Here is a 67,502-nt window from a genome sequence, read left to right as displayed (position 1 = left end):
ACTTTCAGTGGCAGTTTTTAAAAAGGCTTCGGTGCAAACGTGCGAGCTGTCAATTGCAATGTGACTAACCACATGTGAAGTGACTGGACAATAACACAATAGTACCGGATACCGGGAAACCTCCATTTGTAAAAGACCAACATCTATACAAAATACATAACGGTGCATGACTACAATCATAAAACACACAAACAAGGGCATAAAGCGATGGTACCTGATACTGCTTAACCCACAGGAGTCGCTGGATTTGTGACTGCCAAGTTTAACGTAAAGCCGCTAATCGTGATCTGTCATGCAGCAGCCTCTCAGCAACTCACATGTGTCTTTATTATGCTGCGAATCACCATTAACTCCGTGGTGTATACGATATATATAAAAATGACAAGTTTTTAATTGTAATGTACTCATTTAGTTGCTGGAATTGGCCTGCTAATTTGCTAGCTCATGCCTACAGTATCCCGTGCGGCCGATCGGCTCGACTTCCCGGTTTGCGGCGCAGGAAAACAGCGTTAATAATTGCGTTAATCCGTTTTGACACATCTAACTCGTCTGAGAAAGAAGAATAGAGGAGAGAGAGCGCACTCACCCGCAGCTGTGGAATCCGTCCGTCCGTTCCGGGGGGGCTCCTGTCCACACCGGTTACCGTGACCCCCCCGCCCCGCCGCCGCCGCAGCCGATGATGAACGGACGTAAGGCGAGAGGAAGGCAGGCCGCTGATAAGCCACTGGGCCGACAAAAAAGTTTTAATGCTAAACCTGAAAGTGCGGTTCGGGGTCTGTGTGTGGAGGGTGGTGTGTTGAAGGGCTAACGGGGTTAGCTAAACACTGCCGCTCCGCGCTGAGTTCCCACTCATCCGCACGCAAACAGATCCGTAGCAGTGCTAGCATTGAGTGCACTTGTGCGTTGCGTTTGAGAAATTCAAGAAACCTCCTTGGAGTGTGAATTGGGCCACATCGCTGGAAGAGATAAACACGGCCCTGCTGACATCTCGCCGTGTCCGCATTTCCTACAACCAACTCTGGGTGACAGCGACGTGCGCGCACCCTGTCCCGAAAGACGTGGGCGCACAGTATCGACTGACGTAATGACGTCAACGCTGATGATTCCCGTTGGAACAAAAACGCTGTGTATTTTCAGGTCTTTTTTAAATTACTTATAATTCTCGAAAAATTGTCAGTATTTTTATTATATATTTATTTGTCAGTGTTTTTGCTTCTCGTTGATATCTATGTTTGAGCATTAGTTTAAAAAGACAAGGCACTGCCAATGGACCTTCTTCATCCCTGAGAGAATATTTATCTATTATTAAGATAAGGTAAGATAAGATTTATGTTAAAAAATAAAAGTTAATTGTTCTTTGGTAATGCTTTACTTTAAGTGGGTCTTGTTAAACTGTTTTTAAACATAAGTGCTGAACATAATGTACTTACTATAGGGGTTTGGTTTAGGGTTAGTTGCTGTAATTATGCATAATTAACAGTTATTTCTGTAGTAGCCTAGTATGTGTCAGGTAATAAAGACACCTTAAATAAAGTGTTATTAGAAATAAATAATAATAAATAAATAAAATAATATTAATAAAATAAATGAATACATAAATAATGAAAGGAGTATTAAAAAAGATGAACCGAATATCAACAGTTATATCATTATACTAGTTACATTTTTACAATTTATCAACCCTGAAGCATGCTCCCTTTGTATGTCAGGGTTATACAAAAGGCGTATGTCAAACGAAAGGAAAATCAAGTTACAGATTATAAAAAAGTTTTACAAAGGGTAAATCAAACTGTAAGGCATTTATTCCTGAGCAAAATTATTTTTACAGATCATGTGTCAGGAAAGGGAAAATATATATATCTAATTCACCTGTTTTGGAAATAGTAAGAAATGCCATTCTAAAATTATCTTATGCATTATTGATTTATAATAACAGATGTTGACATAATGCTTCTTTTTTATTTTAAATAAATAAATAAAATAAAAAAGCATGTAGTTACTCAATCCAAGATTAATCTATCTGAATTGAATTTTTACTTTAAAAAATCCTGAAACGTCTATTTAGAAAAGCGATGAATTGGTCTGCACTTTTTGATTGAACACAGTTTTTATTTAAACGAGATTTAAATCTTGTAAGGGTGTGGGTGAACTGTGTGAAATTTTGCCTCGTTGAAAACAAACAAACAAAACAAATCATTTACCGAGCGAAGTGAATTACTCAAAGAGGTCATGTTTATTGTTTATTTGGATCCACAAAGTGTTTGCTAATTTTCCTGGTGTCCACAAATCTATACAAAACAGAAAAATCATACAAATAAGTAAAATACAATTACACTAATCGCATCACAAAACTATGACTATACATCATAGCAAATCTACATATTTATAAGCATATCTTCACATTTTCTTCGAAACACATATGTGCAATTACTCTTTTATATATTTATGGGAACCATATTCCAAGCAACAGAGCCACGATAAAATACAGTGTTTTTCATCAAATTTGTTTGTGGACACAGTAAAAAGAGTTTAGCCTTACTCACTTGACCTGTTTGGTATGTTGTCTTGGTAATGTCAAGTTGTCATGACAAAGACACTGACAGGTTATGATGTATTAGTTCATGTCAAGTTGTCATAACAAAGACATCTGAAACAATGTCATCTTTGCATTAAAAATTACATAAGTGAGCGAATGACACTTAATGACAGTTGTCATAAACATTCATAAAAACTCCCTCATATTCATGACACGTGTCATGTCATGATTATGAAGGTGTCATGTCAGTCTTATGCACACCCCTTCAAGTAAAGTGTTACCGGTTATAATCATGCCTAAAACCCACATATACAAGCTTTTCAAAGAAAAAACATGGTATATGATACTTGATTACCTTATAAAAATATACCAGCATGTAATTTATCCTTCACTGACAGCCATGATCATTTTTCTGTGCATATCAATAACATTGGCCTGAAATGGATAATGAAGCACTAACCCTGTTCTGTTCTGAACCATCTGATTTTTTTTTAGGTATCTCTCAGATGAGCTTTATCATATCATAGCCTCCTGGGACCCAGAAAAAAAAGTTTTTGAATTTAATATTTTGTTTCACATCATTACATTGTTTAGAGCATAAGAAAAAAATGGAAAAATTACATTTTTGTAAAATTATATTTTATTCATATTTTATGCTATGTCCTCTGTAGTGGACACCAGGGCTAAGTTGTTTAAAAAATAAAATGACAATAAATGACATGTATAGGCAAAAACAATTGGATTTTTTTATTCACCAATCAATTTTTAGGTTTCAGGATTTTTTTTAACTAAATTTTGTTTAAAGATGACTCTCAACTATGAAAGATAGAACAGAATGAATCGATACACCATTTTACTTTATGCAATATGTGGGTAAAATAGTCATACATGGGTTTTTCCATTCAATACAATGCATCTGTATCTAATTTGCTTATTAATGTGTTCTTTGAGCAACATGTAATGAAAAAAAGAAGTGTAATAATGGGAGTAATAATTGGCAAGATTTTCATAATAATTTCTAATAATTAATAGGAATATTGATATAGAATTTCTTTCCTTGTTGTGTCTCCCAAAATGCCCGATAAACATGATTTACAGTGGGGATCGAAAATAACCCCATTCATAAGTATGTGAACCATTGATTCTTAATACTGTGTGTGGTTACCTGATGATCCACGACTGTTTGTTTGTTTTGTGATGGTTGTTCATGAGTCTCTTGTTTGTCCTGAGCAGTTAAACTGAGCTCTGTTCTTCAGAAAAATCCTCCAGGTCCTGCAGATTCTTCAGTTTTCCAGCATCTTTTGCATATTTGAACCCTTTCCAGCAGTGGCTGTATGATTTTGAGATCCATCTTTTCATACTGAGGACAACTGAGGGACTCAAACTCAACTATTAAAAAAGGTTTAAACATTCACTGATGATCCAGAAGGAAACACGATGCAATAAGATCTGGGGGGTGAAAACTGATGTCCACATTTTTCTTATTTTGTTGAAATATAATTTTTTTTCATTTAGTACTGCCCATCAGAAGCAACAGAAGATGCTTGCATGTTATTGCTTGCAAATTAAGTACAATTTACCTTGATCTTCAAATTCAAAACGTTTTTGAATTTGCATCAGTTGCATCGTGTTTCCTTCTGGAGCATCAGTGAATGTTTGAACCTTTTTTAATAGTTGAGTTTGAGTCCCTCAGTTGTCCTCAGTGTGAAAAGATGAATCTCAATATCATACAGTCACTGCTGGAAAGGGTTCAAATATGCAAAAAATGCTTAAACTGAAGAATCTGCAGGAGCTGGAGGATTTTTCTGAAGAACTGAGCTCAGTTTAACTGCTCAGGACAAACAAGAGACTCATGAACCACCATCACAAAACAAACAAACAGTCGTAGATCATCAGGTAACCACACACAGTATTAAGAATCAGTGGTTCACATACTTATGAATGGGGTTATTTTAATAAATTCAGCTATTGTTTTGTCTTGTGAACTAAATGCAAACATCTTGTATGTAAAATATATTATTCAGAACAGTACTAAACAAAAAAGAACATGCATTTTGTATGATCTCTCTTGTTTTGTTAAAAATTTTCACATTTTCACAGATTCAGAAAGGGGTTCTCAAACTTTTGATCCCCATTGTAAGTCCTGGTGTCCTCTACAGTGGACATGTATGATATCAATGTGCTGTTTCATAACAAAAAGTCATATTTTGATTATAAACCCCATAACATTTTCCTGAGATGTTGATTTATAACAAACAATTTAAAAAAGAATCCAATTTAAATGATAATTACAAAATATGATCATATTTCCATAAGAGTGCTACATTTGATCACTAAATTAATGTCAGCCATTTTTCCAAACATCTGGTAACTCTGCAAAGCTCTGAATGTGCTCTTTACAGGACTTAAAACTGTGACATGTATGATGTGAGAGAAATTCACTAAAATATAATGTCCACTACAGAGGACAGAAGTCTATTCCTGGGTCCCAGGAGTTTAGGGCAGTATTCAAGATGCGATAAAACTGACTGCACCACATCTTTTAAAACTAAAGCTGGAATAAATGCAGAACATTTCCTGGCCACTGCTATACCTTTTCCCATAATGCTTATGATCTATATGTTCAGACCAGGACAGAGTATTGTCAAGTTTCACACCAAACAACTTTACATTTGTTACTTGTTCCACTGGCATCCCATCAATAAATAAAAATTCAAGTCAGCAGCCTTAGTAATATTATTTTTATTTTATTTTAAAAAAAGTAACTTTTACTGTTGTTAGTTTCACTCAAACCAGCCTTGTTCACATTACTTAAAAAACTTATGTAACTAAATGAACTTAATTTAACTGCATTGTTTGTACTAAAAATGAGTATTGTCAGCTTTACTTAATAAGTGTTTGTTCAGTCAAGTTAACATTGCAGTGAAAGGCACAAATTAATGTTGACATAACTAACTAGGCAGTGGATCCATAGTTCCCAGCATGCTTTGCAAGGGATTGCATTAGGAGAGTAAATTTAGGGATTAAAGTGTTATTTTATGTGTTTTTCAGAAAAGGGAAAGATGTTGTTAGTTAGATGATGTTAGTGTTTAATGTTCATTTATGTTGGACATTTAAAGGAGTTTCTGTAATGTTTGTGAATTTTAAGTTTAGGTTGGAATTCCTGCTCTCAATTCAATTTTATTCAATGCGTTATATTTTGAGTCCATTTTGTAGACCAAATAGTTCATTTAATGAGGTAAATTAAGTCAATAAATGTGCTCACCTTACGAAATAAACATAACATTATTAAGTAAACTGCACATATTAATATTATGTAGCAGTGACAAATTCAAATGAGTTGTATTTACTCAAAGAAATTTTGTCAGCTTTTCATACAACTAAATTGTTATTTGTACAAATTACTCAATATAGTTGCGTGGAACCTCTTGACACTGCTTTTTTAAGTAAATCCAACAATTAATTTTTTTGAGTGTATATTTAAAATTAATGTATTAATTCAAACCCACTTAGTAATTGTTTGCAGCTCATCACTTAAGTTTTTCTGAAGTTCAGCTGATGCTGCAGAAAACATCGTAGAATCATATGCATACATAACTATATTAGCATTATCAACAACATATGGTAAATTATTTATGAAAATAAAAAACAATAATGGGCCGAAACAACTACCTTGTGGAACGTCACAATAAGTGTTTTTAGCATCTGAAAGAACCACTAATCATACACCTATTATAAATATGACAGATTGGTTGAGAAAGCTGACTAGCCACCATTTTTAGCAATTTACCATATAAATGATCAACTACACAAGATTTATCATCTGGAATTGAAAGCAATTCTGTTCTACTTCAGTTTGATCAACAGGACGTGTTTAGCCACTAGATGTCGCTATAGTTTGCATTTGCAATGTAGCTAATCTTTATTTGTCTAACCAGAATTCCTTCAGGAGTAAACCACAGGCAATAATTAGTGTTGTTATGTTCAGCTGTTTAGGTTGTTCATCATTTATGTAAGAATAAATATTGTGAAGGTCACTATGGAAGTTGTTAAGAGGTACTTCCATAGTCTACAACTCATTTTAAGGGAATGCCCCTGAACTGAAGCCAATTGGGAACACCCTTGTGTTTTTTCTGCTCCTTCAAATCTTTGTGTCCTTTTCTGCTCCTTTCGATTTTCTCTTACGTTTGAGGTTTCTAACTACTCTAAAAGGGATAGTTCACCCCGAAATGAAAATACTGCAATCACACTTCTGTGACACACACACACACACACACACACACACACACACACACACACACACACACACACACAGAGAGAGAGAGAGAGAGAGAGAGAGAGAGAGAGAGAGAAGATAACTAATTAAGCAAAAGATACATTTATCTTGTACATTATGCATTTCTTTTTCTTTTTTTTTTCTTTTTCTGTAGAATGTAAACATACATTCATGTTTGTATGGGTACATAGGCAAAATGATTGCTATGATACCACTATAACAAGAGAAGCTGATGTGGAAATCTGGCCTCATGCTAAAATCATGTGGTGTTTCTTGTCCAGACAGAGATGGAACATCTGAGTTTCCTGGAGGATGATGGTGGTTATTGTGAGTCACTGTAATAATTCTTTAAGGAAAAATGAAATCTGGAAGTATTTACTGCCATTAAGCTGTAGGTATCATTAATAGGAATCATTAAGTGATTCAACTACTTAATTACAGTCAAGGTCAGAATTATTGGCATCCTTGGTAAATATGAACAAAGATGGCTGTGAAAATAAATCTGCATTGTTAATTCTTTTCTTGATTAAAAAAAAGACGTGAAAGAACTGAAAATGTGGGCAAAATCCCTTTATGACCTCTTTTTTCCCCAAAGAACACGGCCACAATTTAATGGAACCCTTTTATTCAATCCTTTTAGCAACCTCCTTTTGTCAAGATAACATCTCTGCGTCTTCTTCTATAGTGCCTGATGAGTTTAGAGAACAACAAGAGTTAAGAGATCATTCCTTCATACAGAATCTCTCCAGATCCTTCGGATTCTGAGGTTTCTGATTCACGTCAGGGGACTGGGATGGCAGAACCTTACTTCTGTGCTGCTCAGTGACACATTTTTGTGTCTTTTGATTTTGATGTTTGTTTTGGATCATTGTACTGATGGAAGATCCAACCACAGCCCATTAAAAGATTTCTAGCAGAGGCCATAAGGTTTTGATTTTTTTATCTGTTATTTTATAGAATCCATGATGCCATGTATCTGATCAAGACCTTTGGCAGAAAAACAAGCCCACGGCATAGCAGTATATTTAACCGTGGGCATGGTGTACTTTTTATCCATGTGTGCACCAAACCCATCTGGCTGGTTTGCTGCCAAAAAGCTGACCATTCATCTGACCACAGAACCCAGCCCATGCTGAAGTTCCAGTCATGTCTGACAAATGAATATGCTGGAGATTGCTTCTGGATAAGCCAGGAGGATTTTTCTTTAAACCCTCCCAAACATGTGGTGATGTGATTCAAGCTTTCTGACCCCAAGACTCAACTAATTTCTGAAATTCTCCAGATGTGATCCTTGGAGATTCTTTGGCCACTCAAACTTTCCTTCTCACTGCGCATTAAGTCGATATAGATTGGAACTTCTTAATTATTGCCCTGATGGTGGAAATGGGGATTTTCAATTCTTCAGCAATTTTCTTACAAACACTTTCTATTTTGTGAAGCTCAAAAATCTTTTGCTGCACATCAGAACTATATTTTATGGTTTTACCTATTGTGATGGATGATTAAGGGAAATTTGGCCTTTGGAACAAGAAATCACGGCTGGACAATTTCATGTTTCACAATTTCATGATTGTGGCCCACTTTCAATTGTTTTACTTCCTTAAAAGGTTAGATTTTTGCTTTTTTTTTTTTTTTTTTTTTGGAATGAGAGATCAAAAAGATAAACAATGCAGATTTATTTTCACAGCCGTCTTTGATAATATTTACCAAGGATGCCAATAATTCTGACCACTACTGTATATGCACTCTAAAAAATGGTGGGATCAAATATGGAAAAACCCAACAGTGGGGTTTGTCCATATTTGACCCAAACATGGGTTGAAACAACCCAGCATTTTTTAGAGTATAGCCATTTTAAAATCATGAACCAAATATATAAACAGCACATCATTAAGTTTATGTACTTCCATTTAAATAATTTAATAAAGCCAAAATTGCTAGGGGGTATGGAAAATTTCTGAGAAGAATTGTGTAAAAATGTAAATGACAAAATAAATAATAATAATAATAATGGTAATAATCCTTCTGCTTTGTAAAGGCTGTATAGCAATCATGAAATTAAAAAACATTTATTTTATTGACAGTCGTGGATTTGATTTTCTCTTCAGACTTATACATTTAAGTAACCTAATGGTGAGTAGAGAAACAATACAATGTAAATGTAAATGTAAATATTTCCCAGATAATATTTTATTTAATAAAAAAAAAATCAGTACAAGTATTGTGCTTGTGTAGAATAGTTTAATTTGCTTTGCATTATTTCTTTGAACAGAGAAATTAGTTGTTTCATATAAACAATTAAATATGTACGTCAACGAAATGACATATAATTAAAAGCTTGTGTTCACTCATAGTTATCTGTAAAAGGTAAACATACAGTGATGTCACAAAATATTTTTCAATGAAATCATTTGAACAATGAAATGTATAAATATAAAACTATGTGGTGGATTATATAATACTTTATATTTGGTACATTAAGTATATTTAGCTCAAAGACTTGTACTTCAGATATCAGATCAACAGAAGACAACATATATGTATTGCCATATTTCCATCAAAATGCCTCAGTTGTGCATTTTTCATAAAAGTGCTTGTAAAGTTTATGCTCCCAGTTGTTACTATTACATCAATAACAACATGAATTTTCATTCATCTAAATGTCTGATAGATTATCGCAACTGTGATTCTAAGATTAAGAGGTGCTCTGTTTAAGTGTGCTTAGTTCACCCAAAAATGAAATTCAGTCATCATTTACTCACCCTCAGGTTGTTAAAAGCCTGTATGAGTTTCTTTCTTCTGCTGAACACTTTTATTTTTATTTTTGGGTGAACTATCCCTTTAATGTAAAGCACACGCTAAATACTACAATAAACATTCAATCATTTTCAGTCAACTGCAGTCAGAGAATGTTTGAGACATAGAGTCACAAAAAAAACTCTCATCTTTCATTATTGGCCACAGATGTGTTAATTAAAACTGTCCTCGTGACATTGAAGCAGCTGTTAGGTGTGCTTAGTGCTGGTTTCTAAAGGGAACGTGTTGACCCAACTCTGCGTGCGAGCCAGACACTGCTCCCAGCTGTAGAGAGGTCGGTATTGAAAGTGACGAAAAGCTTTGTCTGTGCTGACAGTGAAGGATGTGCAGGCCACAGCGAGGGTGTATCCATTGAGCAATGGTGTATAGTTGTAGAACGGCTTGAGGAGCCAGCGCAGAAGGTCGTTCATCACCGCTATGAACCACAGAACCCACACTGGCACGTGCAATGGGCGAAAGTTGAAGGCTGACAGGAACTGCATGTTGAATTCTTCGTAGCTCTTGTATGGTGAATCATCGTAGCAGAAATAAAATTCCCCACCCAGCCGATCAGGATGTTCCCGCAGAGCACGTGCTGCTAACAGGTGCATCCAGGCAACATTACCTGCGTGCACAAAAACACATCCGAGGTAATTGAGAGATTTTACAAGCAACTTAATTATAGCATTTTTAAAGCCATTATCTAAATACACCAATCAGGCATAACATTATGAGCACTGACAGATGAAGTGAATAACACTGATTATCTCTTCATCACAGCACCTGTTAGTAGGTGGGATATATTTTTCAGCAAGTGAACATTTTGTCCTCAAAGTTGATGTGTTAGAAACAGGAAACATGTGGGGTGTTCCCGGTCTGCAGTGGTGAGTGTCTATCAAAAGTGGTCCAAGGAAGGAACAGTGGTGAACCGTCGACAGGGTCATGGACGGCCAAGGCTCATTGACGCAAATGGGGAGTGAAGGCTAGCCCTGTAGCTTAAAAATTGTTTAAAAAGTTAAAGGGTTAGTTCACCTAAAAATAAAATTTCAGTCATCATTTTCTCACCCTCAAGTTGTTCCAAACCTGTATGAATTTCTTTCTTATGTTGAACACAAAGGAAGACATTCTGAAGAATGTTGGTATCCAAACATTTGTTGGACTCCATTGACTTCCATAGTATTATTTTTCCTACTATAGCAGTCAATGGGGTCCAACAACTGTTCCTTTGTGTTCAACATAAGAAAGAAATTCATAAAGGTTTGGAACAACATTAGAGTTGGTAAAGGATCTGCTGCTAACATCTTGGTGCCAGATACCACAGTACACCTTCAGGGGTCTAGTGGAGTCCAAGCCTCGACAGGTCAGGGCTGTTTTGGCAGCAAAAGGGGGACCAACACAATATTACGAAGGTGGTCATTATGTTATGCCTGATTGGTGTATAAAAACAGCACAGATACATTCACATTGTATGTACTGACATTTTTCCTACTCATTTCTCAAGAGTTCTGGGGGGAACATAGAAAATTTCAGAGAAAACTTGTCTAAAATAAATTCAATTATTATTATATCAAATAAAATAAAAGTTAAAAATGTACTAAATTAGACATTATTTCATTCTGCTTTCTAAAGACTGGATAAAAACCATGAGATTTATCACTATTAACTGATTCTCATGGTTTGCTTTACTTATGGTATATATTTCAGGTTTAAACAACTAAAAGTAATCAATCTAAAAGTACCTAAAATATATAGCAGCCTTTTTAGGAGGAGAATCATTATAATTGGATCTGTGGCATCAAAATATTTGTAAATCTCTTCTTGTTCACAGTAAATCAAAATGGTCAAACACAGAAGCAAGAGTCTGATGGTTAACCTGCATAGACCCGTCCGTGCTCCGTGTCCCGTGGAACTCCCCTGATCACCCAACCACCTGTACGGACCCCGTTCAGGTAGAAGTCCTTCATGAGCTGATGTTGTTCCCCATAGATCCCTGTTGGCCGCAGACAGCATGTGTAGAGAATGTTCCCTCCCTTTACCTAATCATGGAGAGTGGGAGAGAGAAATAAATAATTTTTTGTAGCAGAAAAGGAAACAGATTGCATTCCAAAATAAATCACTCGGATGCAGAACACACAACAATGTCATGAAGACTTATATTGTTTAGAAGCGCCATTAAACACATGGCACGCTGAAACACCAAGAGCAAAGGCGTGATTATAATAAATCATACATGGTTATTTGAGGATTCAAGCATGATTGCTATGTGATGTTTGTTTCCCTTGGGTTTAGGAGGGTGCGGTATTGTGCAAAGCTGAAAATTAGCAACTAGAACAATGAAAATGAGAAGAGTTTCAATTCAGTATTCAATAAAGATTTTAATAAAGTTAAACTTGCTGTTAAATGTTTTGGGTGATATTTGTACATCCCTCCTGAATACAGGTGCTGGTCATATAATTAGAATATCGTGAAAAAGTTCATTTTTTTATTGTAAATTATTTTTTTAAAAATGAAACTTTCATATATTCTAGACTCCCTACATGTAAAGTAAAACATTTCAAAAGTTTTTTTTTTTTTAATTTTGATAATTAGAGCGTACAGCTCATGAAAGTCCAAAATCCAGTATCTCAAAATATTAGAATATTTCCTAAGATCAATCAAAAAATGGACTTTCAAAACAGAAAAGTTCAAGTTCTTTAAAGTATGTTCATTTGTACACTCAATACTTGGTCGGCAGCACATATTACAGCAAATGACTTGCTCCTAGCACAAATTACAGCATCAGTGAAGTGTGGCATGGAAGTGATCAGCCTGTGGCACTGCTGAGGCACTATTGAGCCTTCAGATCATCTGTATATTGTTGGATCGACTGTTTCTCATCTTTCTCTTGAAAATATCCCATAGATTCAGGTCAGGCATGTTGGCTGGCCAATAAAGCACAGTAATATCATGGTCAGCAAACCACTTGGAAGTGGTTTTTGCACTGTGGGCAGGTGCTAAAGTCCTGCTGGAAATCAGCATCTCCATAAAGCTTGTCAGCAGATGGAAGCATAAAGTGCTCCAAAATCTCCTGGAAGATGGCTGCACTGACTTTGTACTTGATAAAACACAATGGACCAACACCAGCAGACGTCACGGCCCCCCAAATCATTACTAACTTCAGAAACTTCACACTAGACTTCAAGCAGCTTGGATTCTGTGCTTCTCCAGTCTTCCTTCAGACTCTGGGACCATGATTTCAACATGAAATGCAAAATTTACTTTTATCTGAAAAGAGGACTTTCGCCCACTGTTCACTGTCCAGTTCTTTTTCTCCTTAGCCCAGGTAAGATTCTTCTGACGTTGTTTCTGTTTCAGAAGTGGCTTGGTAGTCCTTTTCCTGAAGATGTCTGAGTGTGGTGGCTCTTGATGCGCTGACTCCGGCTTCATTCGACTCATTGTGAAGCTCTCCCAAGTGTTTGAATCGGCTTTACTTGACAGTATTCTCAAGCTTGCGGTCATCCCTGTTGCTTGTGCACCTTTGCCTACCCAGTTTCTTCCTTCTAGTCAACTTTGCATTTAATATGCTTTGATGCATCACTCTGTAAACAGCCACCACATTCAGTAATGACCTTCTGTGACTTACTCTCTTTGTGGAGGGTGTCAATGATTGTCGAAGTTGTTTCCATTTATTAATGAGACTGTGTGTTTGTAAATGGCGATTGTGATTGAACACTAGAAATAGAAAAGCCAGGGTCGTTTCTAAATCAGTGTGTGATTGTTGAACTCTGCTGGATTGTGTAGTACCTTTGTGCCATTGGCCCCCAGCACCATTTTCTCAGCAGCAGCTTTGGTCTTCGGGTAGGGCATCTCATGGAATATATTATATGGAGTATCTTCATTCCCTCTGTGTCAAGAAAGAAGAAGACAAAGAGTTAAAGTCAAAGCAAAATTAAAAGGTTGTTAAGTAACAGGTAGCAGAGCTACTAATACACAGGCATTAAGTTGGTCTGTAAATAAAATTATGTGGGACACCCCAACCAATACTGTTACATTATTACACCAAACTCATCCCCATAGGCCAATTCTCAAAGGGTTTTGCTGGATCAGTGCGTTACCCCTGTTGGCATCTGTTGGCGTTGGTCAGGGTTTGTTTTCACCTCATTAACATGTTCAATCAGTGTTTGTTGGGGCAGTGTAAACATGACAGTTACTTTTCATAAAATTCTAAATCTAACAGCCAACTTGTTTGTTGGTGTTTATCTGTGCGGTGTGAATTGGCCTTTAGTACACCCTCTCTGAATGAATAGACAGATCAGCTTGCGCAGATGGAATGTGTGTGCAAGACAAAATGACACTACATCCTGAGGATGAATGAAACATCTCTGTCTCCGTCTGTTATTGCAGAATGAGTGTTGCACATACAAAATTACATTGGCTGGTGTGTTGAGCATCAGTAGTGTAATACTTAGTTTATAATCAGAATATAGACACTCAAATAGTCAGGCATAGCATTAATTTAGTTATTCAAACGTAAGACGACATAAAAATATAAATAAAGACGTACCTCAGTGTGACTAAATTCAATTCGAAATTAAATTCATCAGTTTTAAAACTTTTGTGTGAAAAAAAATTTAATATTTGTGCAGTTAGATTAATTGAATAAAATGTGAGTTTTCACAAGTGTGCTGAAATCATTGATCTTGCGCTGAACTGACTGATAGCTGCTGTGCTTATAAAGGGAAAGCGTGGCGCTCGCTTTCTGTGTCATTCATTCACAAGAAAAGTTATTGTTTTTCATGAGATTCTGTGAGTATTTCATACTTCACATTGACAAAATGTATTTTTAAACCTAGTTATTTTATAATGTTTAATATTTATTATAAAGATATAAGGATACTGATATATGCACAAATAAATGCTACTCTGTTGCCACTTGCTGTTTATAATGGTATTTAATGTCTTTTTTATTTTTAAATAGTTTTCTATCAAATGTTGGATTTCCTACATTTTGAATCGTTCAGTTTTACAAATGGAGACAATCTCAGGAGAAAAAAATAATGCGTGTGTGTCTAATTACAGACATGGCGTTTTTAAACGGTCCCAGTAGCTTCGTCTTTATTGCAATCAACAAAACTGGTTTATTGGCAAATTAGGTAAATGTGATAACTGCATTCAAATATGAATACAACATTAAAAAGTCAACCACTGATGGTTTTGTGTCGATGTACAGCGACTACAGAATGAACAGCTAACAGCTGGCTTAACAACAACCAGTAAATAGTTTGTTGCATTTTAGCATTTAATACACTGTAATGTGAGAGAAGCACAGATATTACAACACAGTGCTTTTCAGAGTGTAATACTGTTTTCCAAAAATGTTGTGATATTTGTTTTGGCATTCTTGTGTGAATAGTTGGCTAAGGTAGCTCACACTTTCCAGCAAAAACATTTATTATTTTCATGACCTTAGAATGGCATCGCCCATAGCAAACAAATGATATTTAACAACATTAAATAGCAAAACACACCACAGGCACCACAGGAGGGGAGGGGAGAGATAAAGGGAAGGAGCAAGTGAGATATAGGGGCGCCATATAATTGCTGAAATATAATCTTGTTGCTTTTAAACAATCAAAATGCTTTGTGAATGTGTGCGTGTTTGAACGAAAAACAGCTCATGTTTTTATGTGTGTGTTAGTCACTTGGGAAAATGTTTCTAGCACGTGGCAGTAGTGGAAAGGTTTCAAGGGTTCCTCTGTGTTCTTTTTTCATTTGAAACTGTTGGCAAAACTTGTTGCGCAACGAAATATGAAACCACTTAAAAGTCATCTTAAAGTTGTCAGTTGGATCACTGATACTGACTGCATGAATAATTTTTCTTTGAGTTGGGTTGATTACTAGGCCAAACCATGATCTATGGAGCATTCACAAATTTGTACACATCCTCCGCCCCTCGCATTTTTGTTTTTTTACATACTGTGGTTAAATATACTGTGTTTATGGTACTCCATGTTTACATTTAAACATGTTTACGGAATTCATGAGTTTCCTAAGATCAACACAGACCAAGATTCCATCTGGACTGACTGATTGCAGAGCTTGTAATTACTACTTTAGAAATCCTAACATTAACATGATATACAACAACAACACCACAAGTGTTTTGAGACGTGCAAGCATCACTTGCATCAGTTGACTAGCAGAAAAACGGCAGTGGCAGAAATATAACCTTCACTTATTGAATGTTAAGATAGTGGAAATAGCATTCCCAGTCTGTCTATCACGACTGTGGCCTGTAATTTTTCAGCTTGACAGATTCAAGATGGAATGCTGAGAACCTTGTGGAATTCCGAGATGCCATTCTAGAATGCATTCAGCATGTGCAAACCCTTCCACTCCTTCAGTCTCCCAGACATTCTTTTAAACTCTGTTTGTTTTAGTGAATTGAATCTGAACACAAAACACTATGTGAACACACGCTATGTAATATCTTCCTTCATATATATATATATATATATATATTTATAAATAAAAGCCATTTCAATAAATACACTTACCTGATGAATGTATCTCCTTTTACATTTGGACCAACCACCTCCATGGAGCTTGTATAGATCAAATACTGAATACCGATTTCTACACAGGCATTTATTACATTCTCCGTCCCTGAAAGAAAAAGCATCAAATAAAAATATATGACAACAGCTAAAGGATGAAGAAAAAGGGACACTACTGTTGTACTAAAACAAATGAAGGACTTAAAACAAAGCTGTTTGTGTTGCTTCAGCTGATATTAATGAGATGCGTTAAGCTTGGAACTGATGTCACAATCCCTAAATTCCAAGTAATGCTGTCAAGCACTTGAAAACACTGGATAGCCTGGATGAGAAACCCATCTGCTATGTAAATGATTTCTGAAGTATCAGATATCGAGTGACAAGTGGAAAAACAAAGTTAAATGGTTGTGCAGATAGCTTTTAAGTATACAGCCCTTCATTGGCATTCAAAGAGGAGATTTCTTGGAAATTAAGGTGGAATTTAGATGTTAGAGCAAAGGAACAAATGATATGGATCCAAACCAAAGGAAAATTCCCGTAAAATATGACATTCATCATCTCTTGCTCCTGTTTTTTTCTGTATCCTCTGAGTTTCTCTGTATCTATCTGTGCTATACTGACACAGGCCTAAACACATGTTAGGAACACTTAACCAGTAAGGTATATCACAAACAGTCAAAATTAAAAACAGGCTGACGAATAAGTGTAAAAGCATGAAATAAGAACATCGTATTTGTGATAATATAGACATGTGTTCACCCATGTAGATGGAAATGCTGAATGCATTTCCAACATCAGACATCTTTATGTAGATGTGTGTAAATGGAGAGTTTGTTCTTTCTGATGAGTGAATGCTATGTATCTGCATGCGCTCTATTTCTCATAAAGCCACATGATCTATCCAGCCTAGCATGAGCGTTTATTGTACAAGAGCTGTGGACTGTTGCTAAAAAGCACTTGCTCTGATTCTATTATGCTCACTTCGTCATATTCAGAATGCGAATGATGCGAATCAGAACGATGGGAATTCCGGCTTTGTGTGTGAGAGTAAATGATGCATTTCCGGACCAAACCTATCGTAAAACTTTAATGTTACTGGAAATGTCACCAAAGGAAAACTGTGGGAGAAACCAAAACTCACCAAACGCCTACTGAAACTTACTCAAAATCAAAAAGCCTAACAAACAAGAGAGAAAGAAGAAAAAACAAAACACATTGTTCAAAAGTTTGGTGTCTAAAAGTTGTTGTTTTTTTTGTTTTTTTTTTATGAATACTTACTCAGTAAATTTGCATAATATGAAAAGTGACAGAAAAGACTTACAGCAGCACAACTGATTTCAACATTAAAAGTAATAGGAAAGTGATTCTTGAGTATCAAATCAGCATATTAGATGACTGTGACACATGATCCTTCATGATTTCTTAAGGATCATATGACAATGAAGACTGAAGTAATGATGCTTCAGCTTTGTCATCACAGGAATAAATGACATTTGAAAATAACGCAGTAATATGCACAATTTTAAAATACAGTACTGTGCAAAAGGCTTAGGTCACCACCAGCTTTGTTGTTTTAGCAATCTTTTAATGACCATCCATCCATATTTATTTTTGAGTCTTTTTTTTACGATACAAACAGAAAATACAGGAAATATGTACACAAAATGTAAAAACAAATTCTGAACAAAAATGTATTTTTAAAACAAAAATCAGTACTTAGTGTGACCTCCTGGACTTCTTCCAGTTTCTCAAAGAAGAAACCCTGAGAATTTTCTCATCAGATTTTGAAAGTTTTCTGGAACTTCCAGTCCTTTTCCGTTCTATTTAGGTTTAAGAGAGCCAGTTTCCTGCTATTGCTCAAGTGTAACGGGAGGGCAATAAACACTTGCCATTTTAGCCTATAAATGCTGTTTGTTCTGAATTTTTCTCCTGTTTTTTTTAATACTGCACACAAATGTACTGTATTTTTTGGTTATATTCTAATAAAGAGACTGAGAAATAATTATATATGGTCATTATATCATTGTTAAAACAACATCTAATGGTGGCCTAAGGCTTTTGCCCAGTACTGTATATATTTAAAATGTAATATTTTGAAATAATATTACTATACTTTACTATAAATGATTATTATTACTTTTTACTATATTATCAAATAAATGCAGCCTTGGTTAACATAAGAGACATTACAGACCCAACACAATGAAAAGTATAGTGCATCTTTAAAGTAGGCAACATTCAGTGTTTTCTTAGCTAACTCCTAAACCCTTTCAAAGTGCAAAACATTGACATAACTTCTACAGTGAAGTCATTGCTATCCATCTCCTTTTGTTCCTCAATATTATCCTTCACTCACCTTGTACATTGACGGCATAGATGGCCTTCTCGGGGACTTTATACCACACATCGACCAAACTAGCCGCGTGGATAACCAGGTCTGCTCCCTGAAAAGCATCACGTACGTTCCCGTAATCTGTTATATCCCCCTGCACCACCACCACCTTCACATGCTCTGCGAATAAAAGAGAAAGAGATAGGATACCTTGTTAAAGAGCAAATAGGTTGTGAGTGTTTTGATATGCATGCATGAATGTCTATATATGAAAGGACATTTTATCTAGATTTTGCATTTCCTTTCACAAATCAACCTGATCTCACTGGAAAATGTAACTATGTTACGAGGAGATGATTTCGTATGAATTTGCATGATGTACAAACGTACAGTTATTAGGAAAAAAGCAAGCTTGAAGATTCACCCCTAACCCCAACCCTAAACACCCATCACTGGGATTGTACAAAATCATACGAATGTAAAATAGTAATGAATTGCCATGAGATGCAAATACAGTGTCATTGTTACATAAGTTCTATTTATTTACTGCAGTAATAACAGTAAATTATGCATAATTACACACAATTAACCCTAACCAACCCCTATTCCTTGTAGTATTAGGTTCCATACGGTAACATAATATTGCATTAACCAGGTGTGGAACTGATATTGAGTGCGTTATGGTATTGTGGGAAGTTGAATAAAGAAGTGATCAGAAGTTATGGCTGGCTGTCGCATCGTCCTCCATTACAAAGGTTGTTGTTGTACCTATTAAAGAACAGAACACTCCTAACTCTAACCCAGTAGTAAGAACATGTTGTTAATTAATGTTAGCCTACTCAGAACTGAAATACACAATAACAGTGTAACAAGGACACCTTAAAATAATGTGTAACCAATATTGTTATACAATAAAAATATTTCTATAGTACTACTAGAGCCTACTGACATTTCTGTTTCACTCCTAAAGGTTGTAGCAAACAAAGTGTGTACGTGCGTCATTGTATTCCAGTGAATGAGGGAGTGTGTGGGTGTCAGCATCCTATTATCTTAGGAAGCTTCCTGATGTCATTTTTAGGATCATGAGTTATATTCTTGATTACAATGACACAATTAACGAGCACAGGAAATAAACAATAAACACTATCTGTCTGGTGGAAGTAACACAATGCATCTTGGTAAACAACATGCATTGTTTCATTTCTCACTCACAGCTATTTTTTCTAACAATAAACACAGCCATTCATAACTGTTCTGCAAAGAAATAATGTCTCTGGATCTGCTGTAGCATCTTTCTGATATCTGAAGTTTCCAGATGCTTTTGCAATTATGCATTTAACATCTACAAAAAAAATGACAAACTCTTTAGCCGCTTCACAATACAAACAATAATTTCTGTGACTGGAACACCCTGTATTTGCTGCTGTGCCATGCAAGGTGTTCAAAGAAACATGACGGTTGCACTTTATTTTACATTACGTGCACTTACGGTGTACTTAAGAAAGTACTGGGTAATCTAAGGAAACTACATGAGTTAAAGTTATATTTAGGGGTAGGTTTAGGGTTAATAATTATTACCCAGTTATTGTAATTATGATAATAATTACCTAGTATGTACATACAGAACAGGACAGTGAAATAAAGTGTTACCAACATGTCTAGTCATCTCTAGTGTCCCTTGCATCTGGGTGATGTTGATCAATTGAGCTTTATAATAAAACATTATAAATAACATATGTAAAGTCTGCCTATGAACAAAATCTTTGCAAATAGTCACAAAGTTTATATAAATTTAGTCATATACAAAACTAGTTCACTGTGCAATTAGGTCAAGGTTCAGTTCTGATAGCAAAGGGTTATCTAGCCTCTTTCTGTTGCCATTTGCACTTTGACCACATGTTAAACTGTTGTCAATTCCAAGCATTTTTGTGGAAGTATGCCATCTCTCCCCCATTAGCCCCTGGGATAAAAACTAGCAAAACATGTGAGGAAAAATCTAATATATTAAGGCAAGACAATGGACACTGTAACTTATGAGCTAAAGGAGGAAAGAGCCAAGAAACTCTGGCTAATAGAAAACATTTGACCCACAAATTAGAAGCAGCTAACCGAATTCAAAGTCCAACTTGGCTTGTGCATCTATTTCTTAGGCAGACGTTGAATAATGATATAGTCCAAAAGGACAATGTGCTTCAGCTAAGTAGAGCTAAATTAACAATTTCTCCATTATAACACAATCAGTGGGGGTTATTCACCAGTGAATACACTCAATAAGATCCCTTTGTAGTCAGGACATTAGATGGATGGAGCATCCTGGTGGTGATGGAGACAGTGAGAAGAGGAAACTGGATTGGATGGAAGTGTCTGGTGTGGCCTGACCTCAACAACTGAACCAAGCCCAAATATACGTAACCAAAGCCAAGGCTATATAATGAATGAACATTTCCATTTCCTGTGTCTTTTCAGTGTTCTTTCCCGTTATTGGAGTCATAAAAAACAACAGATGTTTCCCCTGGGCACTACACCCTATACTGTGCCCATCACGAATGTCAAAAACAGCCTATAAATTACTACATTTTTAAAACTATGATCATCTAAAGAATGAATATACATAATTTCAATATTTATAGTATAAAATTAGAGATGTATATATTTTTCAAAAATATTTCCACTTGTCCCTGAGATTTGTGGCTTCATTTCCAACACAAACAGTAAATTTGACATAAATGTTTTCAGATGTTGTGTGTACTTGGTTATCAAGAAGGTGTCAACAGTGTCAGTTTAAGATGAAATGTGATGTATGATGAAGAAAAGAAAGAACAATCAAGGTAAATACTTTGTGAATATAGTATTCTTATTTAGCCTATTTGTCATTTTTCCAATCAAGACTGCTTTAATTTGTCAACATATGCAACAATATATATATATATATATATATATATATATATATATATATATATATATATATATATATATATATATATATATATATATATATATATATATATATATATATATATATATATATATATATATATATATATATATATATATATATACACACTAGCTATGAAATATGATCAGCAAGTCATTTTTAATCCAAAAATGTTTAAAATTTCATTCCCATCATAGAATTATCAAACACAGTGCACAATTGACAACATGACATAATTGACAACATGACAATAATGTACAGAATATATTATATAAAAGATATATTATATATACTGTATATATTATATATACAGTCATGCTCAAAATTATTCATACCCTTGGTAAATATGACCAAAGAAGGCTGTGAAAATATATCGGCATCGTTAATACTTTTGATCTTTTATTTAAAGAATCTACAAAAACCCAACCTTTCATTGGAGAATAATAATTTTAAATGGAGTGAAAATCTCACTATGAGAGAAATGTTTTTCTCTAATACACATTGCTCACAATTAATCATACCCTTTTATTCAATACTTTTTGCAACCTCCTTTTCCCAAGATAACAGCTCTGAGTCTTCTTCTATAATGCCTGATGAGTTTGAAGAACACCTGACAAGAGATCAGAGACCATTCCTTCATGCAGAATCTCTCCAGATCCTTCAGATTCCCATGAGATTTTCCAGCCATTTAAAATTATTATTCTACAATGAAAGGTTGGATTTTTGTAGATTTATTTTAAATAAACGATCAAAAGTATTAACGATGCAGATTTATTTTCACAGCCTTCTTTGGTCATATTTACCAAGGGTATGAATAATTTTGAGCACGACTGTGTGTATATATATATTGTTAATATGAAAACTTCGAACGTAGCCTACGTAGGGAACGTTACGACGTAGGTATGTAGCGCAACTAAGCTGAGACACAACATGACATAAACGTATAGGCTATTCAACAAATTAGTATAAATCAATATTCAAACCATTGTGGGCACTAATAAGCTCGTAATAGTTTGTTTCGTGTGTTTCTTACCTGTACTGTGACTTTGTAGACTTGGGAAAACGTTTTTATCGAAAAGCTTGATCTCCTTGATATTATCTTCTTTCTCCAACAAAACTCTCAACAGGTGCTGCCCAAGAAAACCGCACCCTCCAGTTATCACATAAGTTAACTTCGATTTCTCATTAGACATATTATTACTCCGTTGCATCCTCTCCCGTTATTGACTGAAGTGTTTTTTTCCGTCAGTGTTTACCGACGAAAGTCAGTTGATTCACTCTGCAAATGTAAAACAAGAAAAACGTCAAATTTAACAACAAGCAACGTGCAACCTACAGCTGACTAGTTTGAATCTGATTACTGGTTATATGAACTGCTCCAACCCTCCAAGAACCTCATGTTGTCAACACACTGCCCGCCCCTAAATTTGGAGACTCAAAGAGCGAAAGCTTAAAGTGCACGCTGTTTTAACTGCTGTCAACATGTGATCACAGTCAAAATGTCAAAAACTGCTGTCAAAATTATTAAAAAAGTAATCCATGCAAATGTGAAATATTCCGGGAAAATGGTTCCATTTCACCTTTATCATTTGCCACGCAGATCTAGACTAACATAGTAGGGAAAAATACTATGGCAGTCAATAGGGGGCGAGATCTCCTTGGTTACAAGCAAATATCTCCCTTTGTGTTCAGCAGAACAAAGAAATATATACAGGTTTGGAACAACTTGAGGGTGAGTAATGATGACAGAATTTTAATTTTTGGGTGCACTATCTCTTTAATTATTTGTATAGGACTAATTATGAATGCAGCTACTATGACCTTAGGTTAATTGAGAGACAGTATTAAATATCAACACTTTTTAAAAATGAATAATTTGTCACAACATGATGTGCACGACTGTTTAAAATGCAGGAGTGTGGTCAAAAGGGTGAGTGAAAATAATGGAACAACATTTAAGAAATGGTGATCCGTTAGCCCACTGGTATTAATTATTTATTCGCCATTTGACTTTCATTAGTGTCATTTGTGCACGATCACTCATCCGCTAACACTATAATGCCTTTTGTCTACTCTGCACAAATCTCGCAAGCCTAAATCAAGATATGAATTCAGTCATGCAACCCAAGTTAAATTTGAGTGATTCATGAAGAGTGAAATGGGCCAGATAAGACTGCACTGTAATTTGCTAAATCATAAAGTGTGTGAGTAGTTAAAAATTAACAATGATCATAACTGTAATCACAAACCCAATTTACCATCAAGGACAGTGCCTTTTAGTCCATATCAAATATAATGTAACCTGTGTGGTGGAAATTCACCAATAAAATTAAAGAGCTCAATGGTAATTGGAAACATTTTATCTGACTCCAGATGCTTGCTGTCCTTGACTATAGAAAGTCAAGGACAGCAAGTTGCTTCTTACAGCATTTGTAGACTTGAAACAAGAGAGTGAGAGAGACAGACAGAGAGAGAGAGAGAAAAGGCGCCAATTGTCTTCCACCGAGTGTGTGACAGAAAGAAGGGGCCAGTGCTCAGTAGTTATCTGAGGCCTTGCAACTGAGAGATAACTTACGACATCTTCACACTTATCAGTCAAAACCTAACCCTCAGATGTATGCCATAACCTTTGTTGGGCAGCAACCTGATTGTAACCTTCAGTCCGTCCCCTTATTGTCTTAAACAGTTAACGCTTCTGAAACAATAACTTTTTACAAAAGTCCTCCTTCCCTAATCTCTCTGTCAGAAGCATCATATCTTAATAAACAATAAAGTTAAAAAAACTGTTTACACCCATATATGTCAAAAACAAATTATATCTTTCAATGATTGAAAAGTTATGTAAAGAAAATATGTGTAACTTATGTAAGATTAACAAAACTGACATGTGACAAGGGTGTGTTAGTGTTTAAACTTTATAAGTCACACCAAATAACTCTATACCAGCACTTTCAGTCAGCACTAAAACAGCTTTTGTTTGCATAATCTTCAGCGTTGCATGTGAAAAACTATACATGAAAGGAAATTTAAGCAAGAGAATTTGCTTAGCAAAACCGTTTAGCAGTTATTACCTAACTGGTTCAAGTCAACAGTTCTTAAAGGGTTTTTTTTTTTTTTTTTTTTCACCCAAAACTGAAAATTATCTGATAATTTATTCATCCTCAAGCCATCCTAGGTGCATATGACTTTCTTCTTTCAGCCAAACACAATCTGAGTATTAAAAAATATCCTGGCTCTTCCAAGCTTTGTAATGGGTGTGAATGATATTCTAAGATTTTGATGCCCAAAAAACTGCATCCATCCATCATAAAAGTAATCCATACGGATTCAGGGGATCAATAAATGCCTTTCGTAGTGAAGTGATGCGTTTTTGTAAGAAAAATATCCATATTTATAACTTTATAAACTATAATCACTGACTTCTGGTAATGGCCGTATGCAAGTAGTTCTGATGGAAGAGTGACCTCTGACCTGATGCATGACACAGGATGTAGGAGAAGCGTAAGTTTAGGTGAGAGTTGACGCCTCTCACTTTTCAAAACAAACAGGGCTGCTCAACAAACTCAAGCTCCTCTTCTCTTATATCCAAATCCCCTGACATTTCTCTCATTTCTAATTCGTGACCGGTGTTTTGTTTTGCTCTATCCTCCATGCATAGTCGCGTAAGGCTGTGAAGTGACAGTGATTATAGTTTACAAAGTTATATTTTTTATATTATTAACAAGTTATAGATATTTTTCTTACAAAAACGCATCAACTCACTTCAGAAGATATTTTTGATAAAATCCGATGGCTCAAGTGAGGCCTGCATCACCAGCAATAACACTCCCTTTTTCAATGCCCAGAAAGGTACTAAAGACATATTCAAAACAGTTCATGTGACTACAGTGGTTCAACCTTAATGTTATGAAGCGACAAGAATACTTTTTGTGCACCAAAAATAACAAAATAGTGACTTTATTCAACAATATCTAGTGATGGGTGATTTCAAAACACTGCTTCATGAAGTTTCGAAGCTTTACGAATCTTTTGTTTCAAATCAGTGGTTCAGAGCATGATTTCAGAAAACGAGGCTTTGTTACGTCATAAGTGTTTTGAAATTTCAATAGTTCACGTGATTTTGGCAGTTTGATACACGCTCCGAACCACTGATTCAAAACAAAAGATTCGTAAAGCTTCGAAACTTCATGAAGCTGTGTTTTGAAATCATCCATCACTAGATATTGTAGAATAAAGTCGTTATTTTGTTATTTTTGGTGCACCAAAAATATTCTCGTCGCTTCATAACATTAAGGTTGAACCACTGTAGTCACATGAACTGTTTTAAATATGTCTTTAGTAGCTTTCTGGGCATTGAAAAAGGGTGAATAATTAATGACAGAATTTAAATTTTTGGGTGAACTAACCTTTTAAGAACTGAAACATCTTAAACAAAAGAAGCTTTAGCACCTAATGGGCTGTTCTTTCAAATATATGTAAAAAAAAAAAAAAAAAAAAAAAAAAAAAAAAAGAAAGAAAAAAGACAAGCTCCTGAAAGAATGAGGCAACCCTGGCCTCAGGTTGAACAGCCCAAAATATACATACCAGCTTGGACATGTTAAGAAAAAGATTATTTTGAATAGCTGTTTTGAGATATATAGCTTAAAAACCTCCTGTTTAAGGTGCAGGCTTGATGAATTAGCCTCATTTGATAGTTTGAGCTTGTCATATCAAATAAGCTATACTTCATAATAAAGCATATACCAGTTTCATCAGACAGGTAGGTATTCATACAGCGCTGCAAGGAGAAATAGAGGGGTATACATTGAAATATATATATATATAAGGCATCATTGGAATTTAATGGTTGTTTTGCATTCTTTTAGCAAATGTTTTAATTCACTAGTTTTGCAAAGATGAAAGAAATCATCTTTTATAAAACTCCTCAATGCACTAGTGAACTGCAGTTATTTGTGCTTCTTCTCTGTCTTGCATTTCTCAGGTTAAATTAAATAAGCCTAATATAATTATTGTGTTACATCACTGAAATCTCTTCATGACTGACTGCATGTGGTTCAGTGATGTGTGTCAGGGGGCATGGTGTAGGAACACTCACAACGAGGAGATATGCAGAATGCTGAGTTTAATGACGAAATACACAGCAACCAGGGAATAAACAAGAGACCACCACATCCACAATAAACGTAATACAAAGATAAGAAATGACCGAGACTGAGGGTGAACACTAATTAAGTTTACTTTTAGTGACTTTTTTTTAGGTCAAATGGAGGAACCCTAAGAAATAGCTTGATATTCATGGCTCAAAATGTGGTAGGCCTATTTTTAACCCTCTACCACATGGTGTGGCCATATGTCAACATACTTTTTGTGTTAATTTCCTTGTCAGTCTGTCTTTAAGAGAACATTCTTGGGTTTTTTGTTGGTAAGAGAAGACCTTAGATTAGCTAACGATGTGCTTTGGTTAAGTCACATAACATGCAATTATTTTCTGTGGTGCTTTTTCTGACAGACTGCGGTAGCGCTTGTCGGTAGTTGCTAAAAGCTAACTAAAATGTCAGTATTAGAACCAAGACCACATCCACAAAAAAATTGGTAACCACCTCAGGTAAGTTATGATGACATATTCACCACTCAATTTTTTTTTTTTTTTTTTTTTTTGCAATAACATTACTTTTTGGTAATCGATCAAATCTGTGTTCCAAGTGGCAACACTGTGCAATAATGGAATGTCATTATTGCAATAGTTTAGCTAGCTAGCGAGGTCAGCTGCGATTGGTTAAGCTATAACAATAACAACATTAATGCTAGTGATATAATGTTGATTAGTCATTTGTAAAGGACTGCCATGGTATTTGTATTGTGGGTAAAATCAACATCGGAGAGCTGCCTGCCCACTGCCACCACAGCCAGTACTACTGGACCAGACCAACCACTGGCCTACCAGTACCATGGTGACTCAAAAAGGCAGGTGCAGGTATCCTGGCTGTAAGGGTATTGTTAGGGTGAAGTGCACCAAATGTGAGGTGCACCTGTGCCTCACCTCTGAAAAAAACTGCTTCGTGAAGTTTCATACGGAAAAAAGGTGAAGTTTCAAGGATTATGGGGGGCTCATGTTCATAATCTTCCTCTCATAAGATTGTGTATGTTGAATTGTCATGAACTGCAATGTTTTTGGTTTTATGTCAGTGTTTTATGATACATAATGCACAGTATTATATTTGTTTTTAACTATAAATTTGCAATTTAAGTAATATTCATGAAAAATGTAATGAAATTCAAAGAATATAAAGCATTATTCAGCAAAATGGGATGGAATAAACAAAAGCACAAGTTGTTGAAAAGTATGTATAAGGTGTTGTTTATAATTACTTCTAAAGCTTATAATAGCACCAACTGAATCAATACAAACAACAGTTATAAGGAAAAAATTAACTATAAGTAAACTTACACTTATTCTAAGTGATTTCCACTATTGTATGCTGTCACCGTATGGCAACAAACCATAAAGTACATTTAAAAGGTTAATCGACCCAAAAATGAAAATTCTGTCATTAATTACTCACCCTCATGTCGTTCCACACCCGTAAGACCTTTGTTCATCAGAACACAAATTAAGATATTTTTGATGAAATCCGATGGCTCCGTGAGGCCTCCATAGGGAGCAATGTCATTTCCTCTCTCAAGATCCATTAATGTAATAAAAACATATTTAAATCAGTTCATGTGAGTACAGTGGTTCAATATTAATATTATAAAGCCACGAGAATATTTTTGGTTCTCCAAATAAACAAATTAATGACTTATTTAGTGATGGCCAATTTCAAAGCACTGCTTCAGAAAGCTTCGGAGCATAATGAATGTTTTGTTTCGAATTAGTGATTCGAATTGCGTGTCAAACCGGCAAACTGCTGAAATCACATGACTTTGGCGCTCCGAACCACTGATTCAACACGCTGATTCATTACGCTCCAAAGCTTCCTGAAGCAGTATTTTGAAATGAGCCATCACTATATAAGTTGTTATTTTGTTTTTTTGGCACACCAAAAATATTCTCGTCACTTTATAATATTAATATTGAACCACTGTACTCACATGAACTGATTTAAATGTGTTTTTAGTACATTAATGGATCTTGAGAGAGGAAATGTCATTGCTGGCTATGCAGGCCTCACTGAGCCATCAGATTTCAACAAAAATATCTCAATTTGTGTTCTGAAGATTAACAAAGGCCTTACGGGTGTGGAACGACATGAGGGTGAGTAATTAAAGGTGCTAAAGAGGATGCTTTGTTTTATACATTTTTGCAATATTACTTGAAACTGTCTTTACTAACTGATAAAAGACTATTTATTAGGTGTACTGAAAGGAACAATATCAATATACATCATCTGTGCACGAGGTAGGGCCTTAAAAACATCAGCCAATTGTTTACGCGATCATCGCGTAAACGATTGGCCCTCTGGCTTGTCAATCACTGCCGTGACGTTCCTTGTGAGAGACGTGCGCGGATTGGCCCTCTGGCTTGTCAATCACTCCCGTGACGTTCCTTGTGAGAGACGAGCACGGCTGCGCTCTCCAGTAACTTTCCACACTCCACAGGCGCGGCATGCAATGTTTTTGTCAGGATACAGGAGTAACAACTGCAGATTATGAGTTACCTGCGGTGAGTCCGACATAATGAATCCACTAACAGGACACAGCGAATGCCGGTGGTAAACAAACACTCTCTTCCAATACTCGTGCATGAGTTTTGGGAGGCGTTCCTTTGAAATGAGCTGTGAAGGAGGGGGGTTGTTCTTACGCATGCGCTCATTTCAAAAACTCAATAACAGTCTTTGGATTCTCAGTCGACGAAAAAATCCTCTCGATCACCTTTAATGACAGAATTTTTGGGTGAACTAACCCTTCAAAATTATATATTTTTTTCCATTTTTTTAACAGCACTTCAAGTTAAGCCATTCTAGGAAAAGAAAAAGAGTCAAATATTTATTTCTATAGGTCTATCATAATGCGTGCGGTAAAATATTTCAAAACTTTTTAGAAAAAAATAATGACGACAACTAAGATTTAACCTGTCACTTAACTATTCAAGATAAAAGTAGGCCTAGGCTATTTTAGTTATTTTTGCTTGGATATAGGCTACCATTTGACATTTTACATCCAACATTTAGTAGGAAATATCCAAATGTATGAAACCAACATAAATACAATATTAAACTAAACTTGTTAAAAGATTTACTCTCATCATCATTGATCTCCTAGCATGTCATTGACCCGTTTGATTTTATCGTAAGTTTCATTGTTTGCTTGCGGTGACATTTTAAGTAGGCTACGATACTAAATGCGGCTCAACCTGACAGGGCTCTTGAAAGCATCATGGTCCAGATTCCTGACACCTGAAATGAATCATCATCCGCATTAGCTGTTCGCCATCGGTGACTCAGTTTCCCATCAGGTGCAACGTTGCTTGACGTCAAACCGACAAAGACGAATTATTTTGAAGGCCGTATCCTCCGGATGTCGCATTTGCCACTGAGCTGCTTCATTTCAGTAAACTGCCCACTACATTCCAATCCAAAGTCATAAAGAAATTGCAACAATATAAGATTCATAAGGGTCAATTTTATAACTGTTATTGTTCTGAAATAATCCTTTATGACGTACAAATGTCACCTCCGGAGGACGCGGCCTTCGAAAAGAGACGTCACCAGGATGAATGGAATCAATCAGTGAGTGAATGAATGGATTGTTTGTGTCGCCGTGTTCTGCGCTCTTTTATCCCACAACCTGTACTCGAGCACGTCAACATGGAAACGCGCTCAGATTTCCTCTGCAGAATGAATTAATGTGTACTGTTTCAGTTCAGTGGTATTGTGTTCCTAAAGAGAGTTTCCGCGAAACCTAATCCAGTCCCCATTGTGTCCATGGCAAATGAGGTTATCTCAAAGTCAGATGACTGAAGCCGTCACTGTATAGCCTACTTTGTGTCCCGCAGCATCTCTCTCATCAGTTCAGTTTACCAAGCAGCAGTGACACATTTCTCACAGCGGGTTTATACACAATTGTGAACAATAAAAAAAAAAAAAAAAAAAAAAATAATTTTAACCCAGAAGATACATTCTTAATCTCTTAACCCATTTTCTCTCTTCCTATATCTTTGCTTCAACGTCTTGACAATGAGTTTTAGCTACAGCCACAAAACATATTCTCTTAAGCAGGTGGTCTATACAAAAACACACATACTCCAATTTTGAATGGACCCCCTTACCTCAATAAATTTCATCATATTCTTCAATGAATGCAGTGAGCTCACCCTTTCTGTTTCCTGTACGATTTTTGAGGAGGTGTGCACCTTCCTCTGCAAGCCACACGCTTCCGTCACGCTTAGCAGCTCGAAAGAGGAACATGGTAAAGCAGAGGAAGAGTGAGAGAGGTTACTGCCTCAGCGGAACAAAACCCATCAGTATTTAGAGCCCATTATTTACATTTGTAACAATAGCCCAAAACTACAATAATCTGAAGACAAAATGCCTCTCAACCTTTGTCCATTTATCTGCTACTGCCTCTTTCAATAGAAGAAGAGATAATACTCATCCAACTCAGACTGAAGGCTAATCTGGTTATTTGACTATGGACAACATGCCATGAGATTCCATTCTAATGCTGTCCTATTGACTCTCAGTGGGGCGATATAATTGGATTGTGAAAACAAAGAATGTACTGTCAGCTGAAATTAGTATCAACAATTGTGTTGCAGAACTAGGTAACTTTGCCAATGCAAGTATCTGTGTTTCACAATACAAAGTTGAACAATTATTTGGTTATTTTACTGTTAAATTGGGCCTTTAGAATTGCTTGTCATTTCCTCAGAGTAGGAGCCCCAGTAGGGCCCCTCTGCTCATGCCTGAATGTAACAAAGCCCTATAGGTCATATTTCATAAACTATAAGTGTCATGTCTGATGTATCTCTATTTTAAGGGGCGCACTGATCTACACATACATTCATGCTCTGAAAAAGAGGGAAATGAAAAACTGAACAGCAATTATTTTTTAAAAAATATTTTAATGCACCATTAATAAAGGGTCCAACGCATTAATACAAGAGAAATATTGCAAATAATATTAAAACTTTAAATCAAATTAAAAGGAAAAAACAACAAAACAAAAATAAGATAACTGAATGATAGGTATGTACAATTATTTTCTTGCAATGGGAAGTAGGAAAAGGATGAACATATTTACAGACTAGAACCAGTGTGTTTCTACGAGAAACAAACACCTCTACAATATTTACATGTAATTCTTTTCGACTTTTTTGTCCTTTTTTTTTGTTTTTTGTTTTTAATGGTTACACTTCAGTGGATCAGTTTTTACTGAAAGACTGCAATAAATCTACATATTTTACAGGTCTTCCTCTCAAAGGAACAGAGTGCTGGCAAAGCCCTCGGACAAGGTGGGGGAAAAAGTGAGCAAAGATGAAATGTCAACATGTCCATTTATGGCAGAGCAGAGAGAGATAGATGACCAGTAATGCGAAAGGACAGAACAGAAGAAACAAACACCCGTTTTAGTGAATCTTTGCACATGCACATCTTGGGACATCAATTTTGTTGAAATATGCAAATATGCACACACAAACTCTGATCTTTTAACTCTTAGAAAATGCGCTCTGTGTGTGTGTGTGTGTGTATTTGTACATATTTGTGCAAACATGTTCTCCTTAGCAGAGAGGAGTTACTAGCCCCAAAGTAGAGTGCTTTATCTCAAAACACATGCCCCATTGCTCCACAATTTTTCAGTGGTCCACTAAAACACCAGTGGCAAAAGAACTAATTCCATCCTTCTGCTAAAATATCAATGTGCGTATATTTCAGCACACCAAAAAGACAACCTCATCTGTCCTGTCCTTACATTGTTAAAAAACTATGGATGAAAGGGGTATGACTTCATGTAAGTGGTGTTTTAAAATGATGGGAGGTACATGGTAACCTCTATAATAACGGTGTTGTTACAGTGCTGAACTTGCATTGTAACAACTAATTTATGAAAAATTATAAAATAAAATACAATGTAACAACTTACAATACTATAGAAATTTTAAAGATACAGAACACCAGCATGTCATGCTGGAAAAGGGGACATTTTTAATTAAGATCGGTTCAGCTCAGAGGAAGTTTCGAAGAGAAACATGTGCGTCAACACAGCTTTATATTTAAAAAAAAAATAGGCAGAGGTGATTCTACGCAGATAATCTGAAGAAGGTAGAGCGGTAGATCTGACCTAAATGAATGACATGAAAAGGACAGGCATCAGAACAGGGATAATAAATAAACTAAAAATTAATACTCTCTCTCACAACAGGGGTGCAGCATTACAAAAAGTCTTAAATCCATGTCTTCAGGTAGGTCTTTAAAAGTTGCCCTTGAAAAAAAGACCCAGCACTTTAAGGGTGCCATTGTCATATGTTGTGCAGACGTGAGCGGAATATGTGTGTGTGCCGTTAATCAATAGCTGTATTTCAAAGCATAGACCTTGGCAAAAACAACACCACCAGACACAGCTGCAACAGGAGGAACGAAATTAGATAAGGGCCTGGTCAAGAGAGAAACAAAACATCACAGGTGGAACTGAGGGTGTTGCGGCAGTGCTGAGATCCCAATGACCTTGGGCTAAACGTCTGATTAAATATCTCGACACTGTGTGTCTGTATAGAAGCTTTTAAAAGAGTCTGACCAAACGTTCTCCTTTCGCACACTACCTATGTTTTTGTGCGCTCTGAGAAAAATAGCTTGTGGACCAGGAAAGCGGATTGGCAAAGTCTTGTATTGGGGAAGGACTAGGACACTTTTAGTTGAGGGTTCCTCTGCAGTTCTCTGTGCCACACAAACAAGGGATTTTGTTCTCTTCAATGGGGAACTTGTAATCATATGTGATCTCCTCGTTCACACCGATAGGCTGCTTGGAGTATATGACTATCTTCTTCTGGGACTCGATGGTGATCACTTTGGCGTAGCAGTTGGGCTGTGAGAGAGAAGTACAAGAAATCATGAATAAATATGTGTTTCTTGAATTATGTTACTTCCCATAGGAAATCTGGAAAATGTGTTCCACTGCACAGCTCTAAGGGGTGTGTGTCTAATAAAATCTATGAGCTCATCTGAGGTTGCTGGAGGGAAAGATCAACATGGCACAAGCACAAATTCCATGACAGATGGACGGTGCAAGAAAAAAAAAAAAGCATTTTTCTGGGCTTTTACAGACTATGTAAAGCCTTATCAAGCAGTAAATCAGCAAATGCAGCAGCTGCATGGCAACAGATATCTTGCAGGCATCTGCAAGACCGCCTGTAAACATTCATAACAGTGTGAAAGACACTTGAGACAGTCAAACAGAATTATTATTGGCCCAAAGTTTAACATTTTCATGTGTTTTTAAAGTTGCACCATGTAACCGTTTTGTACAAAATTAACAAAATGTAAATAAATGCACTAATCCTTTTTTCAAAAATGTGTTTTTGTCGTACCCTGATTCATTATGGTAAGCCTATTATAAGTGTTTTAGGCTATTTTAGACCTGTCAGGATGGTTTTTGTGGGAAATTGCATACATGTGTCATTCACCCATGTGTGTCATATCCGTAAATAGCTACTCGGGCTACTTTAACGCATGTATGATGTGGAAGTGGCATAGTTTAGTCACAACGAGCAAGAAAGGTAAAATCTCAAAATCTCAGCTAAATCTCAAACCTCCAGGGAATCACCCATTTAAAAAAAAAACACTGAACAGTCTGCTGGCATAAAGAGGATGCGACAGAGCCCGTAATAAAACAAGAATCAACATTGGCCTGGCTTTTCAGAGAAGGTGAGAACTGAGTGATTTGTAAAAGAGCATTGGAGATGGCATTTTTGTTACTCAACAGGTGAGTAAGGTATTTTATTGAACAGATAAATTGCCATCTAGCTCTCTAACAGACTTTTGTAAAGCATAATCTATTGTGAAGGGTCGTTTCATTGGTTGTAGCGTTGTGCTGGAATTTATTTTCAAGGAAATACAGTGTCAATTAATGGGTAAAGCTACAGTAACATCTTCAGCTAGTCAGCTTGAGATCCTTTCCATCTAAACTGGTTATTTCTCTTAAGCCTAGTAGTGACTATTTTATGAGCAGTAGGATAATCTCTCTTTCTTGAATTAGTTGAAAGAACCATATTCATCCACGGTCATGCAGAGCTGAAACACAATGTTATTCTGCAAAATGCCTGCAGTTTTTTTTTTTTTTTTTTACTGCTATAGGGCCAAAATTTGAATAGTGAACCTTTGAGTCTTGCCCATTTAAACACTGATTTTAAATCATTCAAATGCATGACAATAAGAGAAAAAGAACAAGGGCTTGAACAAGCAAATACACACAAAATTGTGGTGAGCATCCTTGTAAACAAAGATGGTTATGTCTTAAGTAAATGTAAACAGTTGAGATTGAAAACACATGCGTATTAGTATCAACTTATTGGATCTGTGCATTAGGTCTTAATGTGTCCTTAATGTTAATCAAACAAATAAAAAAAAGAGAAAATGAGAAAAATCATTCACTGCTTGACTGAATAAACTAGGGCTGCAACAACTATTCGATAAAATCGATAATAATCGATAATGAAAATCATCGACAACGATTCTCATTATCGATTAGTTGGCTCCGCCCACAGTACACGGAAGACTTCCGCCAGTCGCGTCAAATTACAGCACTGAATAACGCATTTTTATGGACCGAAATTCATCTAAAAATAGTGGAGGAAACAGAGTGAGCTTTTGCGGGAAAGGTACGAGATTAAAGCTGATAAAACATGAGAATTCTTTATTTTAAGCTTCAAGCTAATGCGTTAGTGTAATGGCTTGCCCTGTCAGGCCCTTTGACAGATGCATGAGCGTCCTCAGCGCAAAACATTTATTCTACAGCTATATCCTATCTGTAAATGTTACAAATTTACGTGAGCATTTCCATTTTGCATAAAGGCTCGTCCTGACAGTCTGCGTTAAACTTCAAACTTTACTGAATGAGCGCCGGCGCGCGCACCCGCATCAGACAGACGGAACGCGGCAGAGAGGGAGACAATTAATATTGAGCGCAAAAATATTCATTTTGCTGAATTATCTGTTGTTTAAAGTTAAATTTAGATTTAAAAGTCGATATGTCATTCAAGTATTTTATGATAGTAGTAACTGTAAAGGGAGAACTAATTGAAAATAAATGTAAGACGTTTCTTATAGCCTATTTACAGGATAAAGAAATGACATTTATCTTGCCTGTTGGTTAACACTGAGTTTGTGTTTTTCTTTATTATCTTTATTACTATCTTCATTTTTAATGTAGAATAGAGATTTAAACTATATTCACTATATACAGTGCTAAAGTTATTAGACATCTGATACCCAATGTATGGTTTGTGCCACAGGTCAGGGCAGCATAAACGATCGGTATTGGTGATAACTAAAATCATTTTTCATGTTTCTGTAATGATTAACCCACCAGTATGTGTAAGCTCTTTAGTTACAGCAGTATTTCTAAAGCTACAATATATTTATTGTTGTTATCCATGTTTTTCTGATTTTACTGTTTTACAAGAAAGGCAGGAAAAAGTAGAACACTTCATAGTTGTTGTTTTTTTTTTTCAGATGCCCAGTTGCAGTCAATACGAACAGAGACTGTTAAGTTTTTTTTTGGATGTTATGTGTGAATATTATTTAGAAACTATTTAGTAGTTTCAGTTTGTTTTTTTTCCTAATAAATGGCAATACCATTTTTAGTTTCAAACAAGTTTTTGATAGATTCCTAAAATATTTGTGTTCTCTCTGTTATGACAGGTAGTATAATAAATAACTATGTTTTCATAGCATTCAGTTGGCACATTTGTTTGAAGTACATTGGGCAGGATGTACAATACTGTGTTTTTTTGTCAATAAAATAAAATTAAAATTAGGATTTTACCTGATTAATAGAAGAAAAAAATAAAAATAAAAAAATAAATTGGCCAACTAATTAGTTGCATCTTTGGTCTATTGTATTTATGTGTGCTATTGCTTGTAATTTGTTTATTTGTTCTGGTTTTATTTTTGATCATTCACTTGTCTTTAATAATGTTTTAAGTATATTATTTAGGCTGGTATCTAAATTTTGGTGTCTATTAATTAGAATAAAAATGTTAAAAGGGTAGCATTTGAGACTTGCATAACCATGGTTAACATAACTATTCTAGAGCTTCTTCAGTTTAATGCAATATCGATGGTGGGTCCATATAAAACAAGCATCTATTCACACTGGGAGGGGCAGCAATATGTTTATCAGAGGTCATGTGGTAATTGAGATATATGGATATGTATGCGTCACTAGGAGGGTACTTACAGTGCAGCAGTGGTTAATAAACCGAGCCAAGTTGCCACACTTGGTGGCATCAATGATAGTGTCATGGTCGACACGGAATAGGTAGCTGCTCCCGATGCCTTCCTGGGCATATCGCTTCTCTCGATTATCAGCCACCATCTACAAATGGAGCAACAAACACATAAATCTATTAACACCAATGCAAGACCATATTCCTCAAGAGGAAACAAACTCACATCCTAGTAGGCTATAAATCATTTTAATAGCGGTTAGTTTTACTTCAGCTAGAAGGCTTACCTGTCTGATATTCTGTCCCACATATTCAATGACCATCTCATCTGCAGCAATGGGTTCCATGGCAAACAAGCCCCATTCATGGATACGGCTGCGGCCAAACCTCAGCTTCTTCTTACGGAACTGCAAGCAGAATTCAAGCATAAATTCGATGTAACCATGTATAGGATAGACTATGTTTACAGGCACAAGAATATTTTATGTACATTAACTAGAATTTAGCCATAGACAGCTTGAATGAACTCGATTAAAACAATATTTTGGCTAAATAATAATATTGTGAAATTGTACTACATTTTAAAATGTAATTTATTCCTGTGATGCAAAGCTGAATTTTCAGCATCATTACTCCAGTCTTCAGTGTCACATGATCCTTCAGAAATCATTCTAATATGATGATTCGATGCTAAAGAAACATTTCTTCTTATTATCAATGTTCAAAACAGGTGTGCTGATTTTTTTTTTTATTTTTGTGGAAACCATGATACATTTTCTTTTCAGGATTCTTTGAGCATTTATTTGAAATAGAAATCTTTTGTAACAAATGTATTTAATGTAATTTTTGACCCATTAAATGTATCCTTGCTGAATATAAGTATGAATTTCTTGGCTGTTTACACCTGGTATTAAAATGCGTTTTGGTCATTCGCGTCACAACACAAGTGGACAACACTAAATACAGGTGTAAATGAGGCCTAAAACTTTTTGAGCTTGTCCACTTTCGACCACTTCCAAATGTAGTCAAAAAATGCATTGGATTGCTTTTGTTGTGTAAAATTTTTTTAAAGTGTAAACTACATTTACCCACCCATAGACCCTCCCCTCTAAGAAATCAGGACAGAAAAGGTTGAAAAAGAACAAAAGAAACTGATTAAAACACCAGGTGTAAACAGGTATGTTTTTTCCTCATCCAGTTGTGATTCGATCAACCAAAACTCATCTTATTACCAAGTGTTAAAAAGGGCCTTAATGACTGATTTTACTGGAATGACATGAGGGTGATTGAATGATGATAGACTGAACAATGATACCACATAAAATTCCTGGGCTGGAGCATTCCTATCCTTCCAAACATCAATCTACATGTTTTTCCAAAACAGACGGACAGAAATAGACATTTTCTCCTAGTAACCACTTCAAACACACTGATTGTGATTAAGGTGAATGGAATGATAAATGCTTTTAACAACAGAAAGCACATAAATCCAGCTCACTGATTACAATCTGGCTTTACAGTGAAAAATAACATTACAAGCCCATAGGGGAGATTTGTGTAAAGTACCACCATATATGCTATACAATAAACCAATATGCAATAAACCAACATCCAACATGCTTTCCAAACATACAGAGTGCAATAAATGGGGTCCTAAGTTAAGAAATGCTTTTAAAGGAATACCTTTTAACTTTGAACACATGAACTTGATGTCAAAGAGCTTGCAGAACATAACAACAGACAAAACTACTGATAAGGAGCCGTCAGGGTCACTGACACAGGAGTCAGTTGGATGGTAATTCATATCATCCATCTTTATAAAGCTGTTTGGATGGTATGAATTACTCTACAAAGAGTACACGCAAACCTACCTGGTGAATGTGCCCTCACATGCCATCCATTATATGGGCATTACAGTTTATGCATTACACTATATGTCAAACATTAAACTTAAAGCTATGAATAACTGCACTGAAAAGCTGCTGGGAGTTTGTGGAAATGAAGGAGTGATGGGGTCATTGTAATCAAGTGTTGATTGTACGATCAAGGTCATGATCGTGTCAACGAACTGAAGAACTTTACCTTTAGCTGGTTCAGTTTCAACAGGTCTGAGTCCATCACTGCTTGAGTGCCGATTGCACTGAGCAGACGCCGCTGCTCGGAGCGCCTTTCAGACAGCAGACGATTCGAGCCCTGTGACAGAGACAGACAGAGAAAGTGAGAGCTGCTCAGATGGGCATACTAAAACTACTGGCCCAAACTGTCTGCCATACTCATTCTGAACAAAGAAATTTAATGGCAAGTAATGAGTCATTTAGTCAAAAATGTATTTGCTGTGGCACAACTATAACACATGTTTAAATCTGACATGCCTTCATACACACACAAAAATGTAAATAAGGCTTTAATTACAAGTTCAACACACATTTGAGTTGTTAAAAACGTAAAGTGAACCTACTGCAGTATCATATTCCCCAACTTCCTGCACAGTCACTGGCTGGTCTAGCTCAAGGTAGACGTCTTTCTCCTTGCGGCTGATGGCATAGTAGCCTTCACTGCGAGCACAGCCGGTGACATGCTCTCTTAGCTGCCCATCTGCGGTTTTCTTCTTCCGCCGGGGGTTCGGGATGTTGGTGAGTGCAGGCAAGAGGTTAAGGAGCAAAACTTGGGGTGAAATCAACTGAAAAGGCAGTATTAGAGTTATAGAGGAACGCCTCCTACTCTTTACTTAATATGCCTTTACTAGGCACTTCTAGCAAACTCAGTAAATTTTGTAAAGTGCTAATACTGTTGGCTGCTGTATGACCAAAAAAAGCATCTGATTTTGTTTGTATAAACTATTTTTTTTTTCTTAAGCAGCTGTAAGGATATTGGTATGAGGGACCCAGTGTGTGTCGTTGAGCCAGTCGGTGCCATGGTCATCTTGCAGCAGTTTTTCGTAGGTGCTCTTCAGGAGTCTCAGATCTTCCTGGTCCAGGCCAGTATTCCAGATGTCATACAGGATGGTCATCTGCTCAAACTCGCTGCGGTTCTTGTAAGAGGGACGGGGCATAGGAGATTCCACGGGCACATGTTTGGGCCGCCGCTGAGTCGAAGGGGTCAAGCCAGCTTCCTGAAGGAAAAGTCGTTCGCTCTTTCTAACCTCTTCCTTTTCAAACTCCAGTGATCTCTCCAGACCAAAGTCAGAGTCTCCCGATTCAGAGCTGGAGCTGGAAAGCTCACCAGACTCCAACTGCTCCACATCCACATCTTCTTCAAATTCCTGACAACAGAGTATTTTAGGAAAATGTTAGGAAAAAATCCACACAAAGACCAAAATGGGGGATATTTGACCACTATTTGGCAAACTTATGAGTATTACCCAACAATGCAGAACTGTGGAAAGCAGTTCAAGTTCTGTGGGTTTATATGACAAACTGTTATATCGCAACAGCCTGAAACATGGTGAAATTATCGCAACAGTGCTACATTCTAACAGCACAAAGTGCCTTTCAACTAGGATGTAGATCATTGCAACATCTTGCATAGTTTGTATACATATTTTCTCAAAGTTCCTCATAAAAGGCCTAATGTTGAGGAAGCCACTTGAAACTAGTAGCTTTTCAAGCTATTTATATTAAGAAACTCCTTAAAAAAGTTACATTACAAGCTACAAACAAAACATACACAATTATATATAAACATAAAGCACATACACATCAAACTATTATTATTGTTTTAATATCAAAGCAGCTTTTATCTGGCTCTATTTGAGTGAAAGCGTTAAACAGCAGGGGCCACTTGCACTAGCTGGATGTACACCAAGATGTAAAACTAGGCTGGAAGTGAAATGCATCCAAGAATAAATCTTATGCCTAGTCAAATGTAGAGCGAGAAGTCATGACTTGTTTGGACAAGATTAGTTTCATGTTTGTGAATTAATAGTACATTAATTATTAATGCAGACGTGAACTGTAAAGTTTATAGTTAATTTGTGCAGAATATACATAGCAATCATTAAGATGGGTGTGCCTATAGCCTACTGCCAACGCAGGCAACTGATCCAACACAATTTCTCTATGTAATTATGTTGGAAATAATATAAACATATATCTGGGATTATTAGCAGAAACTGTATACTATGCATCATCTTGCTCAGAGGGACAGTATGCTTGGAATATTTTCCACCCAACTCAGGAACTTGGGTATCAAAATTATCCCTGAGTTTTCCTGTGGTCTTGAGAGGGCGTTCATGTCTAAGAAACTCGTATTTACAATAATTCCGATAGCACGTGAAGGCAGAATTACACACAACTCTTATGTCCAGCTGGTGCAACCGGCCCCAGGACAGGAAGTGCTGCAAATGTTAGATGGAAAGGTCAATGCATCAACTGTTCAAAGACTAATATTAAAGATCAAATGTGGTAAAAAGATCGAAAATCAAGAAATTCAAATGACAATTACAATAGGTAAGAATCGCTGGATTGTATCAGCTCAATGTATCAGTTGTTAATGCAATACAATTTGACTAAAACAACAGCGACGTAACTATTTTATGATGATAATGAACAATACCTTAACGTGCTGACTTATGTGGACAAACTTTTATTTGAGGAAATCTGTTGATAATAGGTTTAAACTTATTGGTCCTGAGCTGCTTATTGATTTGAATAAATGTCTATAATAGCTAACATTGCTTAAGTGAACGCTTAAGTTTAATATACAATGATCATAATGCAAGGCAAGCACATTGCATATATTTGGACCTATTTTTAGCACATTCCGTATGGGATAGATTAAGTAGTCTATTTCAAATGGACTGCATATACAGACTGTTTCCGAGGTGCAGGATTAGACTAGTCAACTAGCCAGTTGCAAAATCCCATTTAAACGTTAATGAAATTAGTTGTTGCGCACTTCTCTAATACATATGTTACTGAAAAAGTTCTAACGTGTCTAGCACAATCCTTACACAATTACTATAACTGATTCTTAAAATGTGAATTCTCTCTCAAGTTCTGTAATAAGACCCAGACAGAAACAGCACAAACCTCTAACTTCCGTTTCCTCTGTTTCTTAATCTGTTTCTCCTTCTGTTTCTTAGAAATCTGAAGTTCCTCATTTTCTTTGTCCTTCCTACTTCTCTTCTTGCTTTTCCCTTTCCCCCTCTCTTCCATTTCCATCTCTTTGCTAATTGATCCTCTCCTCTTGTGTGGTGGGCCGAGGCTCTTGGTCTGTGCCTCAGCTGCGTCCCTCGCTTCGCTCAGCAGGCCCATCCCGGAAAGATCCTCGTACAGCTCCGGAGCTTCTCCCCTAGCAGCAAGAGCTTCCCCAATGACCTCTTCGGGTGCTTCCTGAACACCGTGCTGGTTGAGATCTGCAGGGAGCAGAACAGTGGGGTCCTGTTTCGACCTCTTTTGTGGAGATGTGAGGTGTGGAGGCGCAAGAGTTTTAGAATAGTTGTGCTCCTGCAGGACGAACAGACCCTCTGGATCCAGAAGTGGTTGGCGTGGGTGTGGGGCAAAGAAGTCACCCTCTTCCTCCTCCAGCTTGTGCTCCTCTGCCTCGTCGGAGGTCTCGGTCTCTTCCGAGTCGATATCCGCCTCCGGGTCCATCTTCAGCGCCACATCGGCCAGCACAGACAGGTCAGGCTTAGGGGCAGAGGCCAGCTGCAGCAGGCTAGACACTCCCAGCTGCTCCCTGAGTTTCAGCCGCTGCTCCAGCTCCTCTTCATCCTCCTCCTGCTCCTCCAAAGCGGGATGCAGATGAGGGCCAGAAGCTGACTGGCTGAGTGTCCGAGGGCGGCCGCGTACGCGACCCTTTTGAGTGGTTGGAACAGGGACGGGGTCCTCGTAGGCCATTTTGACCAGGGAGGCATGGTCCAACGGGAGGTTCTGGACCGTGAGGCAGACGGGCACAGGGGGCGTTCTAGGGGAGTCTTTGCCACGTTTGGAAGAGTTTTTGGCGGTGGGAGTTTGTGGGGATGGAGGGGGACCTGGACTCCTTTTGGGCTCATCAGGCCGCAGGGAACGCACTGGTGGAGGGACAGTAAGAACAGCGGAAGGGGAAGCAGGGGAAGTCAGGGCATTACTCTCGCTGGGACGGGAAGCAAATGGAAGGAGCATCGGGGCAGGTTTGGAGGCGGCAGGTGGAGCGGCTGCTGTGGGTGTGCTTCCGGGAGAAGTGGAAGTAGGAACGTCTGAAGCTTGTGAGACAGGAGTGGGAGATGGAGAGGGAGCAGAAGATGACAGAATGGGGGGCTTGACTTCGCTTTCTTCCATTGAGAAAGAAACCGTCTTGCGCCGTTTCTTGAGTGGGGGGAGGAGGAGGATAGGGGAAGAAGGCCGGGGATATGGAGAAGATGGAGGCACAGCTGTAGGTGTTTTCTCTTCTTCTGAAAGTAAAAGAAAGAATAAAGTGAACACAAAACTTAACATTTTTGAAAGAAAAAAAAAAATCAGGAGTTACATTTGCTCATTAAAGGGATAGTACACCAAAAAATGAAATCATCATTTACTCTCATGTCATTCCAAACTTGTATTGGCTTGAACACTGTTACGTTCCACATATGTGTTGTATTTTGTTTTGTTTTTTCCTCCCTCTCTTTTGATACCTATCTATCGAGTTATTTAGGTAGATCTTATTGGACGAAAAAAACAGCAATCATCCTGGTGATGTCATGACGTTCTGACGTCATGACCAGCGTTCTGCCAATCTGCGGGTTGCTGATCGTTTAAAGGGCTTTGGCGGCGTTCCACCTGCAGTGAGCGTTTGGGCTTCGGACCTCACTCACCTTTGTCGAGCCAGAGCCAGCCAGCCAGCCAACGTGTCTCACGTTTCACGTTCATTGTATGTGCGCATTCGTATGCTGGTGTGAAGTCGTTATCGGTTAACCACTTGATTCGGTCTTGATTGGCAAATAATGATCCCTTTGTTATGTACAGCCCTACTCTCAACCTCACTGACAATTGTTAATTCCGTAGCGCGTGACGGCTCGAACTGGTAGCTAGTAATTTATGTTAGTTAGTGTGTGGCTGTTCGCCTCCATTGTATTTTTGGTTATTTATGTAGTAAAGTTTAGTTAAGGCATCATATACGCCGAAGTTTTCGGTTTTGTTTCTACATCTTAATTTTGGTAGTTAGTTTAGGGGCGTGGGTGCTAGTTAATGGGTTTTGTTTTGATTATTTATTTTGTGTGGCGACACCCTTGTTTTTTTCTTACTTTTATTGAGTTCATGTTTTTCTTGTATTGTCTAATTTATCCCGTGTCAATAAACATCGGGTTATTTCTGCAACTATTGTTGTCTGGTCTGCTCTCCCTCACACTGCAACAGCTGCATCTCATGTTGTGTTCATTCCATTTAACATCTTTAAGCACGTAACAAACACAAAAGATGATATTTAATTTCAGCAGAAAAAAGTAAGTTATACAGATATGGGATGACATGAGGGTGAATAAATACTGACAGAATCTTCATTTTTAACTTTAACTGACCTTGTTTGACCTCCGCAGCAGTAACTGATGATTGGGCAGTGCTGGCTTTGTCCCTGTTAAAAACAGACATAGGTCACATCAACTTTTCCATCTAAAGACACAACACTCTTCATTGTATCAGTTCTCATAGAGGGACGTACCTTTCATCCTTTTCTGTGTCCATAGCTACACTGTCCATTGTAGACTCGTCCATTGTATCCAATGACTCGCTCTCTGCAGCCTGCTCACCTTCCTCTTCATCTTCCTCATCGGAGGAAGAAGACGATGCCGAGGAGGATGATGATGAGCTCTCAGAAGAAGAGGAAGAAATGCTCTCGTCATCACTGTCTGCACTAAAGGCTTCATCTGAGAAACATGAGCAATAGAGAAAATAGTTAAAAAAAAACATGCGTCTACAAGATATGATCAGATATACATTTCAAAGCGTAATAATGTCATAACAATGTGCAAATAGCAACAAGAGCCTAAATGTATGAGTACAAAAGAAAAACAAGGCGGCTTCATACCTTCTGACTCATCCACTTTGTCACTGTCTTCATCCTCCTCCTAAACATAAAACATATGGAGTCACCAGTCACAATGATGACAATAACATGTCTGAACTCATATGCTGGGAGTTGTGGGAATTCCTCCACAGCACTCGAAGAAAAGAAGAAATGCTGCCATCTAGTCATTTTCAATTAAACTACAACCAAGTAAAACAAATGAAGAAATTCTTTCATATTTAAAACCAAAAGCTTAGAATGGCAATACTCTCAGTAAAAAGCTATAAACTATATGGGATAAAGTTTAGTTAAAACTAAAACTGAAGCTAAATAGAAATATAAAAAACAAAAAAACAAAAAATACAAAAGCACACTAAACTACCGAAACTAATACGAAACCTGAAAATGTACAAATAAAAGCTAATATAAAATATTATAATAATATTTAAATTATACTAAAATAACACTGATTTAGAATGATTCACCAGGAGATCAAAAGTCTGTAAATTGACTATGAGCACATCAGCTCTGTGAGACGTTCACAGAGACCAGTTCAAGTGAAGAGGAGCCTTTTAACTTTCCAGCTTTCCAAACAACAACTGCTGTGCGCTTGGCTAAAGGCATGCATTTTTAAAACTTAACGAGCCTCTGCTATTCTGTCGTGCAGGCCATGAGAATGCCATTCTTTGAATGATGCTCGAGTTGTAATGGACTAATGAAACACTCTAAATCAGCCCGTTCCAACTACTACACAAAAAAGGGACAGATTTAAATGACATACAAACCAACCTTCTCAGAGGAGGAACCATCTGATGTTTCTTCTCCCTCGCTGTCCAGGTCGTATGGCTTACGCGCCTTGGCTCTGCTCCTCCTCCTGGCTGCCCCTCTGTCTGCCACACGCCTCTCCTCTGTTCTTCCTGCAGCAGTGTCTGCAGATTTCCCCTGATAGGAGTCTGAGAGAGAGAAAGGCATAGCAAAGAAAGTATATAGAGGAGTTACAAAAGTACAGTTACGTAAACGTTAATGCAAGCTCTAAAAAAAACACCTCATACCCTCATCTTCCTCATCGGGTGGAGTGGAAGGCCTGGCTCTCTTTAGCTCATCACCCTCGACAAGCTCCTGAGGCTCCTTCCTCTTAACCTGAAGAACACATTCCTCATTAGTAACATCATTTCCATATAGGATTATTTCAAATCATGGTAATGAAATGTGCCAGCCTTATCAAAACCATTAAATCTGATCAAGTATGCATGATTTCCGCTTGTTAAGTCAGGATGTATCGATTATTGTTTCTGGGTCCAAGTGGTCTCATGGTGTAGACAACAGTCTCTGGACTCACAGGATACAACAATATTTTAACAATTCAGAAAAGATGAATCAGTCGGAGATTTCACTATGGATATAAAGGCTAGGATTATAATTTTTCAGCAGTACTACAGCACACCATTAGTATATATTAGTATTAGTTGTCAGTGATTGATAAAGCGTTTGGACCTGGAAACAGTAATGCGTAATGTCAGACTTAACAACCGGATATTGGCAGCTGAATCTGTATCGGCCAAATTTTATTGGCATTACTTCAATAACCCAACAAGTAAGACAGTAAAATTTAAACAAAAAAGTACATAACATTTATTTATAATAAATTATAGCCAAACGATCATAGGACAACACATTATTTCTAGTTGGCCTACCTAAAAAATAAAATATTCATGTTCTTTGTTGTTTGCAAATATGGATCTGATTTGAGCTTCAGTTGACTTTATGAAACATTTGTCCTTTTGTAGCTATACTGTATGCAACCACATGAGATGTATTTTATTCAAAACTATGAACATGAGAGAATTATCAATATTTCTGCACTAAAACAGACTATTTCTTTTACATTTATATATGTAATTTAGCCCTAGATAACCTACAATGTTTTTCTTTCACAGGTATTGTCAGTCATCTTTTTTGTTGTGGATGCATTCATTAATTTTAAAAGGATAGTTCACCCAAAAATGAAAATTCTATCATGATTTACTCACCCTCAGGTTGTTCCAAACATGTATGCATTTCTGCTGAACACAAAGGAAGATATTTGGAAGAATGTCAGTAACCAAAAAGATCTCATCTCCCATTGACTACTATACTATGGTAGTCAATGGGGGGCGAGATCTGTTTGGTTACTGACATTCTTCTAAACCTTACTTTGTGTTCAGCAGATCAAAGAACTGTATATAGGTATGGAGCAACCTGAGGGTGAGTAAATGATGACAAAATTTTCATTTTTGGGTGAATGATGATTACATGTTAAATGACGTGAAGGCCACTAGGGAGGTGAAGTTCAATGAAGGTAGATGTATAAGAATGTCAGAGACAGTGGTAAGGTTTAATTTTTAGATGTTTAAGAGATGGTAAGGTAAAGTCAGGCACCTTAAAAGAAGGCAAACGCAAGGCTCCACGCAGGGAGAAACCCTCCATGCCTCCACTCTTGGCCCAGTCTACCAGAGACATAAGTGGCTCCCGAGGTCGGTTGCTGGTCTTCTCATCCTTCTTTTCCTCCTCGCGCACCACTGCAACTCCCCGCATGGCTGTCTGGAATGGCTGTGCAAACGAGAGCAAGAGATAGCATGGTTAAAGAACACTGAAGGTCATTCAAAGCAAATATGAATAAAACTCTCTAATGTTACCTTAGCTTTCCTTTCCTTGCGGTCCCACCACTCGTCAAAGGTGCCAAAGGCGACATTCTCCACCATCTTTCGGTTCAGGTCCCTCTGCATGATGTTCTTCATCTCCTCAATCAAAGCTGCCAGTACCTGCTGCACTACGGCCTCGTAGGGGTTGTGGCCCATTATGGCCATCTGGTCACCGGCCGCTCCGTACAGCTCTCCATCCACACCAGGCACTGTGCCGAAGCCAGGTGGAGGATAGTGGGAAGGAAACTGCTGGGGCGGTAGGTGAGGAGGCCAGGGACTGTGGGGAGGAGGGATGGCGTGATGATGCGGAAGCTGTGCGGCGTGAGGGTCCGGGTAGGCGTATGGTAAGTGAGGAGGGATGTAGCGGTGGTCCTGGTCGTAGTGGGAGGCAACATTCCCGTCTTGGTCCATGTATGGGTGGTGTGGGTGGTGTGGAGGTGCATGTGGAGGAGGTACTGAATGGAGGTGATATGACGGGGGATATTCAGAGGCGGACGGGACTTCTCCAGGGGGTGCTGTAGCGCTGTTGGAGGAGGCCATTCGCATCTGGTGGAGACGACTGAGCATGTGCGTCTGCATCTGGAATGACATGGGCACTCCGCCACAGTACTGGCTCATGAGCTCCATGGAACTGGCGTAGTCGTACATGTGGTGTGGCAGCGGAGGAGGGTACTCGGGGTGCAGCTCCATGTGAGGAAGCGGAGGGGGTATGCCAGGTGGTGGAGGTGGCTGCAGGGAGAAGCCGGGCAGAGGTGGGGGAGGGAGATGGGGAGGGTAAGACGGGATGGGAGGAGGCGGCATGGTGGCGCTGAAGTGCTGGCTGGTGTCAGGAGCGGGGCTTGCAGAGGGGTCTGGGGTTTGGGAGGGGAGGGCAGATTGTGAGGAGGTGGCTGGTGAAGAGGACGAAGAGGCAGCGGGATGGGGTGTCGCTGTGGTGATGGCACTGTCATCTTCATCGGATATTTCCATATCCTCCCCAGAGGAGTGAGGAGATGGCTGAGGAGAAGAGATTGTTAAGATTACAGTTTAAATACACTGTGTGTGTGTGTGTGTGTGTGTGTGTGTGTGTGGGCTAGAAGCTAGAATCAAATGTAATGGTGCACCGAACCTGAGAAATAATACTCAGACACTGCACAAAGTAACATTCCAGAATCAACCAGAGCATAAAAAAAAAAAAAGAGCAAAAGCATGTCAGTTTCACTTCTATATATTAGCTTACTGATTAATTCACTTTATGTCAGTAAAATTTGTTTAGAAAAACAAAATGTTTAACAGTTAAAGTGATAGTTCAACAAAAAAGAAAATTCATTATTTACTGGAACACACAAAGATAATTTTAAATATCAACCATACTCATGTTTGAGCATCATTTTAGTATATTTGTTGAGCTCAACATATGTCCACTGATTAATGTTTATATGTGAAAGCCTAAATTAAATATGTTTATCGTAAAAAAGTGATTGTGTCTCTTCAGAAGAATTTGGATTAAGCCACACAATTCATATGGATGACTTTTGATAGGGTCTGTTCTGATCTTCTGGTTCGTGGACAGCAGGAAAAAACACAATGCTAAATGCAACTAACCACATTAGATACATTTTATACATATACATAGATACAAAAGCAAAATAGGCATTTACAGTTTTTAAAAAGAAGGAAAGATAATTCTTCCTGTATCCTCTGTTTCTGTTGTCAAAGATCGTACGATAAATCAAATAAAAATAAGTAAAAACTCAAACAGTACTTCGGCCTCTGGAGATGAAGTGATTAAAACAATATTTAGCCCAGCGTTTGGCTAGTAAACAACACTTCTGCTGTGTTTTATGCATTTACAAAAGTACCAATTTTGCTGTTTAGCCTTTGGCAACTTATTCTTTGGCAACTCCAACCAGTTGAGATCCACATCACTATACATTCAATGCTACCTGATGTGCTTCCTTAGTGTAATGCACTCAATATTTTCCTGCCATCAAAAAGAAAAAGAAAAAAGAAGCTCATAGATCCATTACCCATCCAAATGTAACTGGGGGGACTCACCTGTGCCTCTCCATTGTAGGTAGGTGGGGTATGTGGAGCCCTGTGTGTGTCAGAAGTCGTGTGCTCCTCCTTAGGTGGCGGCATTTGGACCTGAAGAGACTCAGACACTAAACCGTGCATGGTGGGAGTGGAGGAGGCCACCTCTGGAGGCGTTTTCCTGCCTTCAGCCACTCCACCACCTTGCCTCTTGCCTCTGCGACGTCCATCTTTCTCTCCTCTCCTCCTCTGTTGGCCTCCCTCCATCTCTCCTTGTCTCTTGTGACTAGACCTTTCTCCGTTCTCCTCTCTGAGTTTGTTCCCCCCTCCATCGGTGTTCTCGTTTGTTTTTCCTCTCTCTCTGTCCTCCTTCTCATCGTCCTCATCGTCTGAGGCAAGAAAAGAAAACTTGGCCTTTTGTTCCTTCAGCAACATCTCAATACGCGAGTCCAAGCTGCTGCTGTGGTGCATGAACGGCAGGCTCTCATTAGTAGAGTCTGGCTCCGGGGAGGAGTCACGTTGTGGAGGAGGCGGAGAGAGGGATGCTGTGGAAGAGGGGAGGTGGTGAGGCAGGGAGGTTGAAGACGGGGAGGTGGAGGATGACGGGATGGAGGCGTGGGGTGGCGAGGAGGTCGGAGGTGTCCGAGGCGGATGGGGCGGCGTACTGGGATGGCGTTTAGGTTTGGTCCACTGATCTTCTCGGATGGGACTGTCCTGGCCGAAATCAAGAGAGCCGAGGGTTTCGGCCACAGCGGCTGCGATGACGGAGGCCGGCGGGAGGGGAGGAGGTGGAGGTGGAGGCGCCAGGGGCGTGTGGTGAGAATGAGCGCGGTAGTCATTGTCCATACTACCTCCCATTCCAAAACCCCTCTCGCCAGCACCTTGCTGAGGATGGAAGGCCGGCGAGGGTTCCAGCCGGGAGGAGGAGGGTGTGTCGTAGGGGGACAGGTCTTTAGACGACGAGTATCCTCCATAAGAGGAAGTACCAGAGGGAGGGGAAAGGCTGTTGGATGAGTGGTGGCTGGAGTTTGAGTGGCCTCCGTAACGTGGATCAGAGCTATTATAGTCTCCTTCTCTGTCTCGTTCCCATTCACGGTCTCTGCTACTCCTCCGTCGACTCGACCCACCTCCACCGCTGCTGTGGTGGTTGTGGGAGTGATGGTGGTTCCGATGCCTTCCGTGATCTGAGCGGGAGCCTGAACTGTCCCGCCGGTAGCCCCTGCCTTCCCTGTCCTCCCGCCGGTCAGCATGATGCGAGTGGTGCGAATGGTAAGATTTGGAGGTGGACGAAGAGTTTGTATCCTGTTGATAGTGGTAAGAGGAGCGTCGGGAGCTTATCCCGCTTCCATAACGCCCTCCTGAGTCTCTCTCCCGATCCCTGTCCCTGTGACCCCTTTCCCTGTCTCTTTCTCTGTCAGACAGAGGAGATGGCTCAAACTGAGGCCCTGGAGGTGGCATGGGTGGATGTAGCGGAAGGTGCATCCCTGAACCTCCAACATTGGGATAGGGATAGGGAGGTTCGTTAGGTCTGAAAGGCGCAGATGGAGGATATCCCGGCCGGCCCCTGTGGAACACAGAGGGTTCTTGTGGAGGTGGAGCATGTAGATCATCATGAAACCGAGGGGGCTTGAATCCTGATGATGAGGAGACCGCTGACGAGGAGCAGGAGGAGGATGGAAGCATATCCTGCTGGGGATAACTTTGAGCATTGCTATAGCCACCATGCCTAAAGGAAAAAAAGAGGGGATGTTTTTTCAAATTTCTAAAGAAGTTTTTCTATGTAATTATTAGTTTTAATGTAAATTAGGCACCAACCTGGCCACAGAGAAGCCCGAGTCCTGGGAGAACGGGGTCCCAGAGCGAGGGGTGTAAGGGGTGCCCCCGCCCTGTGAAGAAGCGGAGGAACCCGGCGTATAGGGTCCCCCCATTGAGGATGGAGGGGTGTCAAGGCGCTGGTCTCCAAACCCAGTGTCCACAGAACAGGGGGTGGTGCTGCCAGAGTTGAGAGGCGCAGAAGCAGCAGGAGCTGCCATCTGGTCTGTGGAGAGCCTCCGTCGGATATCGGACGACTGATTAAAAAAAAAAAAAAGAAAGAAATAACAGAATTTAGAGAGGATAAAAAAATGAAATCAGTGATGCACACTATCAGTTATTTTTAAATGTATTTGTTGATATTGTATATATGTGATTTTTACATTTATGATTTTGCTGTCATTTAACAAAATCTTTGAGTCTAAAATTTTATAAATCTTCAAATCAATTCTTCTCAAAATTATTCTCAAAATGATATATCATACTGTACTTGTTTGCAGTGTTTTACTTTTCATTTATGTTACTGATCAAATGTTGGGGTCAGTAGGTAATTTATACTTTTATTCAGCACAGATGCATTCAAATGATCAAAAGTGACAAAAAGACATTTATAATGTTACAAAAGATTTCTATTTCAAATAAATGCTGTTCTTTTGAACTTTCTATACAAAAAATGCTGAAAAAAAATGAATGACAGGTTTTACAAAAACATTAAGTAGCACAACTGTTTTCAAATAGTTTTAAAATAGAAAACGGTTATTTTAAATTGTAATATTTTATATTACCGTTTTTACTGTAATTTGATATAATTTGATTATTTTAAATAAATGCAGCCTTCAGCATATGAGACTTCTTTCAAAAACGACAAAATGTTTGAACAGTTGCATTTAAACAGTTTACAATTTTAATATTTGATATTTATCAGTTATGGGCCATGAAAATAATAATAAGCTGGATCATCCATACTTAAAGGGGGGTGTAATGCTATTTCATGCATTCTGACTTATTTACACTGTTAAAGGGTTGCATTCTCATGCTAAACATGGCCGAAGTTTTGTGAACTACAGTATGACCAATAAAATCTCTTACTATCGTTATTATTACAAGCCTCATAGTTGATCCCTTGAGGCAAACACATTATTACAAGCAATCCAAAACACCTACAGATAGGTCAGGGAAGTGTATGATTAGCTTGTACACTGTGGGAAAACATTGGAAAAAATTGATATTAAGTTTAATGGGCCCCAAGAGTGTCAACGCCAGCAGCCACTGAAGTTGCAATCTTTCCTATCTTCTACAGAAAGAAACAGTTTTCAACTGCAATATATTTAGAAAATCTCAAGAATCCACTGTGAGAGGCTTGATAGCTCTTTATCTTTCATATATTTTGTGGTCCACCCACGACCATGATAATAACACAGGCAAGGGTATTTGAGAGTGACTGTAATGTGTAGAATAAACTCAACCCAATGAAGGCCATTGCAAGGACGCCCAAAAAAAGGTTGGCTGGAAACCGCACACAGTGGCATCACATATGGGAAAGCAAATCATTCTTTCCAGTGTATTTGAGCTAAGGTTTGTTTGTGTACTCACCGTATCTGGCTGTGCTGGGGCTGGGGGCTGAAATTTCTCTATGAGAGCTTTGCCTCCAGTCGGCACTGTCTGAGGGGTGTATGAGCCACTCACTATCAAGTCATAGTACTTCATCCTCTGCTGGCCTAGAAAAACAAGCACACAATTTAAATTCAACTACAGACTGGTGCATTCATTTCATCATGCAATGGTTGACTTTCCCACTGTTTCATATTTTCAAGAAATAATGAGATAATGAGGCAGGATAATAACAAGCATTGATCTAAAATGAGTTTTGACATTTCTTTGCAAAGAATGCACACATTACAATTTTATCTAAATACATGTATAATAAATAACAAAACTAGAATAAAACATTTTTAATGCCACAAATGAATTCCCAGCATCACAACAACATTATAATTTAGTATATCCTAATTATTGTTAATGTAATTCATTTTTCCAGGAGCTCATTGCTTCTACCTTCAGTTAAACTGCTAACAATGATTGTAAATTAACTGCCTAAATTATTACATTATTTGCTAACTGCATTCTTTAAATTGTAATGTTGAAATGCATTCTCTGTAAAGCTGCTTTGAAACGATATGCTATACAAATAAATGTGAGTTTAATTGAATTGAATTAGTAAAAAATCTGTATTTTTAGAGATTTGCTATGGATTACATTTAACATGTTACATGTTATTAAATTATTAGTGGTTTTAAAGATTAATTTTAAGTATGGCTTCCCCCAACTAAAGATTTAAAGTTCATTTAAGCCATTAGACAGGGGGAGAAATACTAAAATAAACAATAATGAGCATTTAAAATATAAATTAAGTGCTCAAGTGCATGCATAAAGCTTGCTGCAGCAACACCGGCAAACACTGAATTAACTTTTCTAAGATCAGAACACAAACAAAATAAGTAATCTATAATATAAATAACAGCCTTAAAGGAACACGTGTTTGTCCACGGGGAGAAGTGAGTTCCATGTCTTGCTAACAATGAAGCCGGCCTTTGAGAAAATGCGCTCCGATGGAGAGGATGTGGAAGTTAAGTTAAACATGTCGTGCAGTAAGTGCGGTACTACTTTAACTTACACACTCCGCACAAACACTTGGATATGGCCTAATATTAGCACACATTTATCTAGGTTATTGTTAACATTAGAGCAAGCGGCCATGTAAAGTGTCTAACATTAGGCTACTACTGACATGTTTTAAATGATAAGTCATGTTTGAGGTTGTGTGTCTTTTTGTGGTCATTTTTACCCTCTTGAAATGTTCCCACACCTTGGATTTTCTGCCGACATATTACCGCATTGACCAGCCGTGTTAACGATCTGTCACTGCATGGTATCAATTCCTTGGAGTTTTTTTTTCTGCGACTACCTGACTAATTAAATTTTAGTTGACTAACGACTAAAATGACCAGCATTTGTGCAATTATTAGGGAACAGCCTTAAGTTTAAGTGAGCATTAGATGCCGGCAAAAGGTCACCTAAATGTAAAAAGAGAGGAAATATTGATCGATACCAATAAGTAAAAAAATTCTAAAACCACCTGATAACCAATTTATATTGCATCAATACTGGCAAGAGACACAACACATTTTTTACTATGATAGTTTTTCAAATTTACTGAACATCTAAAAAGACAGGAAAAGACACTTCTTATTCAGCTCAAACTTAATGCTTGTCAATTAATATGCAAATAGTTCAGAAAAGTAATAAGCCTGTCATTTCTTCAACATTTTAGTGAGCAAAAGATATATGCCACCTTTCAAAAACTAAAACATAAATATTGTAAAACACAATTACAATTTAATATAATTATTTTCTACTGTAATATATTATTAATTCATGTGAAGTCAAAGCTGAATTTTCAGCATCATTACTCCAGTCTTCAGTGTCACATGATCCTTTAGAAATCATTCTAATGTGATGATTTGCTGCTCAAGAAATATTTGTAATTATTATCAAAGTTGTGCTGCTTAGCATTTTCGTTAAAACCGTTATACGTTGTTCAAGTTCAAATGAACAGCATTTATCATATTTTGCAACATTATAAATTGCTTTACTTTTGATCAATTTAATGCATTCTAGCTAAATAAAAGTATTAATTTCTTTTAAAACCAAAAAATAAAATCTTACTGACCCCAAACGTTTGAACATTAGTGTATATAGAAAGTTCTTCAGAAAATGTATGATAAAAGACAACAATTTAAAGAGAGAGATGCACCTTTGATATCCAGCTGGACATGGACAATGTTTCCCATGACAGAAGTATTGTGCAGGTGTTTGACGGTGTCTTTGGCCCCTCTAGTGCTGGTGAAGAGGACGCGGGCCAAGCCCAAGTGCTTCCGGGTCTTGGGATGAAACAGAATCTCCATTTCCTCAACCTCACCAAACTTGGCGCACATCTCCGCCAGGAACGGCTCCTTGATGTTATCGTTCAACCTTGCAAACGTCACTTCCTTAAGTGGTATAGGGCCTACGTAATACTCGTCCAACTATGACAAAGAAAATGAAATGAAGTAATGTGTTCGCATGTAGAATACAAAAAGTACAAAGAGCTCAGCAGAAAATCAGCATGACAAGTTGAAATTAAAAGAGGAGAAGCATACCTTAAATTTGGGCACTGGCAGCGACAACTCTGTGTGTCTAGACCAGATTCTACGGGGTCTTGGATCACGCAAGTCCCCCACAGGTGGAAATCCTGAATCCTATAAACAAGCAGAACGCAAAGTTGTTACATAATCAAATATCCATACACAAAATTCAAAAAAATATATTTTTATGAACAAGCGTCCAAAGCAAGAATTATAGTCTGACTCCTTGCTCGGTTTGTCGTAAGAAGCATGTCCATACCGGTACACTAAAGTGAATCCCATCATATCTGTAGATTTTCTGAGCAACCCGTCGGAGAGCAGGGTCTTGTACAAGCTTATAGCTCTTCCATTGCAGACTGAGAGTTCGCTGAGTGTCCGCCCCACTGTCCGGATCCATGCTATCACTGCAGAGAGAGAGAGAAAGAGAGCAGACTGAGATGTTGTGCAGATGCTCACAGAACTCCATGACTCACGTTGAAGTCGCAGTGAGAAAAGCTTTACACTTATGGCTCATTTACTTCACCCAGCAACCAATCTGATAGTGTCCACATGCAGAACAGCCACTAAACTTTAATACTGAAGACCTGACAGTGTAATCATTAAAATAATAATAGCAAACAATGGAAAACGCGACATATTAAACAGTTCCACATGAAAAGTTTTCATCTTCTTTATAAAAACAAACACAAAGGGGTCTCTGTTTAGCTGTCACCATAATTTGGTGTCACCTCTTCATTATGATTCTGACTAATATTTTGTTGTCAACCTGACAAGATGATCTAACATCCCTATACGTGAATTAGATACAGATGACACATTCAACTTAAAATGTCACATTTATCACATATTAACGTGTAGAAAATAAAAACGCGACTCTTTGCTGCCTATTACGGCGTAATAAACAAGAAGCACTGCAGTTATAATGTAATATACATTATCTGACATATCGACTAGCAACAACAACAAGCTAACATAATAAACACTGGAGCTGCTAGCTGCTCACAGCGCGAGCTAGCTGAAGTTCAGCTTTAAAATGATGTGTCAGGGCAAATGCCAATTACTTCTAGCAAACGAATCTACACAAATTCCCGAAACTAAAATGAAATATTGCAACACTGTGTGCCAAAAGACTCACACAACGGAGCGCGCGTCTTGAGGAGGTTTGCCCGCTTCGACAGCCGCTAGCTCGCTACAGCTAGGCCTGTATCGGACAGAGAAAAACAGAAAATCCTTAGTTAAAATCTAGCTCCGTTTTAATGTGTGCGCCCTAAATCTGAGGTAAAACGGTGTCGCTTGTATTCCGGTGCAATATCGATGCGACATAAGTCTTTAAATTTCTCCAGAAAATGAAATGTACTAAAAAGAATAACATAATACAGTAAGCGGCCATCGCGTAACTAACCTGAGAGCCTCGCCTGCTCGCCATCAGTCACTAGAAATATTAGCCGTCGCATTGGCTCTCGCACTTTCCAGATAATTCACGACTATGCGCCTTTGCTTTATATTATTTATTAAATAATATTAAAATAGATTGTGACTATATGTATTGATAAAAAGTTAAATTGTAATTATACATTATTATGAAGCTATTTTCTGCTTTACTTTGCTTCGTTCACCTCAAAATAATTTTGACCGTTGTAAGCGTACCTTCTTTGTGGCGAATCTGCATTTTCGTTTCATTTTACGTCATGGACGTACGAACTTGATATTGCGTGTACTTAAAGGGTTCTTGTTTGCATGCTGTCAGTGCAACCGCTCTAGTTCATAACAGTTTACTTTAAGAAATACTAAAACCAACAAATTCAGAAATAGGCTGAAGATGATCAATTATGAGCTATGCGCAGAAACAATGCCCTCACAAATACTAAAACTGAGAATTTTCGAGACAAATGAACGGCGAAATAATATACATTAATTAAATTATTGATGCAAAAACTTGAGAAAATGAGATCCAAGCAGTCCAGCAATGATTATGTCAAAATATGTCAAATTTATTAATTAAATATTATAGAAACAAACAAACTAATTAAGTGATAAAATCCAGAGTATTATATCTAATAGATGAAGAATATACAGAAAGGAACAAAATCAAGACATTTGCAGAATGAAATGAGAGACAGAAGAGAAGAAGCAGAAAGAGCAAAGAAAAAGCAAAGGAAAAGACCAACTATATCAAGGACTCAGTCCGTTTTATACCATAAGCATAGGGAAATTTACATCCCACTCAAACTTATGTTTTGGTCTAATAAGAAAAGGTCAAATGGATTTACTCATTATGTCATAGACTGGTCAAGTGTCAAAAATAGATGTAGGTGTTGTTTTGACCCCCTTAAGGGAATTTTTCAGATCTTACATTATCACATGTCAGCAGAAATAGAAATGGACATATTTTGATACAAAAGTACAAAGAGTTCAAATGAGCAACTATAATTCTGAAAACACCATCGCTTCTGCAGTACTTGGCAGATGTCCAATATCTAACCACAAACGTGTTAACGTGACCTGTCACACTGAAACACTTGAAGAACAACTGAATATAACAAGCATACATACTCTTAAAATAAAAGAAGAATGACCATAAAAGAGTACATTAGAGAGTAAATACTTGAAAATATGATGAGGATTAATATATGGAGGAGGAGTACATGAATGTATGAAATCAGAAATAATATTGATAAATCATAAGCCATAAATGATTAAGATAAAATATGAATAAAATGTATGAATATTGACCATTTTGGATCCACCAATTATTAACCCCAGGTTTCACAGAAAAGGCTTAAGTCTAGTCCCAGACTAAAATCATGTTTGAGCTGTTTTAACTGAAAGAAACTTGTACTGACAGATCTTAAAATATGTGTCAGTGTCATTGTTTTGTCTCAAGATGCACACCAGTAATGATTTTCTCTAAGATATGTTTATAAAAGCTATTAAACGTCCTAATTAAACTAAGGCCTAATCGAAGCCCTGTCTGTGAAGCCTTGATGTAATTATTAAATAATTAAAATTTAGCTTATATTTCTAAAGAACTAAATATTTCTAAATCGCACAAACAAGTCAAAGAAATGAAGCTTTTTGCACTACATAAAGTTGCTCTGTAAAATATTTATAAAATATGTATAATATTTTTGTACACTACTGAGAGGTTGATGAGATTGACACATTGTCCAGCATGCATATTGCACAAACAGATAATGGTGCATGCATGCATCCGATATGGAGAGAAAATACACATCCTCGAGGATATTTATGAATTTTGTAATTAGTATGCAGTATTATAGATGATGTATTTTTTATTCTTTACTCATTCTGTTCACAAGTTCAGAAACCACTACACGTTAGTGAACAGCAGGTGGTGCTGCAACAATCTTAAAGGTTATTTACTGAACACTATTTATACATATAATTACTGTTATTTCTTTTTTCTTTTTTTTTCTTTTTTTTTTAAAGTAGAGGTATTATGTACTACTGTTCGTGGGACATACAGTAGTAAATAATGACTGACAAGTGTAATTTCTTTCTCTTACCTGTGCTTTTGGTCACTCGTAAGGGAACCATTTTTTTCCATGCCATTGGTCACATCACCGAGGGAATCCTGGGTTGGAAGTTGGGTGTCTGAAATTTCAAACTTCACCAAGAGCTATCTACATAGTTTTTATTAATGTGTACTCCAGTTATTTTAATACACCAAGTTAAACTATCTGAAAATGTTACTTTGGCAACTAGCTGAAAAAAAATAAAAAAATAAATAATAATAATTTAAAAAAATTATATTTATAAATAAAATTATATTTATAAATAATATTATAAATAAAATAAATGTTAACTGAAATAAATTATAAAAAAAAAAAAAAAAAAAAAAAAATATATATATATATATATATATATATATATATATATATATATATATATATATATATATATATATTTTTTTTTTTTTTTTAATAATTTATTTCAGTTAACATATTTTATTTCAAGTAAAATAAACTATTTTTTAGTTAACTTAAATAATAACCCTGTATTAAAGAAATATAATGTATTGGTCAGTATTATAAATCAATGAGATGAAAATAAAGTAATGCCACATCACAATTTTTATTTTTCAAACATTTTTAATTTTAAACCACAAAAAAGAAAGTATATTTAATAAATTGCACAAATATTACTACTGTGACCTAAGCACCAACAAGTTAATAGAGAAAAAAATAAATTCATAATTAACAATATCAGAGTATAGAGAGAGAATAGTACAAAAAATTATGTTACAAGAACTAAAAACACATTTTAACAACATACAACACAAAACATAATGAATAAGGTAACAAGTGTTGAAGTGGAGTGAATACTGGTCCCACACAGAATTAAAATCTTATTTGGACAAAAGAGAGTTTCCCATTAGTAAGGCCGGTCTCTGCGGTCATGCCTGTGATCCCCCCTGAAAAACACGTAACAGAGGCACTGAAATACATTTGTCACTGGTGAATAGTGTATATTGAAAATCAGTTTTCTACCAGTTAACATTTTAAAATCTGCAACAGCTGTGAATCGTCAGAACATTCACCTTGAGTCCATCTTGCCGGGTCCGAATCCTCCCCGGTCACCTCCCCTTCCTCCCCTGAAGCCCCCTCGATCACCACCACGACCGCGGAAACCACCTCGATCGAAACCGCCTCTGCCCCGGTCTCCACCAAAACCACCTACAGAAATGGGTGCATTTAAGCAGCAATCCACTATCCCAGTTCAATAAGTCACATTGCTACCAAAAAATCTTCTTCATTTTTACAGGAAAGTTCCCCTTTACCTCCCACCGGTGACATTCCTCCTCCACTTCCTTCCGGTTTGGGAGCCTTGCACTGATTGCACTCATTTCGCCATGAGAAGTTCAAATTACCACAAGTTCTGCATACGCACAAGAGAAAGTTTGTCAGGTCAAGTGAAATTTCTTTATATAGTGCCTTTCTCAATGCAAACCAGCCTTGCAAAAAATAATTTTGCTTAAAAAATATATATATATTTTGCTCAAAGTAAGTGCAGACCAACACTTACGGATTTGAACATTTCCAATCTCCTGCTCTTTGCTGGCCGCCACTGCCACCACCACCACCACCGCCACCACCGCCGCCATTGTTGCCAGGGAAGCCACCACCACCTCTGCCTCCCCCAAATCCCCCACGGCCCATTGGCCCTGCAAAAGAGAGAAAACCCATGTCAGGAAAGCTAAACAGAGATAACTTAAAACGCCACATAGAGACTTAATCTCACCTCCTCGACCACGACCACCTCTCATGCCGCCACCACCACCGCCGCGTCCAAATTCAGCTCTGCGAGTGGCGAAGGACACCTTGATTGGATTTCCATTAAAATCTTTACCTGAGGAGAAAAGCTGAACGTGACATAAACAGACATCCAAGAAGTTTTTTTGGAAGGCAGGCACTCGTGTGGTCTCTTTCAACATACCATCAAACCAATCGATGGCTGCTTTTGCTGAAGGGGGGTCATCAAAGGAAACAGTAGCCTCCCCTTTAAGCTTCCCTGTCTCTCTGTCTGTATAAAGATTTATCATGGGTAATCCGGTCTTCTTGTTGATCTGTGCGAGAAAAAGATATTAAGACAAGAAGAACTATGTGAAGATAACTGCTGCACAATGGCAGTTTTTTCTTCTTGCTTTTCCACCTTGATGATGCCGATCTGTTTGAAGAAGTCTGCAACTGAGTCCACAGTATAGTTGTCTCCAAGACCTTGCACAAAGATGGTGTTGTTGTCAGAGTTATCCGGCTCCTGCACTGTAACAAAAAATCAGAAATTTATAATCAGGCTTGAAAATAATCTAACAATGTAAGTAGTTGCCATATACTTACTATTGGGCCCACCAGCTCCATGATCCCTGGGCCCTTTGAAGTGAAAGGAACCGTTATTAATATAACGCATGTACACAAACACACAATATTCAAACACTTTTATTACTCGTTCTTTGACTTTTCTTTATGGGGTCATATACATCAATTATAATTTATGCTCCAGATACAGAAAACTGAACCTGATGGAAATCTGTAGCAGCATATTTGACTAAATGAGAATACCAAGCACCAACCAACACTATCTGGACATTGTTTCTTATCAACACGACTCGTTTTCAAAATTGACAAAACTGGCCAACATGTAAATAAGTCCAAGGACTCAAGTGGGAGATTCTTTACTCCCATACCGATAACTGTAGCTTGATTTATCATCATAAGCAAACCGAAATACATGTCAGACAACTCCATGTACTGGCTTTTATATCACAAATCTCTCCTTTTCTGGAAAGCTGTAAACCATGCAATAACCATCTAATTCAAACCCCTGCAAAACCATCTGATCATACTTTTACAGTCTGCTTTGTGAAAGTCTGCATTGGGTCATGTTGTTGTTGTTGGTTTGTTGTCGTCGTCTCATTGGTTGTGTGTATTTGGTCAACTTTAAAACATGCATAGCTAATAAGGACAACTTTTAACTGAATACCACTTTGCAACCAGTCACGTATCATTCACCCTTTTTATTGAGAACTCAGTAACTCCATTAGCACTGAACACCACAGCAATCTGTGACATTACGACCCCTTACATCAATGACAAAATGTTCATAGGCCATGTGATCAGGTTCTCATTCTCCACCCCACAAAAGCTGATTTCCAAACAGACAAAATGTCAGACAATCGGTCATGTCTTTGCTTTTTGTCTACAAGTACATCTAGACATTGGATTTTCCCAGGAAAAGAAACCAATTTTCAACATTTATACAACCGCAAGTAATTTGGATAACCATTAGAATAGTTACCAACACCACTGATGTTTTAAAGAGATTACGATGATCAATGATGAACCACAATCTTGCACATTTTACCAGTCTACTCAAAAGAATAATATTGAAACCCAAATTGTGCACTTTCAGTATTAGGACATATGACCATGGCTCACTGTATTATACAGACGTTCCTCAACCCAAAGTGTAACAGGCTTTAAAATCACCTTTAAGTTCACAATTCATCATATTCTGCAAATATTCCTTCAACATCAAACCCATGACAATTTTTACTGGATCTGGCTTCACCTCAAATACAATTTGAGCTAGCCAGATAAGTAAGCCTCGACCCCTTGTTATACCTGTAGATGCCATTTGAGGTAGTTACCAGTTAGAAACAGTGTGGTGAACACGAGCATGTTGGTTTCTGGCTGGTGCTGACATGCTCAAACAATTCTGAACATGGTATTCATATTTCAAACTGTGATAGGTTGTGTATATGATGTGTAATTTTAACTCCTTCCATCTCCAGGCTTCCATTCCTGTTGTTTTAAATAACTTTTTCATGTACTTTTTTGTTGGTAGAATTTTCCATCAGGACCTTCATCGGACCAGTACAACTCTAAAAACACCTGACACAAATGGATTTGAACAACCTCCAGAATCCAGCTGTTTGCCACTTGAATCCTTTTGAAATGCAAAAGTGCTCAGGGTATAAGATGGGTGCTCCAAAAACTTAAATAAAAAAAAAAATCAAATAAAAATCCCACCACATGGAATCTTCACGGTAAATTCCAATGACATTTTTAAAAAAATGAACCAAAAATAAAAACCAGTAATCCGTACAGAAATTTTGGATTTAACTTTCATGTATATTTTACATGTTCAACATTCTCCAGATTTGGAGACATGCTGTCCCATACCGTAATGATTAAGGTACGTGCATAACACTTTTACTGTCCAACCACTACAAATCAATACTGCCACAATAGGTGCAAGCACTGACGTCTTTTTTGACCACCTCTAGCACATCAGCTAGAGCATGGTGCCAGGGTCACGGGATTGATTCCCAGGAAGCATATACTGATGAACAAAAATATTAACCTTGAACGCACTGTAAGTTGTTTTTTGATTAAAGTGTGTGATAAATGCATAAATGTAAAAAAAGAAGAAAAAAAGAAAAAAAAAAACCCATCCATTTGGAGTCGCATGCTTTTGGACTATCAGATATCCCAGCCCAAACTAACACATCAACAACCATTTTTTTTCTGTTTCAGAGTCTCCTAAATATATTCTACTTATTTTCAAATTCCAGAACTCCAATTCCAGTGATCGACTGTGAAAACCATCTGAAATCTCGTAAAAATAAATAAATAAATGAATAAAATAAAAAGATCCATTTGAAGTCGCATGCTTTTGGACTATCAGATATCCCAGCCCAAACTTACACATCAACAACCATTTTTTTTCTGTTTCAGAGTGTCCTCAAAATATTCTACTTAATTTCAAACTCCAGTACTCCAATTCCAGTGATCGACTGTAAAAACCATCTGAAATCACGTAATAAATAAATAAATCTAATTTTAAACTCTGAAAATTACTCAATTACTTCTCATTTGTGTAGTGACACTAATAAGAGAAAGTATCTGTTGAAACATTGCACCTACAGGAATAATTCATTGTGTTCCACAGAGGACAAAGTCATTTAGATTTGGAACGACATGAGATAACAGAATTTTCGTTTTTTGGCGAACAATCCCTTTAAGGTCTTTTACTATAACGGCTTGCATATGACTTTGTGTTTCTACCTTAACCATGCAAAATGGGAAATCTGTTGCTAAATATATTATGAAATGTATAAGCGTAGTCGTTTACCACTTATCTTTACCACACATACCACGTGGTTATCGCATTAATTTCAGTGTATTCTTTTAAAAATATAACGCAGATTTCTTTGTGACGTGATCAGACACCCACTCCTCCCTCTTAGACCAGGCTCTCTTTAAACCCCTGAAGTTCCTTGTTTGAAGAGTTTGTCACTTACCACCAAACTTATTGAATCCTCCACGATCGCCCATTCTGACGGAGAAGGAGAGAGAAGCGAGACGAATTGAAGGTTGATGAGGGTGGTGCCCCATTTCACTCTTGAGGCTGGAAAGGCCCCACCCATCTCCATCATCCTTTCTACAAGTTCCATATTGCCCCTTTTCTTTTCTGCTCCCTCTCACTAGGTTCATCATTCCTCATAACCCATAAGGGAATTTTGGAAACCTATTAGATATTCCTTCCCCAAGTCATGCAGGCCCTCTATCATAACCATTTGGCCTATTTTGCTCAAAAGAATTACCATATATCTTTTACCATGCAGCTTTGCAGTGCATCTGCGAACTCAATCATTCTTTCACCAAATCAATTTTCTTTTATCAGATCGAAGGTACATCTTTAGCCCAGGACCTTCACCCATAATATAGCAAACGGTATCCATGTTATGTTACTTTGGACAGAAACTGCATACACTGCATTCAGTTTTACATTTAAATTAATAAACATAACTGATGTGACCACTCTCCCCCTTTTGGATTAATCCAGCTGTTCCATACAGTTTTAGGATCCTTTTAAGATTTGAAAAGGATCTTTAAACCTTTATTATTATTTATAGTGACACATTCCTCATTTATTCTTGGCTAATCTTCACTTCCCCAGTTGTCTAGAGCCTGTGTTTCTGTATTATCTTCTTCAAAAGGAAAAGCCTAAATCGCTGAACCTTGTAGAAAACAGCCTAGGAGGAGATTTGAAGATTCATTAAAGCATTGCAACACACAATAATCCTGTAGGAGAGGATGGAGAAGGTTTAGAGAACAGGTGAGATCACAGCCAGATGGGGTTTATCATCTGCTGCTTCAAATAATTATATTAATGTAACATTTTAACCTTAACCTGCTCATAAGAGTGGTTATAATTTTGGGGGTTTGTGAAAGACTGTATGTTCTTGAAACTACGGATGCACCGATACTTTGTTTTTTTGGCTGATACCCGTGATGCGCTGAAATATTCAAGTACATTTCAAATGTAGATTTGAGGGATTAATGTTTAAAAATCTTCTTGAACTGTTAAATTCACTAAAAATAACATCTAATCCACAGCTGATCACCAGGGCATCTGGGGGGGAAAAGAAGCAGAAGCAGAGACAAGCAAGATTTTTAGCACTCTCTCACTCATGTCCTCACTTTCAAGTAGCGTTTTCCCCATTAAAACATCCGACTGAATGAATCCACTCCAATGAGTCAAACACCTCAACATTACTAGTGAAATTCTAGGAAAGCATCAATACAGTCATTTACAATATGCTGCACGTTAACATTTTTTTAATGGTATCAGAACATTTTAACATTGTATCCAACCTTAATACTAGTATCGGTGCATCCCTACTTAAAACTAAAACATAAGAGCATTACTGATTAAATGGGAAATAATAATGAAAACGATGTACGATGCTAACACTATAAGTAAACAAAATGTCAATATAACCTAAAAATACAATGAATTATAATAATAGTAAACTCCTGATCACAATGTGCAATGTGAACGTGTGAAGGAAAATATGTGATGTGATGCACTCCCATAGACAACTAGTAAAATGATTGACTTATTGCCACAGGACAGGACACATCCAAACCCATAATTTTTGTTTTGCTTTGTTTTTCACTGGTAAGTCAACGATTAACAGATCCTTATTATAAAAAAAACAAAAAAACAAAACACCTGGTCATTCATTGCAACTTCTGATTAGTTTTTGTTCAATTTTATGTGAACCTTTGGCTGGTTCCATCTTGTGAAGGGTGTAGAAATGAAAATATTCAGCACACTGAAACCAACGTAACATCATGCATCATTTTAGGTAAATACATGAATATGAGGATCACCAATAAATCATACATCAGACCATTCTGGCACCTAATTGGACAAATTTTCTGTATTCAGTTTCACTTATTGTCCATAATACTGTTTTAAGTAGACCGTAACTTTACACCCTAAATGTTGTTAACCGAGGTCTAGGCCAGCATTTACTTTCAGCCCAGCCAGTCAATATGGCTCTATTTTAACCTTTTACCTGAAGGTGTTACTTTTTCCCTAGATGACACACTGATGCATACATGTGGACTTTATGTGGTGAAGGAGATGGAAGAAGTGCGTGACATGAATGTTTGCTTACCCCATTCCTCCTCTGCCACGGGGTCCTCCCCGACCACCTCTGTCAAACCCACCCGCTCCTCGACCTCCAAAACCACCTCCACCTCCGCGGCCACGTCCACCTCTTCCATCCTGGCTATATCCACCATCCTGACCACCATAGGCTCTTCCTCCTCCTCCTCCACTACCACTCAGTGGTGGGGAATCCTGATTGTAACCTAGAATTGAAATACATTACATTGAAATGGAAATACATTACATGTCTACCTTAAACATTAAAGCCTTGCATTGTATTCAATCTTTGAAATAACTATTTGAGTCGAGATGTATGACCATACAGGTTTATACCATATAGGTTATTGAACAGTATTAGGACCCGTTTACACCAGGTCACTTCATGCGTTTTCTCTGTTCGGATAACTAACTTACATGAATTTTGCCAAGATTTTTAGCCTAGATGGGTCTATGCTAGTTGCCGAAAGTCAGAGCCGGTCTTCAGGTTTGAATTGACAAGATTTCACTGAAAATCGCAGTGTATGATGGGCACAGAATCTAAAATTTCAACCAGCCCAGGTTTTCTCTGTAAACATTTACAAAGTCGGCAAGTGAATGATGCGTAGTGTTTTAAAATATGTTACGATTTTAAAAGTTGTCTACTGTATTACAGCCGTAACGCACACTAAAATTAAATCTTTAATAACATGGTTAAATGTTATTTCAAAATTAATATCCATTTCTCATACTCTATTAATTGATTTTTTTAAATGATTTATTATTGTTATTAATGTAGACAAAATAAGCATAGAATTGTAATATTTCTTCTGGAATTTCTAACAGGTTTTTAGAATTTGATTTAACAGTCAATAAGGTCTGTGGTTGCAATTACTTGTTTGTTCTACAACAAACAACTGAAACATGAACATTCAGGCCATTGCACTTTTAAAAAAAATTCAAGTTGCAATAGAAAAAGTTGCAAGTTGCTACAGAAAATGGCAATTCTCTAGTTTCAGAACTAGAGACTGAACAGCTCTATTTTCTATTACCCATATCGCTATATAGCGAATCAAATCAAACTTCTATATGATGACT

At 37.4% G+C, this 67,502-nt stretch overlaps 3 protein-coding genes across 8 annotated transcripts in view; all 3 read right to left on the bottom strand.

Annotated features, from left to right (window-relative positions):
• Positions 1-9,033: 9,033 nt before the first annotated feature.
• hsd3b7 (hydroxy-delta-5-steroid dehydrogenase, 3 beta- and steroid delta-isomerase) lies at positions 9,034-30,698 on the bottom strand. 3 transcript variants are annotated; one of them, XM_048206094.1, is made up of 7 exons: positions 30,680-30,698; positions 22,445-22,690; positions 18,501-18,656; positions 16,145-16,253; positions 13,392-13,491; positions 11,482-11,644; positions 9,034-10,233 (listed from the first exon to the last, which is right to left on the bottom strand). In XM_048206094.1, exons 2-7 carry the CDS (start codon positions 22,620-22,622, stop codon positions 9,818-9,820), a joined length of 1,122 nt encoding a protein of 373 aa, XP_048062051.1. In that variant the 5' UTR covers positions 22,623-22,690; positions 30,680-30,698; the 3' UTR covers positions 9,034-9,817. The 3 variants fall into 3 exon arrangements, with proteins under 3 accessions (XP_048062051.1, XP_048062047.1, XP_048062041.1); XM_048206090.1 differs by lacking the exon at positions 30,680-30,698 and adding an exon at positions 22,773-22,915; XM_048206084.1 differs by lacking the exon at positions 30,680-30,698 and having other exon boundaries at positions 22,445-22,766.
• A 756-nt stretch (positions 30,699-31,454) lies between these two features.
• On the bottom strand, positions 31,455-56,994 carry setd1a (SET domain containing 1A, histone lysine methyltransferase). 3 transcript variants are annotated; one of them, XM_048206076.1, is made up of 22 exons: positions 56,845-56,902; positions 56,578-56,643; positions 55,702-55,846; positions 55,458-55,556; positions 55,073-55,343; positions 52,852-52,976; positions 51,262-51,515; positions 49,471-51,172; positions 47,428-48,429; positions 47,171-47,341; positions 45,805-45,892; positions 45,542-45,705; positions 44,774-44,813; positions 44,408-44,612; positions 44,268-44,320; positions 41,824-43,166; positions 39,665-40,055; positions 39,252-39,430; positions 38,876-38,986; positions 37,081-37,200; positions 36,805-36,942; positions 31,455-33,432 (listed from the first exon to the last, which is right to left on the bottom strand). In XM_048206076.1, the coding sequence occupies exons 3-22, from the start codon at positions 55,837-55,839 to the stop codon at positions 33,259-33,261; spliced, it is 6,768 nt and encodes a 2,255-aa protein (XP_048062033.1). In that variant the 5' UTR covers positions 55,840-55,846; positions 56,578-56,643; positions 56,845-56,902; the 3' UTR covers positions 31,455-33,258. The 3 variants fall into 3 exon arrangements, with proteins under 3 accessions (XP_048062033.1, XP_048062026.1, XP_048062038.1); XM_048206069.1 differs by lacking the exon at positions 56,578-56,643 and having other exon boundaries at positions 56,845-56,994; XM_048206081.1 differs by lacking the exon at positions 56,845-56,902 and having other exon boundaries at positions 41,824-43,163; positions 56,578-56,836.
• A 2,540-nt stretch (positions 56,995-59,534) lies between these two features.
• Positions 59,535-67,502, bottom strand: part of fus (FUS RNA binding protein) — a 10,529-nt gene continuing 2,561 nt past the window's right edge. For both annotated transcript variants that reach the window (XM_048206048.1, XM_048206055.1), the window contains 10 exons: positions 66,436-66,631; positions 64,267-64,301; positions 61,301-61,333; positions 61,116-61,225; positions 60,900-61,029; positions 60,705-60,812; positions 60,489-60,627; positions 60,244-60,341; positions 60,004-60,139; positions 59,535-59,877 (listed from right to left, as the gene is read on the bottom strand). In XM_048206048.1, coding sequence (XP_048062005.1) covers positions 59,838-59,877; positions 60,004-60,139; positions 60,244-60,341; positions 60,489-60,627; positions 60,705-60,812; positions 60,900-61,029; positions 61,116-61,225; positions 61,301-61,333; positions 64,267-64,301; positions 66,436-66,631 — 1,025 coding nt within the window. In that variant the 3' untranslated portion in view covers positions 59,535-59,837. The remainder of the gene's footprint in view (positions 59,878-60,003; positions 60,140-60,243; positions 60,342-60,488; positions 60,628-60,704; positions 60,813-60,899; positions 61,030-61,115; positions 61,226-61,300; positions 61,334-64,266; positions 64,302-66,435; positions 66,632-67,502) is intronic.

This window comes from Megalobrama amblycephala, linkage group LG1 (assembly GCF_018812025.1).
Source record: "Megalobrama amblycephala isolate DHTTF-2021 linkage group LG1, ASM1881202v1, whole genome shotgun sequence".
Lineage (NCBI taxonomy): Eukaryota > Metazoa > Chordata > Actinopteri > Cypriniformes > Xenocyprididae > Megalobrama > Megalobrama amblycephala.
Note: the sequence above shows the minus strand (reverse complement) of the source record. Positions and strands in the feature narration are given on the sequence as shown.

Excerpts from the sequence above, each read along its gene's own strand:
- hsd3b7 (XM_048206094.1), bottom strand. The coding sequence starts at position 22,622 with ATGCAACGGAGTAATAATATGTCTAATGAGAAATCGAAGTTAACTTAT. Across the intron at positions 18,657-22,444 it reads TCTACAAAGTCACAGTACAG|AGCATGTGAAGGTGGTGGTG; the intron begins GTAAGAAACACA and ends TTTTATTCGCAG. Across the intron at positions 16,254-18,500 it reads CTATGCCGTCAATGTACAAG|GGACGGAGAATGTAATAAAT; the intron begins GTGAGTGAAGGA and ends TTTTTCTTTCAG.
- setd1a (XM_048206069.1), bottom strand. The coding sequence starts at position 55,839 with ATGGATCCGGACAGTGGGGCGGACACTCAGCGAACTCTCAGTCTGCAA. Across the intron at positions 43,167-44,267 it reads TGCTGCGGAGGTCAAACAAG|AAGAAGAGAAAACACCTACA; the intron begins GTCAGTTAAAGT and ends TTTTACTTTCAG. Across the intron at positions 33,433-36,804 it reads TTATTAACCACTGCTGCACT|CCCAACTGCTACGCCAAAGT; the intron begins GTAAGTACCCTC and ends TCTCTCTCACAG.